General features: G+C 44.9%; 1 protein-coding gene across 4 annotated transcripts; it reads right to left on the minus strand.

The window, feature by feature from the left end:
- Positions 1-42,858: 42,858 nt before the first annotated feature.
- LOC127293516 (transcription factor bHLH35-like) lies at positions 42,859-53,345 on the minus strand. 4 transcript variants are annotated; one of them, XM_051323154.2, is made up of 4 exons: positions 53,213-53,345; positions 52,406-52,986; positions 51,930-52,277; positions 42,859-43,218 (listed from the first exon to the last, which is right to left on the minus strand). In XM_051323154.2, exons 1-4 carry the CDS (start codon positions 53,283-53,285, stop codon positions 43,153-43,155), a joined length of 1,068 nt encoding a protein of 355 aa, XP_051179114.1. In that variant the 5' UTR covers positions 53,286-53,345; the 3' UTR covers positions 42,859-43,152. The 4 variants fall into 4 exon arrangements, with proteins under 4 accessions (XP_051179114.1, XP_051179116.1, XP_051179113.1 ...); XM_051323156.1 differs by having other exon boundaries at positions 52,406-52,974; positions 53,213-53,327; XM_051323153.2 differs by having other exon boundaries at positions 53,204-53,326.
- Positions 53,346-72,089: the final 18,744 nt, after the last annotated feature.

Here is a 72,089-nt window from a genome sequence, read left to right on the forward strand (position 1 = left end):
CGACTCTGGAAGTTGTCTACACCAATGAAGAAGCTACTGTGTAGCGAATCCTATCCATGTATGAGAAATGGCTCGAGAAGGAGAAGAATATGTTCGTTGGACTCGACCTCGAGTACACCCCACGTAGCACGTGCAAGCGACAAGAGATGATGGTCGTCGTGCAAATCGCCATGCGACAACACGTCCTCGTGTACCACTACAGAAGTTCCTTCAAACATTGTCCAGCTCTGAACAATTTTTTTGAGCGCAAGAGTATTTCTTTCGCGAGCGTTGACACTAGGAACGACAAGGTCTTGCTTGCCCATGCCAAGATGCATATTCTAGAGCTGTACCACGTCGACATCCAAGATATATTCAAGAGTCGGGTATGAATGGCTAATCTAGCGGAGGCCATCATCGACGGGCCCTATAAGACCATGAAGACAAAGTTCTCATCTGACAAGCTCGACTGATGGGCAACTAAGCCACTCTCCCCGATGCACCTCGAGTACGCAACAAAAGACAGGTACGTGAGCTACGAGTTGTACTGTAGGATCCTTGCCCTCGAGTTGTAATTATGTAGAAATATAAGTGCATGTGTGTCTATTCTATGGTGGCCACTAGCTAGTACGAGTATGTCAATTTCATTTGAAGGAACTGGTCCAGAATGTAATTTAGCAAATTATGTATGGAGCTTTCAGAAATACTCATGGTGATCATGGGTTTGTGAAAAAACGTACAGTACTACTCTAGGTGGCCATTCGATTGGTAAAATTCTCATGCTAATTCGCATCGGATCCTTATCACTACTACTACGGTCAGGAAATGGTCAAACACACGCGCAAACACGAGCAAGAAATCATCTGCACAATGGGCCATAAATGTATCCTCTCCTCTCGGGCAGAGCAGATACGGCAGGGGTCACATCGTAGTGTAGAACTTGAGCAGGTACGGTAGGGGTCACGTCGGAGTGGAGAACTTGAGCAGCTACGCTAATGTAGCGCCTCTCTGGCAGACCATGCGCAAGGATCTCAGGAACATGCGCACCATGAGGCGTGTGAGATCCACGCTTTCAAGTTCATCCGGTGAACAACCTTTTTGGAAGACTGAGGGAAGAAATAATCAGCCTAATTATTACAGACATCAAGAAATGTTTGAAATTTTTTTATTAGTAACAAAATTTCATTAACTCATAATGCACACGACATACATTATACACACTCGATAATACAACAAGTCTCCGGCCGGTCCGGAGGATAGGTACGGTGGAGAGTATATTGGTAGCAAAATTTGATTCTACAACTTCACCTACATTTTACTGATCCAACCAACCGGAGAGAAAATCAAATAAGGGCGAGCTCAGATGGTTATCACCCGAGAGCAGATACGGCAGGGGTGACATAGGAGTGGAGAACTTGAGAAAGTACATCAGTATTGCAGAGAGCGTCCACAAGCGGTTATCACCCCAGACAGGGGTTGCGGATTTTTCGTGCACTGACACCGAAGTCTAATAATTCACTCGTCCAGAGATCCGTCAATCTTGTGCGGCCAACCAGCAACAATGCGTCGCCTGCGCTTCTTCCCTAATAAATCTTGTGCAGATGATGCTTGACGAACTGTATTCAAAATTATAAAGTATGAGCGTTCATAATACCAAATTCATATACGGTTAGGGCTGAGGCGTTGGGGAGTGAAAAAATGGGAAAACTTGCTACGTAGTAGTACATAGTTTGACCCCAAATCTTGTGCGGCAGAGTCCAATCTCAGTGATCCCAAATCTTGCGGAAAATATTCTTTGACCCTGCCTCTCTAACATTTCCCTGACCTTGAATCACTGAAATGTGGGTCGCACTGTGTGCGGGACCTGGCTGGTAATGAACCAAAGTTAGGAAAGGCGAAGTCAGAGAATCCCCTTCAAAATCTTGTGATGTAGGGCCCACTTGTTGGATGATACATCTGCACATAGGCTTCCGCAGTAGTCCTCCTCTCTCCAAATTCTCAGCTTGTGAACACACATGCAAGGGCTCCGTAGTAGGTAAATAGTGTAGCCCTCTGACATACATCAAGAAGTCAGGATTGGACAGAGATGACGCGTAGAAGAAGGGAAAGATTTACTGGCACCTCTCCTTCTCGGGTGAAGCGGGAGACATGCATCACCTTTTTGGGTGATGTTGACTGGTGTTCCTATAGCTTTTCTCAGCACAGACTTGCGCTGTCATTGCTCACCTGCGTAGGAAATTGCATAAACCAACCATTTTGATTAAAAGCATTTGTATTGGAAATTTGTAGGATAAACCTTATAGTGCTCCGATTCATATTACTTGATGATAATATAGATGTATCTATACACATTTTAGTTATAGATACATCCATTTTAGCATCAAGTAGTATGAATCAGAGACAGTAGGATCCGAAGTTTTTCTTGTATGGTTATTTTATTTTAAGTATTTATTTCCGTACTAGCTAGTATTCTTCCAAAGAAACTTTAAATTACGCTAAATTTCATAGGAAATCTAACGCATATCCACCCATATGTATGTACCTCTATTTCGTGTGGTGGAACCAAACAAACTATGGTTAGGGTTAGGGTTAGGGTATAGGGTTAGTGTTAGGGTTATGATTAGGGTTTAGGGTTAGGTTTAGGGTTAGGTTTAGGGTTAGGGTTAGGGTTAGGTTTAGGGTCAGGGTTACGGTTAGGGTTAGGGTTAGGGTTTAGGGTTAGGGTTTTTTAGGGTTAGGGTTATAGATAAACCTTATAGTGCTCCGATTCATATTACTTGATGATAATATAGATGTATCTGGACACATTTTAGTTATAGATACATCCATTTTAGCATCAAGTAGTATGAATCAGAGGCAGTACGATCGGAAGTTTTTCTTGTATGGTTATTTTATTTCAAGGATTGATTTCCGTACTAGCTAGTATTCTTCCAAGCAAACTTTCAATTACGGTAAATTTCATAGGAAATCTGACGCATATGCACCCATATGTATATACCTCTATTTCATGTGGTGGAATCAAACAAACTATGGTTAGGGTTAGGGTTAGGGTTTAGGGTTAGGGTAGGGTTAGGGTTAGGGTTTAGGGTTAGGGCTAGGGTTAGGGCTAGGGTTAGGGTTTAGCGTTAGGGTTAGGGTTTGGGTTAGGGTTTAGGGTTTAGGGTTTTTGAGGGTTAGGGTTATAGATAAACCTTATAGTGCTCCGATTCATATTACTTGATGATAATATAGATGTATCTGGACACATTTTAGTTATAGATACATCCATACTAGCATCAAGTAGTATGAATCAGAGGCAGTAGGATCGGAAGTTTTTCTTGTATGGTTTTTTTATTTCAAGGATTCATTTCCTTACTAGCTAGTATTCTTCCAAACAAACTTTCAATTACGCTAAATTTCATAGGAAATCTAACGCATATCCACCCATATGTATATACCTCTATTTCATGTTGTGGAATCAAACAAACTATGGTTAGGGTTAGGGTTAGTGTTAGGGGTTAGGGTTTAGGGGTAGGGGTAGGGTTAGGGTTAGGGTTAGGGTTAGGGATAGGGTTAGGGTTTAGGGTTAGGGTTAGGGCTAGGGTTTCGGGTTAGGGTTTAGGGGGTTAGGGTATAGTTTTTAGGGTTAGGGTTAGGTTACATGTTGTGTCTATGGGAGGTGAGGTGGGATACATAGGGTAGGGTGGGGTCAATGTGGGTGTGGTGGGTGGTGTTGGAGATTGAGGGAAATGTGGGTCTTTAATTATTAGGTCTGCGGAAGATGGGATGGGGTGGTAATATCGGGAGGTGGGTGAGGTCAATGAACTTCGAAAAATGTAGTGAACTTCCCAAAACAATGAACTTCGAAAATATGGACAGAACTTTAAAAAAGTGAATTTCCAAGAAAAAAAATAAAGTAAACTTCGAAAATATGGATAGAACTTTCAGAAAATGAAGTGAACTTCCAAAAAATGAAGTGAACTTCCAAAAATAATAAGTGAACTTGAAAAAAAAATGAATTTCCAAGAAAAAATAAAGTAAACTTCGAAAGTATGGGCAGAACTTTCAGAAAATGAAGTGAACTTCCGAAAAAATGAAGTGAACTTCCCAAAAGTCTAAGTTTTTATTTTTTAAAAATATTTTAAAAAAACACAAAAATCATTAATGGTTAAACAAGTATAAATGAATATATAAAAACATAACTTTTGAATAATCTAAAACTTTAAAACTTTATAAAATAAAAATAAAATAGGAAATAAAAATTATTCAAAAAAACTAAATTTTAGGAATTAAAAAAACTTAGTTTTAACAATACACAAACTATATATGCGGGGAGGTCCATATCTAGGATTTTAAGGTTCTTAATAACAAATCTAACAATTGGTGGCCCACATGTCAATGATGACGTGCTATCCATGCTAACAAATCGATATGCGGACATCCGTTTAGTTTTTTTAGCATGTAGATGAGTTATATGTTTCGGAGGAAATTTTCGATCCTTTTAAACCTCACAGGTTACAAATCCTTTAAATCCTCTCTCTCTCTCTCTGAATCTTGGTCTACTAGGCTCTGACAGGCCATCATAAACACGCCATCTAATTATCCACATCCGGAGGAAATAAGTTATATTTTATTTTACTTGAGAGGAGAGAAGTAGTATTTGCTTGTTAAATTTCACAAAAGTTCCCTTAACAGAAGATACATCTATAAAATAGCAACAACTCAATTCGATGAACGGAAGTAGTATTACTAATAAACGATCACGAACGCAAGCAATAAAGCATCAGAAACTGTTTAATCGCGAACAAACGCAAGCGGTCGATCACAAGCTCACACAGATACAACCGTTTCTCTATGCTACCTAAGACAGCCAGAATCCTAGCATAAGATAACTCGGAAGGTAGGTGGCCACAACAGCTCTAGCACGTACTCCAGCTCGATGCCCCCGCCCGATAACATGACCGGCGAGGACTGAGATAAGAGCTCGCCAGACTCTTTGTCGAATGCAAGAACATAGTTTCCGACCGACCAGTGGGCGAACCGCTTGTTGCTCCCGATGAAGCTGATCGGCCCCGCGGCCATCCAGTAGTCCTTGCCGCATAGCACCCTGCTGCTACTCGCGGTGGCGCCGGAGGAGGTCCAGCGGCCACTAGAGGCGGTGGACAACACGTAGGTCTTGGCGATGCCATTATGATAGAACGCGCACATCACCCTGAAATTTGACAGAGTGATGCCCGCCCTTGCGTCCTCGCCATGGAGAAGGACATCAGCGGCGAAATGGCTTCCGTGGAACCACCCCGAGGGAGGGATCGTCATGTAGCGACGTGACAGGGGCTCGCAGACGATGGCACGTGACAACTTCACCCAAGACCATCCATCTTCAGCGTGGTTGAAGTCCAGAAGGAGTAGGAGGCCGCCCTCTACGTCGGCGAGCTCCCATATGAGCTCGTCGTATTTCGTCAGAGGGAGGAAGTCGAGCGCCAGATTCCTTACGGTGGCCCCCGTCCAAGGTGGCCGGGCAGAGGGAAAGAAGACGGGATGACGGCCAGGCATACGCCAGCCATGTGAGCGCTCGTCGACGAGGTAGCTGCCGGCGACTTTGGTTGACGGCGCGCCGTGGAGAGCGTGGAGGACGCGGAAGCTCTCGGCCACGATGATGTGGCACCCGCGCCTGCAGGTCATACGGCGCGGACTAGGTCCACAGGCTTGGTGAGGCGCACGAACACGAGCCCAAGAAGTTCGTCCGGGATGGCGTCAGCCTTGTCCTCCATGGCAGATTTCCGGCTGGGGCTGTCGTCCCCATGTCCAGTTGGACCTAACTTTTTTTTTTTGAATATCGACCGCGCAGCCCGAGTTGTAACGTACGAGTGAAAGTTATAAGTGGAGGATGTCAGATTTCTTTCGAACAGCGGAGTGTTTGACCATTTGCACGCGGCACGGTAGATGTACAAATGAGGAGATTTTTTTACCAATGGTACTACTGTATATACAAATGGTAAGTAAATTTTCCTCCTAGTCCCCTACACAGAACGGATGTCGCAATGGAGTACTCTAGTGAGTATAGACTTGACTTGTCTGGTTAATGCCTGCCTGTCACGCCCAAGTGAACAGTTGAATGGCCCATCGTATCATCCGTTGCCCCCGACAAAGAAGCTGCCCTATGTATGTTATTGTTTCTGTCTTGTGCATAGAGATATGCACATACAACCCAGTTTTCCGGCTAGCGGTGTGTCCTGTTTGGTAAATTTACGTTGCATTAATATATACAATTTCCTTATTTCTTCCACTCACATATTGATATGTTGGTTGAATCTTACATACCATCTAGATCATGCATGCAATTAACAATTCCACGTGGTATCAGACTTGAAAATCAAACACCGGTTCAAATCGTTACCAACACGATAGTAAAAGTAAATATTTATTTCCTCCCTAAAAGAATATCATCCACGCATGTTTGTATGACGCTGCGATATGTAAAAATGTATCCTCCCTAAACCCTAACCCATAACCATAAACACTAGTTAACCATAACCCTAAACCCTAATAATAAACCAAGAGGCTATATAATAGATATTGATTCTCTCTCTCTATGTATAGTGAGACTATACTACAACCCCTAAGGGCATGTACATTGCGGACCCTAAGCTAGGGGCACTAGGAATAAATTCCCATCCGTTTTGGCAGTTCACACGTCTTCCCAGTCTATTTCCGAGCGTCGATGCATAAGCTGGAGGCCGGCGCTTGGAAAAAGCAAACAAAATTACAGGCTCTAGCGCCGACGCTTGCTTCTCAAATCCTGAAGCGCCTATGCAAGCGCTTTGCGCTGTACACGCCCTAAGGGCTTGTTTGGTTACACCCGTTCCCGGGGGTTTCCCCTACTTTTCCCGGGGCGAACAAACCCCGGGCCGAATTGCCCCGGGTGAGCCCACCTAGCCGTTTGGACGCCCGCGAGCCCGCTATTCCGCGTCGATTCCGCGTCCAACCCGGGGAGCCCGTTCTGCCCGTCGTGAGGCGAGGAAGAGATTCCGCGAGGCGACTCGCGTCGGATGGCAACTCCGAGGGCGACGACGACCGGACCTCCTCCCCTCCCCTCCTCCGGCAACCGAACCCCCACCCCTCCCCACTCCGGCAACTAGACCCAAGCCCCTCCACACATCGCCTCGAAGCCTCTCCCCTCCCAGCCGGAGTGCCTCAAAGATCCAGAGCTGTACTCCGCCACCATCGTACCCCCAGTCCGCCTTCAAGATCCTCCTCTCCGGCAGCAACGACGGTGGTCCGGTGAGTACTGTAATCACGTTCACCTACTCTTCCTTCTTCCTTTTTTGCTTATTCCCTTTTCATTTTCTTCTCCGATCTGTATTCATAATCTTTGTTGCTCCAGATCCAGATTCTTGGTACAGCGAGGAGCAAGAAACGAGCGAGGATCTGTTGTAATATGTTCTAATAATTTGGGTACAAATGTCTGGCTTGAACCGTATATGGTATACCCAAGCAGTAGGATCAAACTTGTAAGCTTGTCATGATCCAGAAGAATAAAGTTTTGTTTGTGCCATTTAACAAAATCCCGGTGAAGCAGCGGGAGGATATGGTTATTGGATGCAACCGGATGCTAGTGGTTGCTCAGGACTTCTTTTTCCAGGCTACTGGATGGCGGCATCTTAATAGAATAGCAAATGCATAGCTTTTCTGTTAGCCGTATTTTCTTTTGGTTGATTCATGAATCGACCTTAGCTTTTCCATGATTGTAATAAGTGATGATGGACCTGTGGTGACTCTAAACTAAGTTTTTAATAAAGAAAGCCGTGTGCATCTATTGATGCAGAGGCTGGGGCTATGCTCCTTTATCGAAAAAAAACAAAATCTAGTGCTGCTGCAGTTATTTCCAAGCACAAATCAGTTCAATACTTATATATCTTAGTGCATATGATCTTGGTCCTCGTGTTTTGACTCATATAAAAAAGCAGTTTACTATGTAGCTCTTGTAGCTCTGTAGCTCTTGTATTTCTGTAGCTCTTGTATTTCCCAAGAACATGTGTTCGTTGATTCTCTGTTCTCGTTTTGCTTTTCTTACCTTATTCATCCCCTCACTGAGTTTTTGCTTCAGATTAGGAACGCTAGGTTGCTGCTCGAAAGATAGGACTTGGTGATTCATTTTCAGAGATTGCTGTCTTCTTGTTTGTTCAGATCTACCCGTCCTCTTGCTCTGTTCTTTGAGCTCAGCATCACATATTGATTTTCGTTGCAGGTGATGAATCCTGAAGTCCACAAGGTCTTGGAGCTGGACAACACATGGGCAATTTGCGCTCTTCCACTTCCCTACTCGTATTGGTTTGTTTGATACTAAATGGTGCATCTGTTATTTGGCTACTGAGTAGAAAAGTAGCATTCCTGCTAGTGAGTAGATTTAAATCATTGTGGTCTTGTCTCTAGATATCTTACAGCACTAGCTGTCAGTTTGTACTGCAGCTACATGTTTTACAGTAGTTTTGTCTTTAGATAATTTTTTTTGTTCATGTAAGATCTGGCATATAGATACAAGCATGTTGATTAACAAGAAAATATTGTATGATGGCAGTATGGTGGCAGTACATGAATGATAGAAGGAATACTTACAAATTTTTATTCTTATAAATTCTTGCTGCAATGCATTGCCTTGTCGAGTACATCATATACTTGTTCAATACTAGTACACATGGTGAACGGTTGAATCAAAATTCCATGTTGTGGTTTCTTCCTGGGAAAATGTTAGAGAAGTTATGTGGTATATCATTTGTTCATTACTGTGTGTTCACAGATTGGAATCGTTCATTACTGGCCTTGCCCCATGGACTCTTCTCCAGTGGGTCTTCATTTTCGTTAATTGTTACTATTTTTCGTAAATGTTCTTTGGATGTTCATATTTCAACCTGACGCGACAAATACCAGTGCAAGCTCTTCAAAGGTGTCGCTGCTTGGGACATGACAACTTGGGAATTACGGACCTTTGATATTGACATCGGTTTAGGACAGCCGAACAGCTCGTGTTCCTGTGAGCTAAACTTGTTCTGTAGTTGAAATGGTGATGTTCTTAAATTTGTAACGTATTTGAGAAATTCGCAACTATTTGTGTCTTTTGGATTATATGACTTTTCCTTGAAATATCTGTACTAATTTTGTAGCCTAGAATTTTCGGTCAGTTGTGAAAATCGTACTATTTTATCTCCTGAAATTGGCATGAAGTTGTATAAAAAAACAGAAATATTCGTAGGAAGAAAACCTAGAAAGGTAGTAACATGCAGTTGAGAAAATCGTCTTTTTGCCTGAACTTTCCCCCCGTGCGGGCCGTGCCCACCACTTGCTACCAAATGGCAACAGGGAAAGGGCCACAATTTCCCCGCTCGCGAGAGGATCCCCGGTGCCCCCTAATTTCCCTCTGGGGGCTTTATTTCCCTGGGTTTATTTAACCTGACAACCAAACAAGCCCTAAGAAGTTGTACAATAGCTTTAACTCTACAAACCCCTCGCTAAATACATTCTAAACCCGACTCACCCACTCAACCTATAAACCCACCTCCGCCAATACTAAACTACCCTCAACCAAGATTCCTCGCACCCACGGCAGCATGCCAACCTCACCCACTCCGCTTTCCACCACACACCCCCACTGCATTCTGGCCCCACACATACCCTACCACACGTCTCTCGCTGACCCCACCCCGACACATGTACCTCCTGTGCTAACCCCAACCCCAACACCACATTCCGCCAAAACCCACCACAAACCCTTCCTCCCACCGCCCCCGCCCACCTCGCGCTAACACTATTCGACCTTCCACCGACCCCAGACCCAATTTTATACAAGATTCCGACTAGCGGTGTGCCCTATTTGGTAAATTTACATTGCATTATTAATACATAAAATTTCCTTATTTCTTCCACTCACATATTGATATATATGTTGGTTGAATATTACATATCATCTAGATCATGCATGCAATAACAATTCCACGTGGTATTAGACTTGAAAATCAAACACTGGTTCAAATCGTTACCAACACGATAGTAAAAGTAAATATGTATTTCCTCCCTAAAAGAATATCATCCATGCATGTTTGTATGACGTTGCGATATGTAAAAAATTATCCTCCCAAAACCCTAACCGATAACCATAAACACTAGTTAACCCTAACCCTAAACCCTAATAATAAACCAAGAGGCTATGTAATAGATATTAATTCTCTCTCTCTCTATGTATAGTGGGACTATACTACAACCCCTAAGAGGTTGTATAATAGCTTTAATTCTACAAACACCTCGCTAAATACATTCTAAACCCGACTCACCCACTCAACCTATAAACCCACCTCCGCCAATACTAAACTACCCTCAACCTACATTCCTCGCACCCACCGCAGCCTGCCAACCTCACCCACTCCGTTTTCCGCCACACACCCCCACTGCATTCTGGCCCCACACATACCCTACCACACGCCTCTCGCTGACCCCACCCCGAAACACGTACCTCCTGTTCTAACCCCAACCCCAACACTACATTCCGCCAAAACCCACCACAAACCCGTCCTCCCACCGCCCCCGCCCACCTCGCACTGACACTATTCGACCTTCCACTGACCCTAGACTACCCAATTTTATACAAGATTCTGACTAGAAGTGTGCCCTATTTGGTAAATTTACGTTGCATTATTAATATATAAAATTTTCCTTGTTTATTCCACTCACATATTGATATGTTGGTTGAATCTTACGGACCATCTAGATCATGCATACAATAACAATTCCACGTGGTATGAGACTTGAAATCTAAACACTGGTTCAAATCCTTAGCAACACGATACTAATTAAAAGTAAATATTTCTTTCCTCCCTAAAAGAATATCATCCACGCATGTGTGTATGACAGTGAGATATGTACAAAATCATCCTCCCTAAACCCTAGCCCTAAATCATAAATCCTAGTTAACCCTAACCCTAAACCCTAATAATGAACCAAGAGGTTAGATATTAATTTTGTCTCTATATATAGTGGGTCTGTATACTACAACCCCCTAAGAGGATGTATAACATCTATTAATTCTACAAACCCCTCGCTAAAGACATTCTAAACCGCACTCACACCCAGTCATCAACTGATAAAGCCACTTCCGTCAATACTAAACTACACTCATCCTACATATACCCCACACCCACCGTATCCTGCCTCCTACCAACCTCACACACCCGCTTTCCGTCGACCCCCACAACCCCCACCACATTAATTCCGACCCCCACACGTACCCTACCATGCCTCCTGCCGACCCTACCTCGACCCACGTACCTCTTGTGCTAACCCAACCCCAACACCACAATCCGCTAAACCCACCACAAACCCTTCCTCCCACCGACCCAACCCACCTCCCGCTGACACCCATTTAACCTTCCACCGACCCGTGACTACGTATATACACAGGTTTTATACAAGATTTCGACTAGCGGTGTGACCTATTAATTTTGTAAATTTATGTTGCATTAATATATAAAATTTCCTCGTTTCTTCCAATCACATATTGATATGTTGGTTGAATCTTACATACCATCTAAGATCATGCCATGCAATAACAATTCCACATGGTATCAAACTAGAAAATCAAACACCGGTTCAAATCCTTAATTAGCAACACGATGCTAAAAGTAAATATTTCTTTCCTCCTAAAAGAATAACATCCACGCACGTGTGTGCGTATGATGGTGCGATATGCAAAAAATGATCCTCCCTAAACCCTAAACAATAACCCCAAACCATAAACCCTAGTTAACCCTAACCCTAAACCCTAATAATAAACCAAGAGGTTATATAATAGATATTAATTATCTCTCTATATACGGTGGGACTATACTACAACCCCTTAATTAAGAGGTTGTATGATAGCTATTAATTATACAAACCCCTCGTTAATTAAAGACAACTCACCCACTCAATTAAACCCACCTCATCCAGTAATAAATAACTATCCTCATCCATACCCCACACCCACCGTAGCCTGCCTCCTGCCAACCTCACCCACCCTGCTTTACGCCGACCCACACACCTCACTACTGCATTCCGACCCCACAGGTACCCTCCCACGCCTCCTTCCACGACCCCACCTAGACCCACGTATGTACCTCTTGTGCTAACCCAACCCCAACACCACATTTCTCTAAACCCACCACAAACCCTTCCTCGCACACCGACCCGCCCACCTCCCGGTGACACCATTCGACCTTCCACCGACCCTAGACCACCCACCTACCGTAGACCCCACACACCCTACCTCGGCCACCCCGTCGACCCCAACCATCCCACCTTCCGTGAACCCAACCCTACCTCCCGCCGACCACCACACATCCCATATATCTCCCGCTAACCCCGCCCAACCTGCCTTTCATGGACCACGTACATGTTTTGCAGACTCCGGTATAGTTGGACCCTACCCACCGACACAAATTAAATCGCACCACCCCGAAGCTGGGTAAATCGCGTAACAACCATCCCGAGGACTCTCCGCCCTATGTTCCCTACCTCTTCTCCCGCTCGTGAGGATCCCTCCTCCGAGGTACCGTCGATTAGGCAATGACAGTTGGCGCCAACCGTGGGGCCTGCGGCGTCTGGAGGCCGGAACCGGGAGGGTTCTACCTTCGGAGGCATCGGCGACATCATCACCGTGGGGCGCGTCTTGTACGCCGGAAACTTTCCGGTCGTCCCTCAGGACGAGTGCTAGATTTCGGCTAGGACAAACCCCATCAAGCTCTCCATCACCCCGATTGGCGGGATACACATCTTCATCGGCGAGATCGTCGATTCCGACGGGAACGCACTGGTAAGTAACGCTGACGCGACCGCCACTGAGTAGGACGCAGTCACGAAGATCCGATCTGAGATGAAGGAGCTTCCTAAGGAAGATTCCACCTTAGATCTGAAAAATTCGAAGCCCACCCAATCCGCCCCTGAGCAGGAAACAACGGTGGAAGACCAATGCAGATCCGCCTGGGTCTCCCAGGTGTTAGAGAAGAAAAGGTGCCACTTCGTGCACTTCCTCGCACATACTGCTGGAACCGCCTCTCCTCAGGACGACGCTGGACCCATGCAGGATGAGGCTGCCGGAGCCGGCGCCGCCCCGGAACAACAAGAGGTTGTCGGAAACAGCGACGTCCCGGATCAGCAAGAGGATACCGGAGGAGAAGAAGAGTCGATCCTTGGCAACCTAAGCCCAACCTCCGACGATGCTTCCACCATGGATAGGGAAGAGTATAACCGCGCAACGAAGGAGTTGGAAGATGAGGAACAAGCTGAGGCAGAATCCACCCCGCCCAAGGAGGTTTTCGCAACCATAATTGGGCTGGAGCAAGGAACCAACGAAAAAACAACTCCTTCCGACCCCATGGAGGCAGGTCCCTCCGAATCTGGGAGAAAGGAGCATCTGACCACAGAAGAGCTGGTCGAGCAAGCAGGCATAGGTGCCATCACACATACACCAGTCCTCAACAAGCCAATAACTCCGGACGATGCTGCAGATCCGTAAGCTCTAGAAGCTGCAAGGATTGAGATGCTAGACACTACCAGGAGAATTGGTCACACCGCATTAGCATTGTTGGAGGAGAGGACAGAGGCTGAAAAAGGTGATGCAGAACTTCCTCCAAAGAGAGCGCGAAGCTGTAGACTCCTTGCAGCAAGTTAAGCAACTCCGCAAACACTGTGAGGCCAAGATGGGCGAGGCCCACAAGGAAGCAGAGAGGATCCGGCGAGAGGCTGTTACCCCCCGCAAGATCAACTTTGCAACTCCACCGATCAGCAGCCGCTCACAACTCCAAAAGATAACATGAAGAAGGCTGCAGAATTGCTGGCTAAAAAGGACGAAGAAGTCGACATCAACCACCTCTGTACTTTCGTTGCATCAGCAGTGAAGCAACAGAGCAGGGCAAACATTTCGCGCAAGTTGGAATCCAATCCGGAATTATGCGTGTCCACTGCGCAGAAGGACGCCGCCGGAGACGAGCATCGTGCTGACGAATCACGCACCGGATCCACGGAGCGCAGAAGGAGAACCAGAGAACACCCAAATCTGATCTATGTACCTTCAAAGACACCTCCGTCAGACCCGAAGAAGGGAAAGGATGCGATGTATACTGGCAGGGACAAATACCGGAACCCGTCACCTCCGCCCAATGGGTATCCGCGTCCTCCACCTCCTCGCCGTCGTAGTCTAGTCGAAAACACTAGACCCCATGGGCCTGGTGGAATCAACATCTGCGACAACGTGGCCCCTCAGAGGAACAGGAACACAGAGCGCATGCCGGAACCTCGTCGGAGCCGGAATGGAGAACGCGAGCCAGAACCGCGCAGAAGCAGGAACGATGGAGGCGACCGTCACCAGGGTGAAGGTAGCCACCGAAGCCTGAGACAGTAGCGCGAAGGACGCGGAGAATATGAAGGCGGAAGCAAAAGATCACATCGGCCCCCTCGCAGATCTCCCTCCCCACCACCTAGTGGCGAAGGTGGAGGCGGAGGCGAAGGCCGAAGATCCCGTTCCCGCTCAAAAACTCCTTGCAGTGGCCAGCGTGACGCGCGGGAACGTCTCAACGAGTACAGATCTGACTACATTGGCCCAAAGTGCTTTGGAAGGATGATTCGAGAGGAGCCAAAACCAAGGAGCCTGAACCTCAAGCTAGTCGGAAACTTGAAGCATTATGATGGCAGTGAAAGGCCGGATACCTGGATCGAGGATTACTACAATGCGGTGACCTTCGCTGGAGGAACCCCTAACATAGCCTGCTGCATGCTCCAGTTGTACCTTGTGGGTCCAGCCCGTATCTGGCTCAACGACCTCGAGAAAAACTCCACCTTTTGCTGGTTCGACCTGAAGAACGCCTTCGAGAAGCACTTCAGAGGTACCTACAAAAGACCTGCCACGACAAGCGGCCTACAGGCATGTATCCAGAAGAAGGGAGAAACATCAAGAAACGTCCTCAGCCGATGGTTAGCAACCCGGAATGAGTGCGAGAACGTCGATAATCGCATAGCTATGCACACCTTTATATGTGGATTGCAGAGGGGAGGACTGCTCCGGCATAAGCTTACTTGCTTGGTCAATAAGAATAAGCTGACTTTGGATGACATGATTAACATCGCCAGCAATCACACTGCCGCCGATGACGACATAGGCGGAGACCTCGCAGCCACAGCCATACCCCTGCATCAGCAAAAGAAGAACCGTGACAATGGCGGCAGTAGCAGCAGCAACAAGCGAAAGAATCCCCCGACGACCAGAAGAGCGGCGGATCCGACATGGTTGCCATGGCGTTCCAACGCGGAGGTCAAGGAGGCGGAAGAGGCCACGGTCACGAAGGCGGAGCCGGTAGGGGCCAGCAACACGCTGACGAGGTCACCGTGGCCGGAACCCGCGCCCCCAAACCTACGAAGAATATAGGGACATGCCATGTTTAGCCCACATAGATCCGGCTACTGGCAAATCCTCTCACACCAACCACAATTGCAAGTGGGTCAATGATCTCAAGACTGACCCAGAAGCAGGATACAAGCGAGCCCGGAAGCACCGCTCACGCAGCAAAGGAGGCAAGGGCAAGAACAAAGACAAGGAGGAGGACAGTTCCGAGGCGATGGACGAGGACGATGCTTCGCCGGATCCCAAAGAGGATTCCGCAGCCAACAAGTCCAACCCCTTCGTCAAAAAGAGTGCTGGCATATATCACACTTTCCTCGGAACTCCGACGGTCCGGGCCAAGAAATTGGCTCTCTGGATCCTCAATGCGACGGTTCCGGTCGTACCTCAGTATGTCAAGTGGTCGGAAAAACCCTGCACGTTTGACAGGGCGGATCACCCGGTCATCATCCCAAAGGAGTGCTACGCCCTGGTTGTGAGTCCCCGCATAGACGGGTATGACTTCTCCAGGTGCCTTATGGATGGCGGGGCTAGCCTAAACATCATGTACCTGGAGACTCTGGAGAGGATGAACCTTACCAAGGAACAACTCAAGCACAACACCACTGAGTTTCATGGTGTGGTTCCGGGTAAAAAGGCAAACTGAACAACTTCCCGTGGCCTTCGGCGATGTTAATAATGTCCGCGAAGAGATGATCACGTTTGAAGTTGTGCCTTTCAAAAGCTCCTACCATGTAATCCTCGGAAGGCCCACCTACCACAAGTTCCACGCAAGGGCATGCTACATCTACAACAAGCTCAAGATTCCGGGTCCTAACGGCATGATTACCGTATCCGGAGACTACAAAAAAGCTCAGGACTGCGAGGAGGGCGAAGCCGCCTTTGCAGAATCCGTCATATCCGGAGAGGAGCTGCGAGACTACAGAGCCGCGGTGGATCCGAAAGAGATGCATACCACCAAGAAGCAGATCTCCGACCAGAGGACATCGTTCAAGGCCACGATAGACACCAAGAAGGTCGACCTCAAGGTAGGCGACAACTCCAATCAGGTGTCGGTCGGAGCCGATATGGACCCCAAATAGGAAAGCGCGCTCGTCGAGTTCCTCCGAGCCAACATGGATATCTTCGCATGGCAACCTTCTGACATGTCCGGAGTACCAAGGGAACTCGCCGAGCACTACCTCAACATAAATCCGGGAGCAAAACCGGTGAAGCAAGCTATGCGACGCTTTGGAGATAAGAAGCGCCGCGCCATCGGGCTGGAATTAACAAAGTTACTAGAGGCAGGTTTTGTAGTAGAAGTTATCCATACTAATTGGGTCGGAAACCCCGTCCTTGTACCCAAAAATAATTCTGAAATACTAAGAATGTGCATCGATTACTCCGGCTTGAATAAGCATTGTCCGAAGGATCCGTTCCCCTTGCCGCACATTGACCAAGTCATTGATTCGACGGCAGGGGCGGAACTTCTGTGTTTTCTTGACGCATATTCCGGGTATTGATACGCGTTCAACACGCGTCCGTTGGGAACCCCAAGAGGAAGGTGTGATGCGTACAGCGGCAAGTTTCCCTCAGTATGAAACCAAGGTTATCGAACCAGTAGGAGCCAAGAAGCACGTTGAAGGTTGATGGCGGCGGGATGTAGTGCGGCGCAACACCAGGGATTCCGGCGCCAACGTGGAACCTGCACAACACAACCAAAGTACTTTGCCCCAACGAAACAGTGAGGTTGTCAATCTCACCGGCTTGCTGTAACAAAGGATTAACCGTATTGTGTGGAAGATGATTGTTTGCAGAAAACAGTAGAACAATATTGCAGTAGATTGTATTTCAGTAAAGAGAATTGGACCGGGGTCCACAGTTCACTAGAGGTGTCTCTCCCATAAGATAAACAGCATGTTGGGTGAACAAATTACAGTTGGGCAATTGACAAATAAAGAGGGCATGACCATGCACATACATATCATGATGAGTATAGTGAGATTTAATTGGACATTACGACAAAGTACATAGACCGCCATCCGACTGCATCTATGCCTAAAAAGTCCACCTTCAGGTTATCATCCGAACCCCCTCCAGTATTAAGTTGCAAAGCAACAGACAATTGCATTAAGTATGGTGCGTAATGTAATCAACAACTACATCCTTAGACATAGCATCAATGCTCCCAGGTGTCAATGCAGGCATGAACCCACTATCGAGCATAAATACTCCCTCTTGGAGTTACAAGCATCTACTTGGCCAGAGCATCTACTAGTAACGGAGAGCATGTAAGATCATAAACAACACATAGATATAACTTTGATAATCAACATAACAAGTATTCTCTATTCATCGGATCCCAACAAACGCAACATATAGAATTACAGATAGATGATCTTGATCATGTTAGGCAGCTCACAAGATCCGACAATGATAGCACAATGGGGAGAAGACAACCATCTAGCTACTGCTATGGACCCATAGTCCAGGGGTAGACTACTCACACATCACTCCGGAGGCGACCATGGCGGCGTAGAGTCCTCCGGGAGATGATTCCCCTCTCCGGCAGGGTGCCGGAGGCGATCTCCTGGATCCCCCGAGATGGGATCGGCGGCGGCGGCATCTCTGGAAGGTTTTCCGTATCGTGGCTCTCGGTACTGGGGGTTTCGCGACGGAGGCTATTTGTAGGCGGAAGGGCAAGTCAAGAGGCGGCACGGGGGCCCCACACCATAGGGCCGCGCGGCCAAGGGGGGGCCGCGCCGCCCTAGGGTGTGGCCCCCTCGTGGCCCCTCTTCGTCTCCTCTTCGGACTTCTGGAAGCTTCGTGGCAAAATAGGACCCTGGGCGTTGATTTCGTCCAATTCCGAGAATATTTCGTTACTAGGATTTCTGAAACCAAAAACAGCAGAAACAAAGAATCGGCACTTCGGCATCTTGTTAATAGGTTAGTTCCAGAAAATGCACGAATATGACATAAAGTGTGCATAAAACATGTAGATAACATCAATAATGTGGCATGGAACATAAGAAATTATCGATACGTCGGAGACGTATCAGCATCCCCAAGCTTAGTTCTGCTCGTCCCGAGCAGGTAAAACGATAACACAGATAATTTCTGGAGTGACATGCCATCATAATCTTGATCATACTATTTGTAAAGCATATGTAGTGAATGCAGCGATCAAAACAATGTATATGACATGAGTAAACAAGTGAATCATAAAGCAAAGACTTTTCATGAATAGCACTTCAAGACAAGCATCAATAAGTCTTGCATAAGAGTTAACTCATAAAGCAATAATTCATAGTAAAAGCATTGAAGCAACACAAAAGAAGATTAAGTTTCAGCGGTTGCTTTCAACTCATAACATGTATATCTCATGGATATTGTCAACATAGAGTAATATAATAAGTGCAATAAGCAAGTATGTAGGAATCAATGCACAGTTCACACAAGTGTTTGCTTCTTGAGGTGGAGAGAAATAGGTGAACTGACTCAACATTGAAAGTAAAAGAATGGTCCTCCATAGAGGAAAAGCATCGATTGCTATATTTGTGCTAGAGCTTTGATTTTGAAAACATGAAACAATTTTGTCAACGGTAGTAATAAAGCATATGTATCATGTAAATTATATCTTATAAGTTGCAAGCCTCATGCATAGTGTACTAATAGTGCCCGCACCTTGTCCTAATTAGCTTGGACTACCGGATCATCACAATGCACATGTTTTAACCAAGTGTCACAAAGGGGTACCTCTATGCCGCCTGTACAAAGGTCTAAGGAGAAAGCTCGCATTGGATTTCTCGCTATTGATTATTCTCAACTTAGACATCCATACCGGGACAACATAGACAACAGATAATGGACTCCTCTTTTATGCATAAGCATGTAACAACAATTAATAATTTTCTCATATGAGATTGAGGATATATGTCCAAAACTGAAACTTCCACCATGAATCATGGCTTTAGTTAGCGGCCCAATGTTCTTCTCTAACAATATGCATGCTTAACCATAAGGTGGTAGATCTCTCTTACTTCAGACAAGACGAACATGCATAGCAACTCACATGAAATTCAACAAAGAGTAGTTGATGGCGTCCCCAGTGAACATGGTTATCGCACAACAAGCAACTTAATAAGAGATAAAGTGCATAATTACATATTCAATACCACAATAGTTTTTAAGCTATTTGTCCCATGAGCTACATATTGCAAAGGTGAATGATGGAATTTTAAAGGTAGCACTCAAGCAATTTACTTTGGAATGGCGGAGAAATACCATGTAGTAGGTAGGTATGGTGGACACAAATGGCATAGTGTTTGGCTCAAGTATTTTGGATGCATGAGAAGTATTCCCTCTCGATACAAGGTTTAGGCTAGCAAGGCTATTTGAAACAAACACAAGGATGAACCGGTGCAGCAAAACTCACATAAAAGACATATTGTAAACATTATAAGACTCTACACCGTCTTCCTTGTTGTTCAAACTCAATACTAGAAATTATCTTGACCTTAGAGAAACCAAATATGCAAACCAAATTTTAGCATGCTCTATGTATTTCTTCATTAATGGGTGCAAAGCATATGATGCAAGAGCTTAAACATGAGCACAACAATTGCCAAGTATCACATTACCCAAGACATTTATAGCAATTACTACATGTATCATTTTTCAATTCCAACCATATAACAATTTAACGAAGGAGAAACTTCGCCATGAATACTATGAGTAGAAACCAAGGACATACTTGTCCATATGCTACAGCGGAGCGTGTCTCTCTCCCATAAAGTGAATTCTAGGATCCATTTTATTCAAACAAAACAAAAACAAAAACAAACCGACGCTCCAAGCAAAGCACATAAGATGTGATGGAATAAAAATATAGTTTCAGGGGAGGAACCTGATAATGTTGTCGATGAAGAAGGGGATGCCTTAGGCATCCCCAAGCTTAGACGCTTGAGTCTTCTTAGAATATGCAGGGGTGAACCACCGGGGCATCCCCAAGCTTAGAGCTTTCACTCTCCTTGATCATGTTGCATCATACTCCTCTCTTGATCCTTGAAAACTTCCTCCACACCAAACTCGAAACAACTCATTAGAGGGTTAGTGCACAATAAAAATTAACATATTCAGAGGTGACACAATCATTCTTAACACTTCTGGACATTGCATAAAGCTACTGGACATTAACGGATCAAAGAAATTCATCCAACATAGCAAAAGAGGCAATGCGAAATAAAAGGCAGAATCTGTCAAAACAGAACAGTTCGTATTGACGAATTTTAAAATGGCACCAGACTTGCTCAAATGAAAATTCCCAAATTGAATGAAAGTTGCGTACATATCTGAGGATCACTCACGTAAATTGGCATAATTTTCTGAGTTACCTACAGGGGAAAACAGCCCAGATTCGTGACAGCAAAGAAATCTGTTTCTGCGCAGTAATCCAAATCTAGTATGAACTTTTCTATCAACGGCTTAACTTGGCACAATAAAACACTAAACTAAGATAAGGAGAGGTTGCTACAGTAGTAAACAACTTCCAGGACACAAAATAAAAACAAAGTACTGTAGGTAAAAACATGGGTTGTCTCCCATAAGCGCTTTTCTTTAACGCCTTTCAGCTAGGCGCAGAAAGTGTGTATCAAGTATTATCAAGAGACGAAGTGTCAACATCATAATTTGTTCTAATAATAGAATCAAAAGGTAACTTCATTCTCTTTCTAGGGAAGTGTTCCATACCTTTCTTGAGAGGAAATTGATATTTTATATTACCTTCCTTCATATCAATGGTAGCACCAACAGTTCGAAGAAAAGGTCTTCCCAATATAATGGGACAAGATGCATTGCATTCAATATCCAAGACAACAAAATCAACGGGGACAAGGTTATTGTTAACGGTAATGCGAACATTATCAACTATCCCCAAAGGTTTCTTTGTAGAATGATCAGCAAGATTAACATCCAAATAACAATTTTTCAGCGGTGGCAAGTCAAGCATATTATAAATTTTCTTAGGCATAACAAAAATACTTGCACCAAGATCACATAAAGCATTACAATCAAAATCTTTAACCTTCATCTTAATGATGGGCTCCCAACCATCCTCTAGCTTTTTAGGAATAGAGGCTTCGCGCTCTAGTTTCTCTTCTCTAGCTTTTATGAGAGCATTTGTAATATGTTGCATGAAAGCCAAATTTATAGCACTAGCATTAGGACTTTTAGCAAGTTTTTGCAAGAACTTTATAACTTCAGAGATGTGGCAATCATCAAAATTCAAACCATTATAATCTAAAGCAATGGGATCATCATCCCCAATGTTGGAAAAAATTTCAGCTGCTTTATCACAGGCAGTTTTAGCAGTTTTAGCAGTTTCAGGCAGTTTCTCGCGCTTTGCATTAGAAGTGGAAACATTGCTAACACCAATTATTTTATTATTAATAGTAGGAGGTGCAGCAACATGTGTAGCATTAGCATTACTAGTGGTGGTAATGGTCCAAACTTTAGCTACATTCTTCTCTTTAGCTAGTTTTTCATTTTCTTCTCTATCCCACCTAGCACGCAGTTCAGCCATTAATCTTATATTCTCATTAATTCTAACTTGGATGGCATTTGCTGTAGTAACAATTTTGTTATGATGATTTTCATTAGGCAAAACTTTCGATTTCAAAAGATCAACATCAGCAGCAAGACTATCGACTTTAGAAGCAAGTATATCAATTTTCCCAAGCTTTTCTTCAACAGATTTGTTAAAAGCAGTTTGTGTACTAATAAATTCTTTAAGCATGGCTTCAAGTCCAGGGGGTGAACTCCTATTATTGTTGTAAGAATTCCCATAAGAATTACCATAGCCGTTGACATTATTATAAGGATATGGCCTATAGTTGTTACTAGAATTGTTCCGGTAAGCATTGTTGTTGAAATTATTATTTTTAATGAAGTTTACATCAACATGTTCTTCTTGTGCAACCAATGAAGCTAATGGAACATTATTAGGATCAATATTAGTCCTATCATTCACAAGCATAGACATAATAGCATCAATCTTATCACTCAAGGAAGAGGTTTCTTCGACAGAATTTACCTTCTTACCTTGTGGAGCTCTTTCCGTGTGCCATTCAGAGTAGTTGATCATCACATTATCAAGAAGCTTTGTTGCTTCACCAAGAGTGATGGACATAAAGGTACCTCCAGCAGCTGAATCCAATAAATTCCGTGAAGAAAAATTTAGTCCTGCATAGAAGGTTTGGATGATCATCCAAGTAGTCAGTCCATGGGTTGGGCAATTTTTAACCAAAGATTTCATTCTTTCCCAAGCTTGAGCAACATGTTCAGTATCTAATTGTTTAAAATTCATTATGCTACTCCTCAAAGATATAATTTTAGCAGGGGGATAATATCTACCAATAAAAGCATCCTTGCATTTAGTCCATGAATCAATACTATTCTTAGGCAGAGATAGCAACCAATCTTTAGCTCTTCCTCTTAATGAGAAAGGGAACAATTTTAATTTTATAATGTCACCATCTACATCCTTATACTTTTGCATTTCACATAATTCAACAAAATTATTGAGATGGGCAGCAGCATCATCAGAACTAACACCAGAAAATTGCTCTCGCATAACAAGATTCAGTAAAGCAGGTTTAATTTCAAAGAATTCTGCTTGTAGTAGCAGGTGGAGCAATAGGTGTGCATAAGAAATCATTATTATTTGTGGTTGTGAAATCACACAACTTAGTATTTTCAGGGTTGGCCATTTTAGCAACAGTAAATAAAGCAAACTAGATAAAGTAAATGCAAGTAACTAATTTTTTTGTGTTTTCGATATAGCAAACAAGATAGCAAATAAAGTAAAACTAGCAACTAATTTTTTTGTATTTTGATTTAGTGCAGCAAACAAAGTAGTAAATAAAACTAAGCAAGACAAAAACAAAGTAAAGAGATTGAGAAGTGGAGACTCCCCCTGCAGCGTGTCTTGATCTCCCCGGCAACGGCGCCAGAAAAAGCTGCTTGATACGCGTTCAACACGCGTCCGTTGGGAACCCCAAGAGGAAGGTGTGATGCGTACAGCGGCAAGTTTCCCTCAGTATGAAACCAAGGTTATCGAACCAGTAGGAGCCAAGAAGCACGTTGAAGGTTGATGGCGGCGGGATGTAGTGCGGCGCAACACCAGGGATTCCGGCGCCAACGTGGAACCTGCACAACACAACCAAAGTACTTTGCCCCAACGAAACAGTGAGGTTGTCAATCTCACCGGCTTGCTGTAACAAAGGATTAACCGTATTGTGTGGAAGATGATTGTTTGCAGAAAACAGTAGAACAGTATTGCAGTAGATTGTATTTCAGTAAAGAGAATTAGACCGGGGTCCACAGTTCACTAGAGGTGTCTCTCCCATAAGATAAACAGCATGTTGGGTGAACAAATTACAGTTGGGCAATTGACAAATAAAGAGGGCATGACCATGCACATACATATCATGATGAGTATTGTGAGATTTAATTGGGCATTACGACAAAGTACATAGACCGCCATCCAACTGCATCTATGCCTAAAAAGTCCACCTTCAGGTTATCATCTGAACCCCCTCCAGTATTAAGTTGCAAAGCAACAGACAATTGCATTAAGTATGGTGCGTAATGTAATCAACAACTACATCCTTAGACATAGCATCAATGTTTTATCCCTAGTGGCAACAGCACAACACAACCTTAGAACTTTCTCACATCGTCCTGTGTGTCAATGCAGGCATGAACCCACTATCGAGCATAAATACTCCCTCTTGGAGTTACAAGCATCTACTTGGCCAGAGCATCTACTAGTAACGGAGAGCATGCAAGATCATAAACAACACATAGATATAACTTTGATAATCAACATAACAAGTATTCTCTATTCATCGGATCCCAACAAACGCAACATATAGAATTACAGATAGATGATCTTGATCATGTTAGGCAGCTCACAAGATCCGACAATGATAGCACAATGGGGAGAAGACAACCATCTAGCTACTGCTATGGACCCATAGTCCAGGGGTAGACTACTCACACATCACTCCGGAGGCGACCATGGCGGCGTAGAGTCCTCCGGGAGATGATTCCCCTCTCCGGCAGGGTGCCGGAGGCGATCTCCTGGATCCCCCGAGATGGGATCGGCGGCGGCGGCGTCTCTGGAAGGTTTTCCGTATCGTGGCTCTCGGTACTGGGTGTTTCGCGACGGAGGCTATTTGTAGGCGGAAGGGCAGGTCAAGAGGCGGCACGGGGGCCCCACACCACAGGGCCGCGCGGCCAAGGGGGGGGGGCTGCGCCGCCCTAGGGTGTGGCCCCCTCGTGGCCCCTCTTCGTCTCCTCTTCGGACTTCTGGAAGCTTCGTGGCAAAATAGGACCCTGGGCGTTGATTTCGTCCAATTCCGAGAACATTTCGTTACTAGGATTTCTAAAACCAAAAACAGCAGAAAATAGCAACTGGCACTTCGGCATCTTGTTAATAGGTTAGTTCCAGAAAATGCACGAATATGACATAAAGTGTGCATAAAACATGTAGATAACATCAATAATGTGGCGTGGAACATAAGAAATTATCGATACGTCGGAGACGTATCAGGTATCACCAGATCCAGATGAAGAAGTCCGACCAAAAGGTGACCTCGTTCATCACACCCTTTGGCACTTACTGCTATGTCAACATGCCCTTTGGTTTGAAAAATGTAGGTGCCACTTACCAACGTACGATGTAGTGGTGCCTGAAGGACCAAATTGGCGGGAATGTGCACGCCTACGTCGATGACATCGCGGTCATGACGCGGAAAGGATCTGACTTGATCAGCAACCTCACGGAAATCTTTGAGAATCTCCGACGGTACAAGATGATGTTGAATCGGCTGAAGTGCGTCTTTGGCGTACCAGCCGGAAAACTCCTTGGCTTCATTGTATCTCACAGAGGTATTGAAGTTAACCCGGAAAAGATCAAGGCTATTCTGTGCATCAAAATGCCAACTTGTCTCAAAGATGTGCAACGATTAACCGGTTGCATTTCCGCTATTAGTAGATTTGTTAGCCATCTTGGAGAGAAGGCACTACCTCTACACAAGCTTCTGAAGAAATCAGACAACTTTGTCTGGGACGACGCGGCAGATGCAACACTTCAAGGGTTGAAAGAAATACTCTCTTCAACACCTATCTTGGCGGCACGAGCTGAGTCAGAACCTATGTTCCTCTACCTGGCAGCCTCCAACAAGGTCGTCAGTTTAGTTATCGCGGTGGAGCGAAAGGAAGAAGGCTATGAACACGGAGTCCAGCGGCCATTTTACTACATAAGCGAGGTCCTAACGGAATCCAAGCAAAGATACCCTCACTTTCAGAAGCTAGTCTATGGAGTTTTCCTAGGTAGCCAGAAGCTGAGGCACTACTTCCAGGAGCATCCTATGACAGTGGTGAGCAAGGCTCCCTTGTCAACAATCATAATTAATTCCGACGCAATAGGACGCATAGCAAAATGGGGCATCGAATTATCTGCCTTCGATATCAACTACCAAGCCAGAACCGCGATCAAATCCCAAGCTTTGGCAGATTTTATCGCCGATTGGACTGAAATGCTGGAGGGTGAACCTATGCTGGAACCTGAGCCATGGATCATGCACTTTGACGGATCCAAGCAACATCAAGGCTCGGGGGCTGGAGTTACCCTGAAGTCGCCAACCGGAGAAGAACTGCAGTACGTTCTGCAGATTCACTTCGAAGCCACAAATAACATGGCAGAATACGAGGCTCTACTAGACGGTTTGCGCATCGCTAAGGAATTTGGGATCAAGCACATAATATGCTATGGAGATTCCGACCTGGTGGCACAACAAGTAGCCGGAACTTGGAACGCCAGAAACTCCGTTATGGTGGCTTACAGAGACGAAGTTGACGAGATCGCCAAGAGCTTCCTCGGATATGAAGTCAAGTACATCAGGAGAGATGATAACACAGCGGCAGATATGCTGTCCAAGCTCTGATCCGGTCGAAAACCAATTCCACCCGGAATTTTTTTAGAGCACTAACGGACACCCTCAGTCAAGGGCGCTAACCTGGAAAACCCAGATGTGGTAGTGTCTCTGGCTAAGGAGGTAATGGCTATCATTCTGGCCTGGACACAGCCTTTCCTGGACTACCTCATGGATCAAAAGAAGTTGCCGGAGGATGAAGTCCTCGCGCGACAGATCATCAGGCGAGCAAGATCCTACACAATTGTTGATGGACAGCTCTACAAAAGAAGTGCAAATGGGGTATTTCTCAAATTCGCCTCAAATCAAGATGGTATTGAAATCCTCAGAGAGATCCATGCAGGGGATTGCGGGCATCACGCCGCTCCCAGATCCCTCGTTGCAAAAGCTTTCCGGCTAGGATTTTACTGCTTAACAGCTAAAGAAGATGCTGATAAAATCGTGAAAACCTGCCGAGGTTGCCAGTACTATGCTACTCAGCCAAATGCTCCGTCTCAGGAGCTGAAGACCATCCCCATCACTTGGCCGTTCGCGGTCTGGGGCTAGATATGGTCGGAAAATTAAAGAAATCATCTCCTGGCGGTTTTGAATACCTTTTGGTCGCTATTGACAAGTTCAGTAAGTGGATCGAGGCAAAGCCAGTGAGAAAAGCCGATGGTGCTACGACACTAAAATTTGTTTGCAGCCTCATGACGAGATTCAGCATCCCGCGTAGCATAATCCCAAATAATGGCACGAACTTTGCACAAGGAGAATTAAAGGATTACTGCAATGATGTAGGGATCCGGCTTGACCTTGCATCTGTGGCTCATCCAAAATCTAATGGTCAGGTTTAACGAGCCAACGGCCTTATATTAGCTGGAATTAAACCTCGCCTTGAAGAACCACTGCGACGTGCAGCTGGAGCTTGGGCTGAGGAGTTAGATTCTGTTCTGTGGAGTTTAAGAACTACCCCTAACAGATCAACCGGATTTACTCCTTTCTTCCTAGTATATGGATCCGAAGCAGTGCTCCCCTCCGACATCATCCATGATTCACCGAGAGTCTCCTCCTACAATGAAGAAACTGCTGACGAGGCTCGACAACTATCTGTGGACCTGATCGAAGAAGCTCGGAATTTAGCCGACCAATGTTCCACCATTTACCAGCAGAAACTCCGACGCTACCATAGTCGTCGAGTTCGGAATCGCTCGTTCATGATAGGAGACTTGGTCCTGTGCCTTCGCCAGGTCAAAGACCATAAGTTGCAATCTCCATTGGAAGGACCTTTCATCATCAGAAAAGTGCTTCACAACGGATCTGACTACCTCGTTGATTTCCGTGAGTTAAAGGATATACCTGCTAATTGGCACCGGAAACGCAAGCGAGAGGATCCGGATGACATATATGATGAAACAGATCGTCCCTGGAATATAGCACAACTACGTCCTTTCCACACTTAGCAAATTCCGCATTGCATACCTTGTAATATCCATGATACATGATCAATGAAATAAAGCATATGGTTCACTCTTAGAGTCTTTTACCTCCTTTAGTTTTTTTCATTTTTGGATCGTGTATGTTTTCCGACTAAAACCGCAGAGCTGGATCTTTCCGCCTAGGCGTGTATGAAAGTTGTGATTTTCAAAATCGTCCCTTAGGACGTAAGCTTAAGTTTTCTGGTGGATGAGTTTTTTGTTGCGAACTCATGGATTCCTGGTAGCGATTTCCGGCACGTTAACTGGGGGCTTGTTTCCACGATTATTGACGGACTGCCATTGGGCTTCGTCGCCGCAGGCGAGCGTTTACGGATAAAGGTCTTCCGGCTCGTGGAAGGTCAAGTGAGCAAGCCGGAAAACTTAGAAACTAGCACTTGCTTTTCAAACATACGAAACATGCAAATATATATAACGGATAGCATGATAAGTTTTTCTGCCCATGCAAATTGTTTCGTTCCTAGCTACTTAAGAATTTAAGTTATATATTACAAACCCTCGATGGGGCAAAAATGATGCATTGTTTTATCTGCAGGATAAAATTTTTCTACTTCTCCTTAGCCGGAGAAGAGCGGGCTCCATCTTCAGTGTGCGCTGCTTCATCTTCCGCCTCCTTGGCTGGAGAAGAAACATCGTCTTCATCGTCATCCTCATCCTCGTCAGCCAGAGAAGTGGCGCCATCCTTGGACTTATCCTTGGAGCTGGTCCAGGTCACTTGGCCTTCGTCGCCAGATCCGGCGGGTCGTGCCTCTGATGCTCGCTCCTGGGCATATTCTGCCTCAAGAGTTTCGTCAGCCGGAAGCACCACTTTGTCGAAGAACTGGTCGTGACCGATGCGGCGCGCTATCCGGGTATCGTAGCCACTTCACGCATTTAGAAGTGCATCCACATCCGTATTCAGAGGAACTCTAGTGGTGGCAAGGTCGATATCCAGTTCCGGAGAGTGCGCCAAGCACATTGTCAGAGACATCTGGGCGGCGCCCTTGGTGGACGAGGCTTGAAGGTCCGTAACCAGCTCCGGGAGAAGGTCCATCCTCTTGATCAGGCCACGGATGTTGTAGGTCCTGCTATCCTTAATGTTCTGGTTGTGGCATATTTTCCGGCTGGCCGAGATTAGATCATTACAATCCTCTCCAGCAAGTCGGATCAGATCTTCACAAGGGAACTTGTTGCATTTTTCTTCTTCATAACCAAGGGGCTCTGTACAAAAATGATCGGAGCCAATAATCAGTTTGAGTTTAGCGGACTAATTTGATGCTTGAGATTGAGATTCTTACCCATGACATCGGCGTTCAGAAGGTCCCAACATTGCTCCACAGTAGTCATGTAATTCCGGAGCCCTTGGACCTCCTTCTGAAGCTCTTGCAGAGTTTCGCTGTCAACCTTGCGCTTCATTACAAAATCCGCCTCTTTCTGAAGAAGCTCATATTTCTTCTCCGCAAGCTGCTTCTCCACCCAGTCCCGTTTTGTCTCCGCTTCCGCCAATTTGGTCTCTAGACCTTGGTAGGCGGAATGCAGGTTTTCAAGTTCGGAGCATGCAGTGGCGAGGGAGGAAGATGCACCTGTTAAAAAGGTAAATACATATAAATTCAAAGTCGGAATTTGGAATAGCGATAGACTTGGTCGGAGGCACACCTTAGGCTTCCGCCAGTTGTTGTTCCAGTTCTGCAATTCTGTCTTTGCCGCGCTGGATATCCTTGATGACCCACAAGTATAGGGGATCGCAACAGTCTTCGAGGGAAGTAAAACCCAAATTTATTGATTCAACACAAGTTGAGACAAAGAATACTTATAAGCCTTAACAACTGAGTTGTCAATTCAGCTGCACCTGGAAAAGCACTAGTAACAGGGGTGATGTGAAAGCAGTAGTAATATGAGAGCAATAGTAACAGTAACACAGCAGCAGTAATAGTAACACAGAGGCGATGGCACCAGAAAATAGTTGATACTACTTGCAATGACATATAGGACCGAGTGAGTATTTGATGATGATAGATGGACCGAGGTTCCCAGCTATCTACACTAGTGGTAACTCTCCAATAACAAGTGTTGGGTGAACAAATTACAGCTGGGCAATTGATAGGATTGAAATAGCATTAAGACAGAACATCCAGTCTATTAATTATACGTAGGCATGTTTTCCATATATAGTCATACGTGATCGCAATGAGAAACTTGCACAACATCTTTTGTCCTACCAGCCCGTTTGCAGCAGGGCATCAAGGGAATCTACTGGTAATTAAGGTACTCCTTTTAATAGAGCACCGGAACAAAGCATTAACACTTAGTGAAAACATGTAATCCTCATATCTAAACCTTCCCCCCCGGTTATCCCAGTTATTGTCAATCTGGGGCCTCGGGTTCAGGACAGAGACATGTGCAAACAACTTGTAGATACAATCTAAGCAATAATTATAGAGCTCAAATCTAAGATCATTGCACTCGTGCACTAGTGACAAGCATTAAACACAACAAGGTTACAGCAACAATAACTTCACAAACTTATATAGATAGACTGATCATAATGTAACAATTCATCGGATCCCAACAAACACAACACTGATTACATCAGATGGATCTCAATCATGTAAAGCAACTCATGAGATCATTGTATTGAAGTACATGGGAGAGAGTACCAACTAGCTACTGCTAGAACCCGTAGTCCATGGGGTCAATCCCTGTCCCGGCAGGGTGCCGGAACAGGACCTTCTGACCCCCGAAACTAGGTTTCGATGGCGGCGACGCTCCGGGAGTTCTTCTGGAATATGATCGATCTCTTTAGGGTTTTCACGTCGGGAGGATTATATAGGCGAAATGGCGATGTCGGTGGGCGCCCGAGGGGCCCACCTCATAGGCTAGCGCGGCAGGAGGTGGGGCCGCGCCGCCAGGTGAGGTGGCCACCTCGTGGCTCCTCTTCGTCTCTCCTTCGGACTTCGTGACGGTGCTGGAAAAATAGGGACTTGGCCTTTTGTTTCGTGCAATTCCGAGAATATTCGCAGAAGTAATTTTCTGGAACCAAAAACAGCAGAAAACAGGAACTGGCACTTCGGCATCTTGTTAATAGGTTAGTCCGGGAAAATGCATAAAATGATATAAAGTGTATATAAAACATGTGACATTGATATATAAAACTAGCATGAAACATCAGAAATTATAGATACGTCTGAGACGTATCAAGCATCCCCAAGCTTAGTTCATACTCATCCTCTAGTAGGTAAACAATAAAAAGAAAATAATTTCTGAAGTGTCATGCTACTAACATAATCTTGATCCAATAATTATGTAAGGCATGTGAACTGAGATCAAATCATTGAAAGCAAATGTCTATAGTTGATATAAGAGATAATAAAGCAAGTTAGTTAAACAAGTTAAAAGTTTTCGTGAATGATTGCTTTAAAGACATGAAACCGTACAAGGTTCATTAAAGATGTTTTAAGTATCCAGTGTAGGAGTTCTATCCTTCATTCCATGCATCAAGTAAATTTTCACAACATAGAAGGATTGAGTCAAGTAAAAATAAACATGAACGTCATGAATCAACTGTTTCGAAGCCTACTCAACCGGTGAGCGCAATCATTTGGTATTGGCACCAGGATGTTATGGCAAAAAGAACATTAATGGGGGTTTGGAAGGCCAATGGAAGAAAGTCTCACAAAGCTATAAGTGATCATTAGACAAGAGGAAGTCTTATAATCGAAGCTATGTAAGGAGTAGTGATTTGCCATGTAACGGATGCACATAGAGCTATATGTGTATGAAAGCTCTCCAATGGAACTAGTGGGGGTGCATCCAACTTGGTTGCTCACGAAGACCTAGAGCACTTTTGAGGAAGCTCATCATTGGAATATACAACCCAAGTTCTATAGTGTAAATTCCCCACATAGTTATACTAGTAAAACATGAAAACTCTCTCTCATGGAGTATAGGTGGTAAACATGAGCACAAATGATGACTATGAATACTGCAGGTGCTGAAACATGAGCACAAGTGTGGATAAAGGATAGTAATGTTGCCCCCTTTTTCTTTATTCTATTTATTCTATTTTTTCTATTTTTCTATTTTTTTCTTTTTCTGTTTCTCTTTTCGATGGCCTCCATGGCTCTTTTCACCTTTAGGGGCAACATCCTAATATGACAACACACTTTTTAGTACAAATAACTCATAATGAACAAAACATGATGTATAAAACTGTATGCATCTGCCAGTGTAGCAGGATGTGCAATGATCTAGCGTAACATGGGTAAACCACACATGTGCTGTATAGAATCACGCAAAGCATTATATAAATGATGAATGACAACAAGTCATGTAATGTAAAATGAAAGTTGCATGGAAATATATCTCGGAACAGCTATGGAAATGCTGTGGTAGGTAGGTATGGTGGCTGTTTTGAGGAAGATGTATGGGCTTATGTGTAGGAGAACAAGAGAAAGTCCTCCCACGGGTTTGGATGTACTGGCGAAGTATGCACAACTCTCAATGTGAGCAGAAGGCAATGCACATCACCGAAGAGGCTAGCAAATTTGGATGGTGGAAGTGCCAAAAACCGTAGCTTAACATTAGTCAAAAAGAACTCACAAGCTTATTGCAAACGACTAGCAGGTTCAACATTAAGAGCATGATTAAATTTCACTCCAAGGAGGGCGTTCACGGCGGCACAAGTACCCCGCTAGATCCCTCGACCTTCAGCATAACTTAGTTATTACGATGAACTTTTAGACATGGAAAGCTATCAAGTCCAACTACACCTTCAACAATTTTATAGAGTTTGTAGTACGGTACAAGCTTAAAGACAACAACCCACTACTGATTTTAACTTAATTAACCAGCAAGCTTCACCATCTAAATATCTCAAAACGTTTGCAAAGAATCAGGTTATCAAAGTTCAATGATCTATAAGATTATGCAAATTTTTCATTATACCACTACCACATGCAACATTTTCTGAACCAACACATCAACCAAGCAACTCTCCAAACATAAATGCTGAGGCTTTCAGCTTTCGCCATAAACATAAATTAAGAACACAAGTGTTCAAATGAAAAAGCGGAGCGTGTCTCTCTCCCACACAAGAATGCTAGGATCCAATATTGATATGATCAGAAAATAAAAATAACAAACTAAAAATAAAAGCACACAGACGCTCCAAGTAAAGCACATATGATGTGGAAGAATTAAAACATAGTTTCACTAGAGATGACCTGATAAGTTGTTGATGAAGAAGGGGATGCCTTGGGCATCCCCAAGCTTAGACGCTTGAGTTTTCTTGAAATATGCTTGGGTGACCCACCGGGGCATCCCCAAGCTTAGGCTCTTCACTCTTCTTGATCACATTATATCACCCTTCTCTCTTGACCCTTGAAAACTTCTGCCACACCAAACTTCTCATAAACTTCATTAGAGGGGGTAGTACTCAAAAAACTTTAATCCACTTTAGTTCTGTAGTGACACATTGCAAGAACTCAATAAAACATTAGCTACAGCTCTCCACGTCTAGAAAGCCTTACTTAAAGTCCACAAGAGACAATGCAAAAAAACAGAGTAGAATCTGTCAAAACAGAACAACCAATAAACATGAATTGTTTCGAGGTACTTCCGTTGCTCAAATCAGAAAACTCAAAACTAATGAAACTTGCGTACATATCTGAGGATAACGCATGAATTTTTTCAGAATGTTTCCATTTTCTGGAATTAGTATAGCTCAAAACAGTGGACAGAAAAAATCTGTCCCTGCGCAGAAATCCAAATCTAGCATCAACTTTCTATTAGAGACTTTACTTGGCACAACAATGCGATAAAATAAAGATACAAAGGCATTGCTACCGAAGTAAACAGCATCTTGACTCAAAAATAAAAGAAAAATTGCAGAAATAAAATAATGGATTGTCTCCCATAAGCGCTTTTCTTTAACGCCTTTCAGCTAGGCGCAGAAGATTTTAATGATGCTCACATGAAAATAGAAAATGAAGCAAAAGGAGCATCAAGAAGCAAATTAAAAAAACATTTAAGCCTAACCCACTTCCTATGCATAGGAATCTTGTACACAAATAAATTCAAAAATAACAAAGTGACAAGCATAGGAAGATAAAACAAGAGTAACTTCAAAAGTTTCAGCATATAGAGAGGTGTTTTAGTACCATGAAAATTTCTACAACCATATTTTCCTCTCCCATAATAATTTTCAGTAGATTCATGAATAAAATCAACAATATAACTATCACATAAAGCATGTTTTTCATGATCCACAAACACATAATTTTTATCAAGCTCAAAAATAATGGGATTAAAACTTTCAAACCCACTTTTATCAATAATATAACAAGATGATTGATCAATCTCAAAAGATATGGGACTACTAGATGAAGTCAAGACCTTTCCAATCCCATTTTCATTAGTGGTACAATTAATATTATCAAGTAACATAGGACCATCGTCTAGAGCTTTATCATAAACATTTTCTAAGCGAAACTCTTTAGTACCATGCATTTCGATATCATCCACAAATAAAGGATTATCATAACATTTTTCGAAATAGCATGGATTATCATAAATAATAGTAGCATAATTATTTTCACAAGTTTTACTCATAAGGAATATTTCAAGAGAATCCACAGGAATATAACATTCATCCTCCTTTGGTAAGCATGGAGGGCAATCAAATAGTTTAAGAGATAAAGAGTTACTCTCATTGGAAGGTAGGCATGGGTAGCTAATCCATTCTTCCTCCTTTTGTTCATCACTCTCCTCCTCTTTTTTCATCTAATGAGCTTTCTGGTTCAGCAATTTCTTCTTCCACAGGTTCCTGCATGAATGAGTCTCTCTTTATAATCAATGATATAAGAATTATTGCTGTAATGTTCTATGCAATAATCAAGGATAGAAGAGACATAATCTTTAAGATCATTACAAGCAACACAGGTTTCATAATTTTTAGACATGAAGGATTCTATTTCAGAAGCTCCCATAAATAAAACAAATTGTTCTACTTCTTCAAATCCAAGATGAATATAGTTATTCCAATGATAGTTCGCAATTAAAACTTCTTTACTAAAGCCACATTGGAATTGAAGATGTTTAGTATCCTGTTCAGAGCAACAATTTATATCATGGCGTTTAAGCAAAATTTCAGCAATTATATTCAACTTTTTTAACACGCCTCTCATGACTTTCCCCTTATATGATTCTCTATACTCTATAAATAATTCCATAGAGGTTCTAGCATGTTCTTCCATAACAACAGTTTTTTAGATTTTCGGTTTTTTAAATTTTTATGGATTTTTAGGTATATAAGAAAAATAAAACAAGACAAAAATAAACTAGACAAGACAAAATAAAATAAAAACAGAGAGAGAGGTAGAGTGTACTCCCCAGGTGAACTTATGAGTAGAGCTATGCTCCCCGGCAACGGCGCCAGAAAATAGTCTTGATGACCCACAAGTATAGGGGATTGCAACAGTCTTCGAGGGAAGTAAAACCCAAATTTATTGATTCGACACAAGGGGAGACAAAGAATACTTATAAGCCTTAACAACTGAGTTGTCAATTCAGCTGCACCTGGAAAAGCACTAGTAACAGGGGTGATGTGAAAGCAGCAGTAATATGAGAGCAATAGTAACAAAGAATACGAAAGATACTTGATAACACAGAGGCGATGGCACCATAAAGTAGTTGATACTACTTCCAATGGCATATAGGACCGAGTGAGTATTTGATGATGACAGATGGACCGGGGTTCCCAGCTATCTACACTAGTGGTAACTCTCCAATAACAAGTGTTGGGTGAACAAATTACAGTTGGGCAATTGATAGGATTGAAATAGCATTAAGACAGAACATCCAGTCTATTAATTATACGTAGGCATGTTTTCCATATATAGTCATACGTGATCGCAATGAGAAACTTGCACAACATCTTTTGTCCTACCAGCCCGTTTGCAGCGGGGCATCAAGGGAATCTACTGGTAATTAAGGTACTCCTTTTAATAGAGCACCGGAGCAAAGCATTAACACTTAGTGAAAACATGTGATCCTCATATCTAAACCTTCCCCTCCGGTTATCCCAGTTATTGTCACTCTGGGGCCTCGGGTTCAGGACAATGACATGTGCAAACAACTTGTAGATACAATCTAAGCAATAATTATAGAGATCAAATCTAAGATCATGTCACTCGTGCACTAGTGACAAGCATTAAACACAACAAGGTTGCAGCAATAATAACTTCACAAACTTATATAGATAGACTGATCATAATGTAACAATTCATCGGATCCCAACAAACACAACACCAATTACATCAGATGGATCTCAATCATGTAAAGCAGCTCATGAGATCATTGTATTGAAGTACATGGGAGAGAGTACCAACTAGCTACTGCTAGAACCCGTAGTCCATGGGGGAACTACTCACGGAGCATGATGGAGGCGGTGGAGTCGATGGAGAAGGCTCCGGGGGTCAATCCCCGCCCCGGCAGGGTGCCGGAACAGGACCTTCTGACCCCCGAAACTAGGTTTCGATGGCGGCGGCGCTCCGGGAGTTCTTTTGGAATATGATCGATCTCTTTAGGGTTTTCACGTCGGGAGGATTATATAGGCGAAAGGGCGATGTCGGTGGGCGCCCGAGGGGCCCACCTTATAGGCTGGCGCGGCAGGAGGTGGGGCCGCATCGCCAGGTGAGGTGGCCACCTCGTGGCTCCTCTTTGTCTCTCCTTCGGACTCCGTGACGGTGCTGGAAAAATAGGGACTTGGCCTTTTGTTTCGTGCAATTCTGAGAATATTCGCAGAAGTAATTTTCTGGAACCAAAAACAACAGAAAACAGGAACTGGCACTTCGGCATCTTGTTAATAGGTTAGTCCGGGAAAATGCATAAAAATGATATGAAGTGTATATAAAACATGTGACATTGATATATAAAACAAGCATGAAACATCAGAAATTATAGATACGTTTGAGTCGTATCAATCCTCCGCCTGGCTCAAGGTGACGCGGCGCTGCAGGGAGATATTCTTGTTCAGCTCATAATGCAGCGCCTGTTGCTCCTGAAAAAGTCAGTGTTCGGATTAGTTTCCAGAGGCATTCATATTTTGTGTGTAAACTCTTTCGAAGCATCATCGACGGAACATTTCCGCCATGACGCTTGGGGGCTACCACGTCACTTTAATTTTTTTCAGTTGATATTACTCTAAGTATCAAAGCGCTAACTACTGCTAGTTTCCGCCTAGATACTTGGGGGCTACTAGGAATATTGGGTTACCTTGCGCTTGACGAGGAGCTGGTCGAAAAAATCCCCGATCTCCTTCTTGTGGAGTTGGATCTTGGAAGATTCAATATCAGCCTTGCTCCAGGTAATGCTCATCATTGCGTTCATCAGGTCCTGCTCCAGCTCCCACTTCTCTGCCTCCGTCAGCTTGTGAAAGAACTTATAAGCATAAGCCTTCGGAGTGGAGTACAAATTGGTAGGATCCCAGAAGTTGGCCGGAAACGTTTCACCATCATTAGCTGGAGCTTCAGCCTTATCTTGGGAGTTCACCTCGGGCTCTTCTGGGATCTTGTCCTTGGGATCCTCTGGAGCTGCTTGTCTCGCAGCGGAAGAGCTTCCGCCTCCCCTCTCGCTGCTCACAGGAATAATTTCCGGTGTAGCTTGGGCAGCTGGGTTTGGGGAGTGCTGGGCTTCATGCGGAGGAGAGTGAGGAGGGGGATGTGAAGTACTTGGGGGTGTTGGTGTAATTGGGGGAACGACCGGAGACGCCTTCATATACTTGGTAATCGGCTTCTGGGTGCTAGCCCGTGAAGCTGGAACTTTTTGACTCCTGCGACAAGCAAAGGAAGAGGATAAGTAACAAATTTGCACAGTTAGGAGCGAGATGCGTGTTCGGATACTTACGTGGCTCCGGGGATCATAGGACGTGTTCCTTTCCCTGCATTTGCTAGCAGCTTAAGGCGTTCACGCTCCGCCTTCTTTGAGTCGAGCGGAGGTGGCTTAATCTTGGCTTTCTAGGCGGAGGCCTCGCCGCTGGCACCGGCTTCGGAGCCAGAAACCTTGGCGCGGGGACGCTTGGTGGTTCGGGGAGCAGCCTTCTTGGGTGCTTGCTCCTCCGCCTCATCGTTGTCCTCCGGATCCTCCTCCGACGCGTCGCCGCTAACAGGAACTCGGAGTATGCTACGGAAATCCTCCTCCGCCAAAGTATCGAGCTAGATAGGTAAAAACTGAGAAGTTAGCAAACACTTCAAATATGAGAAGTAAAAAATGCTAAGATACGAACGCATACCGGAGGACATTGGTGATTGATGCTGATATCTTTCACTATCTCCGGGACCGGCTGGCCCCGGGTAATCTGCACAAGCGTCTTGATCCTCCTCTTGAGAGAATCTGCCGGCAAGTTGTCACGGGTGACTCAGAGTGAATCTTCCACTCCGGTGTACTCGCAGATCTTCCGCGGGTTATACTTCAGCGGCTGGATCCGGCGTGAGAACCAGCTGAGAGTGAGATCATTTCCGGTTAGTCTGTCGTGGACTAACCAGGAGATTCTCCGCGCTGCCTTTTCCAGGATTGGAAATTGAGCAAGGGCAGGGATTAAGCTCCAGCTGGATAACTCCTCCGGAGGCTTGTTGACGAACTTGGGCAGACCGTCATGGACGTTCGGAACTGGAATATTCTTTACATAAAACCATCCGGCATTCCAATACCGGACGGATTCGTGAGAGGAGTGCGGCGGATACATTCTTCCGGGACGGAGCATGAAGGTCATGCTTCCGCAATTGACCATCACCTTGTCCTTCGTCTCCTTCTTGACACGGAAGAAGAAATGCCACAGGCGGACGTCGGGGCAGATTCCGAGGTTCCCTTCGCAGAGTGTCACGAAGTTGGAGAGGAGAACGTAGGAGTTGGGGCATATGTTGTGTGGCTGGAGGCCGTAGGTGGAGAGAACGGAAAGGAAAAACTCCGAACAGGGGAGCGATAGACCGCGCTCTACCCAGGCCTTTGTAAGGACGCGCTCGTCCGATTCCGGCTTGGGGGAGACGGAGTCTTTCATGAAACTCCATTGCGGAGGAATCATGCCCTCGTTCTGGAGCTCTCTAAGCTCCGAGTCGTTGATCTCGCACGGCCACCATTGCCCTTTTTCACCTTCGCAATTCCAGGCTTTGGAAGCTTTCTTCTGCTCCGCCTCCATCACTTTTGCGGCCATTCTAGCTTGACCTTCGAGTTCTTCGTGAATTTCTTAGACAATTGGAATCTGGCCTAGTACGTTGCTGGAAGATGCGGAAAACGGTTGATCTAATCTGGTGTCAGAAATATTTGGTGGTAGGAAAGCTAATGGTTCCGGACAACTTGGTTCTGGTGAGCTGGGTTCTGGGCTATTCGGACAATTACCAGTAAATTTAGGTGAACTAGGGGACATGCTTCCGGCTGCATCCATATGGCAAGATAAATCTGAGTAGCGGGAACTAACTAATCTAAACTACTTCTTCTTCTACGGGTCCGGTGGACGTACCGTTAATGACGCATCGGCCTTCGTCGCGCTGGCGAAGATGAGGTCGCCGGACTAAGCGCGTTGAGCTCCGCTTGACCACGAATCGGCGGTGGATCGGATTTCCCGATCAACCGTGACGATCTCAGGTCGAGGACGGCCTTGGAGCGGCGGTGGGCGACGGCCTCTGTGCGGAAGCTCGCCGGAGTTCAGATCTGGTGGGCGGCGCTATCGGGAGGAGGAAGACGAAGTGGATGAGCGGTGAAACGAATGAAAAAGTTACCAGACATGGGGGTATTTATAGACCTCGCGTGGAGATTCGTGAGCCGGATCCAACGGTGGAAACTGAACGGTCGCGCCGTTGGATGACCGCCACGTGTCTTAGGTAAAAGCGGTATAACGACGCAGTGGTGACCTGAATGTGCGCCGCCAAAATTTCTGGCTAAAGATTCGCAAGTCCGAAAATTTAGTGCGGCAAAAGAGGAAGTTGAACACGACGTGGGCGTAAAATCTGCTGAGTTACCGTTACCAAAGAACAAATGATTTCTGGTTGATTGAAGTCGGAAACAATGAAGTTTTGGAAGCTCTTCAAGATTCTCTTCAGATCCTAGTTGAATGAAGTCGGAGGAATGATGAATCTCGGAGAACTTCGGGGGCTACTGTTGTGGGTATGCTTTATGGGTATATCAACGACATGGCCTAGATCTGGCAAGCCCGGGTGGCCCACAGATGGCGGTGTGGCGTGTGGCCCATCGGGCGGCCCAGTTGCTGTAGATTATGATGGATGAAGTCCAGCCCAGGAACAGGGAGCCGGATCCCAACCGACCTACGAAGAAGGCCGGATCCGTGGAGGCCCATAAAGTATCCGGATCCAGTACGACATTGATGGAAGGCGGATCCTTGACGTGCACGGCAATGTAATATTCCGTATTTAGGCAACTTGTATTCCGGCTAGGACTCTCCATGTAAACCCTAGATCCGTGCGTCTTTATAAGCCGGATCCCGGGAGCCCTAGAGGTACAACCACAACTCATTGTAACAACGCGAAAGCACCCAGATAATTCCAGACAAGCAGAAGTAGGCCTTGCCATCGTGCAGGTGGTCCGAAGCTGGGTAAATCGCGTACCACCGTCCCGAGGACTCTCCGCCCTATGGCCCCTACTTCTTCTCCCCCTCGTGAGGATCCCTCCTCCGAGGTGCCGTCGATTAGGCAACGACGCAGGGGCACCGCCAACATCGGCACCAATGGTGCGAAGCTTTCGTCTAGAGTGTCAACGCTGCCGTCAGGCCCATCGTAGGCCCTGGCAGTAGGCGTGGCCAGCCGAGCAGGGGACCTTGTTGCTGTCCACCAAAACGCCCACCACTCGCCTGAGTAGCGCATCCCGGCCAGGCCGCTGAAGGAGGCAGCAGATCCGACTGCCAAGCCGACAGGAGCCCAGGCCGCAACGATGTCGCCCCGGACACAGGTCCGCCGAAGCCCAGATCGGGCCCGACCGCTGCAGTCCCCGCGCCTCAGGGCCCTCCCCAGCCAGACCGCGCCATGGCCAGGCGTCGTTGGACGGCGAGCAACAGGAGGCTGAAGTGAGGCCGAGAGGCGCGATGCCACGGCGAGGGGCGAAGGACGACGACGACCTCCGGGGTCCGGCACGGCGTCTTCCCTCTAAGGCGGCCGTGCGAGACCCCGAGAGACATAGAGCCTCGCCGCCCACTTCATTGGCGGCGGACGGCTTAGCCGCCGGCGGCCTCGGGAGATGACGAGGGAGCGGGCAGGGGGCTAGGTGGCGATGGCGGGGGGGGGGGGGGGGGGGCTAGGGTTTGGCTCCCGTGTCGTCTGGAGGAGGCGACCGAGGGGAGCGGGGAGGGTAGACGATCTGCGTTTTCCGTTTCATGTGGCAGGAATTATTGCACAACAAGTATTGGCATAACAAAACATTGTTCCAAGTTCAAGTGGAACCTACTGACTCTCCTTTTTGTAAAGGGAATATGCATGGGAGAGAGATGAGTTTTTTCAATGGAGGTGATTTTTTTCTTTCAAAATGGGGAATGAAACCCCGGCTTCTGCATCATGATGATGCACACGGCCTTTTATTAAAAACATTTACGAGTACAAATTTATAACATCTCAGGCATCGCCCAGAGTTGATACAAGAATCAACCAGCGAAATAAACAAAGTGAAACTGGACTAGACATCATTGTAGCCGTCTATTATGCCGCTAACCAGCCTGGCACAAGATATCCTGAGCGACCATCTGGAGCCGTGTGCATCTATTAGCCATAGCATCCCGCTGTCCCTCCGGTGACAGAATAGCCCACATCCAATATCCATCTCTATATTCTATAGTTATTAATAAAAACAAGAGAGTAGGCGAGGTTTTGAATAATAATCCTCTCCACATTACATTTAGACGTGTTCTGAGGGGTGAGCGTTGGGAGGCCTGGCTACATTTGGTTTGCCGAATAATGAATGTACAACTTAGCGATGAGCCCGATAAGTTTATTTGGAACTTGGCAACCTCTGGAAAATTTTCAGTGAAATCGTTATATGCAGATTATATCTATGATCATACTGTGTTTTTAAGGAAATATTTGAAAATTAAAGGTGCCCTTAAAAATTAGAATCTTTAACGTGGTTCCTTCATAGGAAGGTTTTACTTACAAACGATAATTTAGTAAAACAGAAATGGTTGGGATGCAAAAAGTGTGCCTTTGGTGATCAGGATGAATCTATTGAGCACTTGTTTATTAGATGTACATTTGCTAAATTAGTATGGAGAGTTGTATATTTCACTTTCAATTTACCCCCACCGAATAATATCAAAAATTTATTTGGAAATTGGTTAAATGGTTTAGATAAACAAAGTAAAATGCATGTCCGCATTGGGGTATGCGCTATAATGTGGGAAATTTGAAATTGCAGGAATGATGTTATCTTTAACAAAGCTAGTAATACTCAATTAATTTATGCAGGTTGTACACACAAGGCTACTTACTGGATCAATGCTTGGTCCCTTTTGCTACCCGAAGACCAATCAGCACATATGGATATTGGATGTTCTCGTCTGATGGTGGTAGTTCGGGCTATCTTCAACCAGGGTGGTTGGCGGCTTTCTAATAGGATACAAGATGCATAGTGCGATTTTGTATTCTCTTTTTAGATGGCTTGTTCATGTGGAGACACTTTGTGACCCATGAGTTTGTAATACGTACTTAAATACTTTGTGGATAGATTTTTAATAAAATGGCTGTTTGCATCGATTGATGCAGAGACCGGGAAGCACCATTTCTATAAAAAAAAAATACTTGAGAGTATCTTGCATATCAACCCTTCATTTGCATCCAAGCGATTGCTTGATTAATTGGCATGTCCAATCACATGCATCAAGTACACACAGTTAGTATTGTATGTCTCTATCCTACAAAACAAACTCAATTCAACGTGTGGCTGGTTCGCCTCGATAGACGCCTGCTGCAAGTCATCACATCAGCATGTTTAGCCTACTGCGCATGCATTGCGAAATTAGAACACCCATCTCACAGGATTTATCATCCTTTATTTTGAAACAAAAAACCGACAACTTATAGCTTTATTAGCATGCATGCCCAAAGTAGAATGAATATCCATCTCTCATGGTGCGCCCGGTCCGAGGGGAATCCTCATTTTCGAAAAACAAACCAAGAACTTATTATTGTAGCAAAAACAACCACACACACAAACACACATGAACTAGTTACCTCTTCTTCTTTTTCGGAAAGGGGCATCTCCCTTTCTTATTTCGACTGATTGATGCTTCTTCGGTCTTGGCGGTTCCATGTTTATTGATATGGCCATATCATTATTATTGTGATCAGCTATGACATCAGTGCAACACCGCACCAAGCTTCCCTACAATGTCCTGTGGTACAATGTCGAACCCCTCATCCACCTGAGGTGTAGTAAAAGAAAATGTTTATCAGTCCACATTGCCTCGGTTAAATATGTATACGGTGTAGTTTGATTACAAAATGGAAGTTTGACCCATAATTATTCATCCATTCATATATTACATTTGCATATATTAATATTCAATTCGTTTCATATAATATATGTTAGCCATAATCTTAACTCGCAAGATTCGTGGAGCCGGACGGTGCGGCCAGCCAGAAGAGTAGCTGAGTTAGTTGTTAGCTGCATGTGTACGTGTGAAGTAGTCATATGATCGTGGCCCGACTTAGTGCGTGAGTGGCGCACGATCAGGGCCAGCTTGTTGCTTGGCTGCTAGGTGCGTGCGTGAGTCTATTTAAAGAGGCTGCCTTGTGTGTGTAGAAGGCAGCTAGCAGATGAGAGAGTCTCCTGTGTAGTCTCCACATATAAGCGTGTGTAAGGAGGAACCAGAGATGTAGTCTCGTCGGGGCCGTGGTGTGTGCCCGGCCGGCAGGAGAGCTCCTCTGGGTAGTGCTGCGTGTGTGCGTGTGTACCTCCATGTATGTGTTTGAGTTGAGCTGAAGAGGAAGAAGAGTAGGGCGTCAGTGCGCCCACGGCGGCGTTCATGCGCCGGCCGGGGAAACTCCGTGTCTCCACTCCATCGTCTCCCTCCGTTCGTTAGTGCGAGCGAGGAAGAGAAAAGTGCAGCCGAGGTGCTGCACCAACATGTGGTATCAGAGCCGGAGACGTGCCGGTGGCTGCGTGATGAAGCTCCGGGCCGTGTGTCGGCCTATGGAGGTCTGCGGCGCTGCGGCTATCATGGTGGACACAGAGGCGGCGCGCGGTGTGTCCGCGACGAGCGTGGCGGACATGGAGGCCTCGGCGGCGCGGCTGTGGCTCGCGGCGAGCGCGTGTCAAAGGCGCACAACTTCGATGTCGAGCGGCGCGGCAACCGCGGCTCGGGCATGGCGAGCAGACGTCACAGCGGGCGCGGTGGCGCGGTGGTGTCGGGCGAAGGCGTTCATGGCCATGGTGACGGCAACGTTGGGAGCAGCAGCGTCAACTCCGGCAAAGGCAACGATGAGCCATGTCTCCTGTGATGATGCACCGAGAAGGCAAGTCAAGATTAGAGGGGAGATTGTTAGCCATAATCTTAACTCGCAAGATTCGTGGAGCCGGACGGTGCGGCTAGCCAGAAGAGTAGCTGAGTTAGTTGTTAGCTGCATGTGTACGTGTGAAGTAGTCATATGATCGTGGCCCGACTTAGTGCGTGAGTGGCGCACGATCAGGGCCAGCTTGTTGCTTGGCTGCTAGGTGCGTGCGTGAGTCTATTTAAAGAGGCTGCCTTGTGTGTGTAGAAGGCAGCTAGCAGATGAGAGAGTCTCCTGTGTAGTCTCCACATATAAGCGTGTGTAAGGAGGAACCAGAGATGTAGTCTCGTCGGGGCCGTGGTGTGTGCCCGGCCGGCAGGAGAGCTCCTCTGGGTAGTGCTGCGTGTGTGCGTGTGTACCTCCATGTATGTGTTTGAGTTGAGCTGAAGAGGAAGAAGAGTAGGGCGTCAGTGCGCCCACGGCGGCGTTCGTGCGCCGGCCGGGGAAACTCCGTGTCTCCACTCCATCGTCTCCCTCCGTTCGTTAGTGCGAGCGAGGAAGAGAAAAGTGCAGCCGAGGTGCTGCACCAACAATATAAGGCTCATTTGTGTTGAAATATTGGGCCCACTTTTAGTGGCCCAAATTAGATTTCAGTTTTTCCTATAAATCTCAAAGCCCACATAGTGGCAGCCTTGTGAGTTTGAGCCCAAGTTGGTGGCAGCTCACTAGGGAGTGGCAAGAGGTGGGAAGTTTAGTCCCACATGGAAAGTTGGGAGGAAGTTAGACCACCTTATAAGGTGGGTTGTTCCACCACTAGTAAGTGAGTGAGAATAGGAGTGCTACACGCGCGCTCCTCCTCCTCCTCGCTCGCTCGTCTCGACACGACACGTCACGACGCGCGCCGCGCTCGTGGTGAGTGGATTGAGCCTCGAGCCGAGACTTTCCTTACTTTTTGCAGCTCAGGAGGATCGTGGGCTATCTGTAACCGACTCGAAACGTTCGTGCGACGTGGGCGTGGCCCACGTTGCCTAGGGTTTCCCGAGCCTATATAATCTCCTGCCCGGCTACCGCAGAAACATCATCTAATACACGAGTTAGGGTTTCCACCTCTCTCTGCTTGCGCCGCCATCGTAGCCTACTCCATCCCGCGAGCCGACGTGCATCGGCGAACGGGAGAGCAGGTCTCCGGAACCACTCGTCCTTGCGATCCTGTACGGGAGAGGGCGAATTAGGTTTTTGGGAAGCGCTCGCGCGATCGCTCAAGTTCTTCATCACGGGTCGCCTTCCGTCCAAGTCGGGCGGTGCTGCCTACCGTCGTCTTCAACGCCATCTACTTCGACCCGTCTTCCCCGTCGTCAACAACGTTGTCATCAACAACGTTACTGCAGCGACATCATCTGCTACACCTCCACCGCCACCTCCACCAGATCGGTACGTGCGACATATCTCGATCTGTTTAGCGATGGATGTTGTACTGTTTGCTATGCTACTGTTCATGTTGATCACTACATCTAGTATGTTCGAGTTTCACATGTTAGTAGTTACTGTCGTCATGCTTAATATTCTGGAATTAATCATGGAAATTGTGCCTAATTATCCAACAATCCAAAAACCTAATTGTAGGCAATTTCCTGAGTTAACAATGGCTGGTTTTTCCGATGCACTGAGGCCGGATAAGTTTACCGGTGTGCACTTTAAGAGGTGGCAGTATAAGGCCATGCTCTGGCTTACTCATCTGAAAGTGTTCGAAGTTACTGATGGTTTACCTGAAGGAACTATATCTGACCAAGATCAGAACAAGTTCAAGGAAAACAATACTCTCTTCGTCGGATGCGTTCTGAGTATTCTTGCAGATCGTCTGTGTGATGTGTGCATGCACATAACAGACGGTAAAGAGCTCTGGGAGGCACTGAATGCTAAGTTCGGTGCAACCGATGCAGGCAGTGAACTGTACATCATGGAGAACTTCCATGACATCAGGATGGTTAACAACCGTTCTGTAGTCGAACAAGCTCATGAGATACAGTGCATTGCGAAAGAGCTCGAACTCCTTAAGTGTGCCTTACCTGACAAGTTTGTGGCTGGATGCATCATCGCTAAGTTGCCCCCTTCATGGAGGAACTTTGCCACAACTCTCAAACACAAGAGACAGGAGATATCAGTTGAAAATCTGATAGCGTCTCTTGATGTTGAGGAGAAAGCTCGGGCTAAGGATAATACTGAGAAAGGAGAGGGTCAGTCTAGCGCCAACATGGTGCAGAAGAAACCCTACAGCAAGAACAAAGGGAATAACAAGCCCTCCTTCAATAAGCCTATGAAGACTACAACCTTCAAGAAGAAGAAGATGATAAACAAAGCAGATCTGAGCTGCTTTACCTGTGGAGAGGCTGGCCACTTTTCTAAGGACTGTCCAGAGAGGGCAGACCGCAAGAAAAAGGGGAGGCAAGTCAACACTGTGACCGCTAGCAATGCTGATGGGTACGGTAATCTCTTTACTGTTCTTTCGGTATTTCAATCTCCATGTTGGTGGATTGATACAGGTGCTAATGTTCATGTGTGTGCTGACATATCCATGTTCACTTCTTACCAGGTCGCCCGGGATTCTTCCGTCTTGATGGGGAATGGGTCACATGCTTCTGTTCGTGGTGTTGGCACGGTAGATCTGAAGTTCACTTCGGGGAAGATCGTGCAGCTGAGGAACGTGCAGCATGTCCCTACTATGAACAAGAATCTCGTTAGCGGCTCCCTTCTATGCAGAGATGGGTTTAAGGTTGTTTTAGAGTCGAATAAAGTAGTTGTTTCCAAGTTTGGACAATTTATTGGTAAAGGCTATGAGTGCGGAGGCTTGTTCCGCTTTTCGCTTTCTGATTTCAGTAATAAGTCTGTGAACCATATCTGTGGCAATGTTAGTGATGATACCAGTGTTTGGCATTCTCGTTTATGTCACATTAATTTTGGTTTAATGTCTCGGCTATCCAGTTTAAGTTTAATTCCGAATTTCACCATTGCCAAAGGTTCTAAGTGCCATAGTTGTGTGCAATCAAAGCAACCTCGGAAGCCTCACAAGGCGGCCGAGGAGAGAAACCTGGCACCTCTAGAACTCATACATTCTGATCTATGCGAGATGAATGGTGTGTTGACAAAAGGTGGAAAGAGATATTTCATGACATTGATTGATGATGCGACTAGATTTTGCTATGTTTATTTGTTGCGAACTAAAGATGAAGCTTTAGACTACTTTAAAATTTATAAGGCTGAAGTTGAAAATCAACTAGAGAGAAAGATCAAGCGTCTTAGGTCGGATCGTGGTGGCGAATATTTTCCTAAAATCTTTGATGAATTCTGTGAGGAACATGGCATTATTCATGAGAGGACGCCTCCCTATTCGCCCCAATCAAACGGGGTTGCCGAGAGGAAAAACCGCACGCTGACTGACTTGGTGAATTCCATGTTAGCCACTGCTGGTTTATCAAAGGCATGGTGGGGGGAGGCTTTATTGACTTCATGTCATGTCCTGAATAGAGTTCCTAACAAGAATAAAGATAAAACCCCTTACGAGGAGTGGTCTGGGAGAAAACCATCACTTTCGTATTTGCGCACATGGGGATGTTTGGCGAAAGTCAATATTCCAATTACTAAGAAGCGCAAACTCGGACCAAAGACAGTGGATTGTATCTTTCTAGGTTATGCTCCGCGGAGTGTAGGCTATAGATTTTTAGTAGTTCAATCTGAAGTACCTGATATGCATGTTGATACTATTATGGAATCTCGTGATGCAACATTCTTTGAGAATATGTTTCCTATGAAAGATATGCATAGCATTGCTAGAATTTCTACTGAGATAGTTCCTGAATCTAGTACATCTAATGAGTATTTTGAACAATCACATGAGATTGTCATTGAGAAGGATGACAATGAAGCTCCTAAACGGAGCAAAAGACGAAGGATTGAAAAATCCTTTGGTGATGATTTCATTGTGTACCTTGTGGATGATACTCCCACGTCCATTGCAGAGGCATATGCATCTCCAGATGCAGATGACTGGAAAGAAGCTGTCCATAATGAGATGGACTCGATTCTTTCTAATGGAACTTGGGAGTTGTCAGAACGACCCCATGGATGCAAGCCTGTGGGCTGCAAATGGGTGTTCAAGAAGAAGCTAAGACCTGATGGTACTATTGAAAAGTACAAGGCGCGGCTTGTAGCGAAAGGCTACACACAGAGAGAAGGCGAAGATTACTTCGACACCTATTCACCTGTCGCTAGACTTACCACCATTCGAGTACTACTATCCATGGCTGCCTCCTATGGTCTTATCGTTCATCAAATGGATGTAAAGACAGCTTTCCTTAATGGAGAGTTGGAAGAGGAAATCTATATGGATCAGCCTGATGGGTTTGTAGTAAAAGGTGAAGAAAGAAAGGTGTGCAAGTTGCTGAAATCCTTATATGGCCTGAAACAAGCACCTAAGCAATGGCATGAGAAGTTTGTGTAACTTTAACTTCTGTAGGCTTTGTTGTCAATGAGGCTGACAAGTGTGTTTACTATCGCTATGGTGGGGGCGAAGGTGTTATACTATGTTTGTATGTGGATGATATTCTGATCTTTGGTACAAACATGAGAGTAATACACGAGGTCAAGTCTTTCTTGTCAAAGAGTTTTGATATGAAAGATCTGGGAGAAGCTGATGTGATTCTGAATATCAAGCTGATTAAGAATGAGAGTGGGATTACTCTAACGCAATCCCATTATGTTGAGAAGATCTTGAGCCGGTTCGGCTATATTGATAGCAAGCCTTCTTCAACACCTTATGATCCCAGTGTGACACTACGCAAGAACCGGAGGATTGCCATAGATCAATTGAGATATTCTCAGATCGTTGGCTCACTCATGTACTTAGCGAGCGCGACTAGACCCGACATCTCTTTTGCTGTTAGCAAGTTGAGTAGGTTCATGTCAAACCCGAGTACTGATCATTGGCATGCACTTGATAGGGTCATGCGCTACCTATGTGGTACAATGAGTTATGGGATTCATTATTCAGGGCACCCAGCTGTGCTTGAAGGATATAGTGATTCGAATTGGATCTCAGATGTAGCTGATCTGTACGCCACAAGTGGGTATGTATTTACCTTTGGAGGTGGCGCAGTATCATGGAGATCTTGCAAGAACTTACTGCTTTAGACACAACCACTGTTGAATCAGAATGGTTGCGTGAGCTCTTGATGGACTTGCCTGTGGTTGAAAAACCTGTTCCGGCAATCCTTTTGAATTGTGACAATCAAACTGTAATTGTCAAAGTGAACAATTCTAAGGATAACGCGAAGTCATCAAGACACGTCAAGAGACGTTTGAAGTCTGTCAGGAAATTGCGAAACTCCGGAGTAATAACTGTTACATATATTCAAACAGACAAAAACCTGGCAGATCCCTTTACAAAGGGACTATCACGTAATGTGATAGAAAGTGCATCGAGGGAGATGGGTTTGAGACCCGTTGATGTTACACCATAGTGGTAACCCAACCTTTGTGATCGGAGATCCCGTGAATTAGGACCTGGGAAGAACAAACTAGTGGTTTAATTGAGGAGAGTATTATGTAACCCTCTCTATGTGAAGATGCACAACTCTCAGTTGCTGTAAGGCAGGTTGGCAACAAGCCTTAATGTGTTTATGTTGGCTATTTTAGCAAAGATGTTGTCCCTGCTGAGCATTCTTGAAATAACACACCTATATGAGTCCGATTGTTAAACGTCGCAATCTATGAGATTTGGGTGATCTCTAGTAAACTCATGAAGAGACCACGAAGTATGACGCATATGCTTCACCCGCGGGGTAGGCTACTGGCAGCCATGTACTGGTCATGACTTTGAGTGAAACCCTGTTCACGCAAAACTTGCAATTCAAGGCTTAGTCCATTGTTCAAGTGTGAGTGGATGTAGCTTAAAGTTCTAGGCGGAAGTTCAACTTAACAGTCTCCGCTGAAACACTGGTATATAAACAAGCAGCGAGTATTGGTAAATCTCTAAATGGGGATTTGAGATCTGGTGGGGGATTGTTGAAATATTGGGCCCACTTTTAGTGGCCCAAATTAGATTTCAGTTTTTCCTATAAATCTCAAAGCCCACATAGTGGCAGCCTTGTGAGTTTGAGCCCAAGTTGGTGGCAGCTCACTAGGGAGTGGCAAGAGGTGGGAAGTTTAGTCCCACATGGAAAGTTGGGAGGAAGTTAGACCACCTTATAAGGTGGGTTGTTCCACCACTAGTAAGTGAGTGAGAATAGGAGTGCTACACGCGCGCTCCTCCTCCTCCTCGCTCGCTCGTCTCGTCTCGACTCGACTCGACACGACACGTCACGACGCGCGCCGCGCTCGTGGTGAGTGGATTGAGCCTCGAGCCGAGACTTTCCTTACTTTTTGCAGCTCAGGAAAACGAACAGAGTCCTAGACGGACGCGTCGCAGTTAGTCGGTTCGGGTCGCTCCCGGATCGTGGGCTATCTGTAACCGACTCGAAACGTTCGTGCGACGTGGGCGTGGCCCACGTTGCCTAGGGTTTCCCGAGCCTATATAATCTCCTGCCCGGTTACCGCAGAAACATCATCTAATACACGAGTTAGGGTTTCCACCTCTCTCTGCTTGCGCCGCCATCGTAGCCTACTCCATCCCGCGAGCCGACGTGCATCGGCGAACGGGAGAGCAGGTCTCCGGAACCACTCGTCCTTGCGATCCTGTACGGGAGAGGGCGAATTAGGTTTTTGGGAAGCGCTCTGCGCGACTGCTCAAGTTCTTCATCACGGGTCGCCTTCCGTCCAAGTCGGGCGGTGCTGCCTACCGTCGTCTTCAACGCCATCTACTTCGACCCGTCTTCCCCGTCGTCAACAACGTTGTCATCAACAACGTTACTGCAGCGACATCATCTGCTACACCTCCACCGCCACCTCCACCAGATCGGTACGTGCGACATATCTCGATCTGTTTAGCGATGGATGTTGTACTGTTTGCTATGCTACTGTTCATGTTGATCACTACATCTAGTATGTTCGAGTTTCACATGTTAGTAGTTACTGTCGTCATGCTTAATATTCTGGAATTAATCATGGAAATTGTGCCTAATTATCCAACAATTTGTTCACCAGATATTTTTTATTAATATATAGGTTTTATGTCAAAAATCATTCATGCTATATTGGAGTATATATAAATGGAGTAATTGTTAGTTGAAACCTTGACTTAATGAAAACTTATAAGCCTTATTTTGAAATGTAGGGAGAGTAATATTGAAGAGAGTAAGGGCATGTTTGATTCGTAGATAGGAAAAACGTAAGAATAGGAAAAATATATGTAGGCTTGCAATGTCATGTCGGCTCCAATCCTACATGAATATATATGTACCAAAATTTCTTTTATTCCACCTCCACCATAGGAAAAGCAAATGATTTTTTAAAAGATGTAGAAGTCGATTTTAAATTTCCTATGAACATCAATCTTACTAATCAAACAACAATCGGTCGTAGGTGTTCTTCCCGAAAAATTATATCCTGAGCCGACATTTAGCTTCTAGGGTCTTTTCATTCTAATTTTTTTTATTTTGAAGAACAAGGATATTATTTCGCTAAGTAACAGGTCATGGAGTAACGGACTTGCCTTTGCCATGATGGTTATGTTCACAGTGCAAGACGGGAAGGGGATGACATTGGTGTGCGTGATGCTAAGGTGAAGCCCCTCAACCTCGGCGAGCAACTTGACAAGCACGCCCTTGCCGTCTTCACAATGGATCTTCAGCATGACAGTGCTCTCCGAGATCCTTGCCTCGATCTCTGGCAGCGAGCTCCCGGTCGTCGTCGCGCCGTACGGTTTGGTGGCGATGCAGGGCCTCTTGACAAGCACAACCGGTTTGACGCTCCTCACGTTGCGGTCCTCGAGTTCCTTGAGCTTCTCCTGCTGCTCCTTGACGTACCTCACAGCGTCGGACAGGATCGTCGCCTTGTCCATCTGGATGATATTGATTCATATAGTCAATAAGTTGAGCCGAAATTTTCACGTCCAAAAGAAAAGGATGAGCTGAAGTGATGCAAGAGTGTAGGGAATGTAGCGCGGAAATAGCCGTCGCCGATGGGGACCTTCTTGAGACCGGGGATGACAGTGGAGAGCTCGATGAAGCGGCGGTTGATCTTCTCGCGGCGCTTCCTCTCAGCCATGACGTGTTCCTGCACGCACGGCTCCGGCGAGGACGTCTGCCCCGTCTCCGTACTGGCGGCGCTCTTCAAGGTGCGTTTCCTTGACGCCGGCGACCTTTGCGCCGGCTGAGGCACGTCCTGCGCTGGTTCGTGGGCGGTGGGCGTGATCTCGTCGTGAGTGCTCGGCTGTGGCATGGTGGAGCTGAAGTTCCAGCCGGCGGGTGGGTAGGTTGTGCTACCGACGCTGCAGTTGGACGACCAGCCGTCGTTCTCCACGGCCGCACCTCTTGGCGTGTTCTCACGGCCGCTGTCAGCGCCGGAGCTCCAGCTGTCCGTGGCGCGGAGTGGGTGGCCATCTTGGGCTGCAGCTTCTGCAGGGGCGATGCCATTCTGTAGCTCCGGCCAGTGGAGATCTTGCAGTGACGAGAATGGGTCGTCGTGCTGCAGCGTCTCCATGGCCCACTCGATGAACATGCTCGAGTCGTCCATGCCGATCGACCTCCTGCCGGTTCCTGTACCGTTAGCTGATCGAATCACACACCAAAATAGGAATTATATCACAACACAGTTCAGAAGATGAAATGATGCATCGTGCGCTCAACATCCGAAATATTACTTGGTGAAAGTTTCAAGAACCACGACCAGCTTGCTACTGCGTGTTGGCAGCAGCAAGCTAGGCGGATCAAAATGCAGGAATGGGAAACAAGACCAGGCAGAGATCAAAGATGGCCGGCAACACACCACAATTACCTCCTGACGAGAAGACAGATCCCTGAAGATGTTTGCAGGGACTAGGTACGAAGAACGAATCAGTGAAAAGCATGTGCCCTAGCTGTCCGGTTCACTCCCTCGCATGCTTTTCACTTCTTCCATGTGTGGCCTATATAGCTCAGCTAGCCAGCTGCCGGGCCTTAGAAACACAAATATCTGTCACGTGCACCTCAGCAGATTTCCTTATCAGCATCATCCGTCCTTATTAAGGTCTTTTTTAATTCATATAGGAATGAGAGAGTCAAGAATATGGAACAAGATCTATTTGTTGGTTGAGTCCTCTCCTCTCCCGACCCCCACCCCAACCCTAACCACCGCTGCCGCCGATAGCGCCGCCAGGGCAAAGGCCCTCGGGCGTGGCGGCGGCGGGGGGCCTTCCTCGTCGACGTGGGGGACGGCGGACGGGATCTCCTCCTCGACGCATACGGCGGATCGATCGGCCGGCGCGGGTGATGGGCGGCGGCGGCTCTGCGCTGCGGACCCCCTCCCCCCGTAGGCTCTGCCCCGCAGCACACCGGCAAGGGCTGGTGGTGGGCGACGGCCAGGCCCATGGTCTGCGCCATCCCCTCCCCCCCCCCCCCCCCGCCTCTCGCCGGTGAGTGGAGGCGATCTCGGGCTTCTTCCGCGACACGAGGTCGCCCGGGGCAGCAGCCTTGGGTACGACGGTGGAGGTGGCCCTCTTCTTCGCCGGAGAGGGTCGGCCTGCGGTTGGTGGTCGTGGATCTATCGATCTATCACCGCGTTACGGCGGCGTGATGGAGAAGCATGGAAGCCGGCGACGGTGTCGCCGGTAGAGGGTTGGAGTGTCCAGCCCGAGATGATCGCCGACGTGGGGGTCCGACTTGAATAAAGGCAGCGGTCCTAGGGCCTCTCTTGCGTGAAGAGGAAGACCTACTGGAGGCCTGGACTCGTGATCTGGCCGGTGTGTTGAGTTCCGGAAGGCTCTGCCGGCAAATGTAACAATGCTTTTTGCCTGGAGTTTGCTAGATCGGTGGTATTCGGTCGTGCGCACCCATGCTTTTATTCTGACCGATTGGTTCTGGAGGGAGCGGCACGAAGCTCTTTTTTTGTGTTGACATCAAGTGACTATGGATCCATGATGAAAGTCGGAAGAAGAGAATTTCATGAAGGCCGGAGGGGAGGACTAGCTAAGGGAGGTTCAAGTCTCCGCGCTGTTGAGAGACTTGCTTGGTGTTTCGGGCTTCACAGCAGCGGTATGAAAGTGGGGGCGACAACACAGGTGAAGTTCAGATTCCTACCTTTCAGGGTGAAAACTCAAGGTCTGGCTTTAACTGGTTGTGCCTGGCAATGACCTTGTTGGAGGCATTGTTTTGAGAGCGGGGGCTATCTTCAGGGTGAAAACCTAAGATCTTCGATCGGACGACGACGGTGTTAGAGCACTGTTCCCTTATTGGAGGCGTCGTTTTTAGAGAGTCTGTATTTCAGGTGTTGTCTTGGCGGTGGATGTATTGCTGTTGTTAGGCCCGAGATACTGTAGCGGGACTTTTGTTTCTTAGTTTTTTTTCCTTTTTTGGCCGTGTGCATCCGTAGTTCCATTAGGGCGGTGCGTTGTTGCAGAGGCTGGGTGTAATTGGTATCTTTTTGATATTAATATATTCCCTTTATCGAAAAAAGAATATGGAAAACAAAAAAAAATCACAAGATAGCAAGGCCACCGGAAAAGTGCAGAAATATGAACCAGTGTAAAAATAAGGGTGCAATGAACGTTAAAATTCCTAGTGAACAAAATCATTGGAAACTAACAGAGTTTGGTTTCACCGTTCATTTGATCCAAGATAATTAAGCCAGGATGTACTAATCCGAATATCATAGATGGAGCAATCAACATGACCAAGCTGTTGGTGGTGCAACCGTGATGAACAAAAGCCTCTAACTACCTACCTAAACGAGCATGTTATTTTCGGACTAGCAGCCACGTGCACCGTGTTCCCTTGGTCCATGGGCCGCATTTAGGCTCACCTAGTCATTATTAATTTTAGTAGGCCCAAAACATCACTCCCCTAGTTTATACAATGTTAGAGCATCTCTAGCAGAGCTCGTAAAAGGGCTAAAACCGAAAAATAACAGTTTATGGGTTTGGGCTGAAAAATGACGCTGAGCAGTTACTGTAAACGAGGCGAAACTGGAATTTTTTTTTTGGAGCCGAGACCGAAACCCATACTCGGCATGTATTTGTATGGGCCGACAGAGCGAACCGAACGCAGCCCGAACACAATCGCTAGTTTGCGCGCGAGGGAAGTTTCATCTCCTCCCAACCGCCGCCGCCGATCTGCGCGCCCTCACCTTCCTCTGCGCCGCCGTCGTCCGATTTCTCCACCATGAGTCTCGAATCGACCCAGTCGGACGCCTTTGCTAGCTCGCAGGCCCCACCATCCTCTCCCGTGGTCGTCGGCGCTTCCGCCGCTACACCAACCACCCCGGCGACCCCTGCGACCCCCGCGACCCCCGCGGACACCGCTGCCACAGTCTCGTCGACGGGCGTGGTGAAGCGGCGGGACGTGGGAACGCATGTGGTCCCGCAAGCCTGTGTCGCGGCGGCCAGAGCTGATGTACCGGCGGTCGCAACGAAGCCGAAGGCATCCCACCCCAGACCGAAGAATACGGCGCCGAAAAGGACGAAAGTGAAGGCGACGACGAGCCGTGGCACCCCGCCTCCGTTCCCTTCCCCATCAACGCCGCCGCCACAGGAAGTCACCGCGAACGTCGCCCAGGACGTGCTTGACGACGAGTCAACAAGGTACAAATTACAACTCTCCCTCCAAGGACGTTGGGATGCGATCAAACCGGCCTGCAGCTGGTGGGCAGCAGCAATGGATCAAGTGGTGTCCAATTCTCCTAGCGGCGCAACTGTGGATGAATATGTGAGTGAATTTGCTCCCACTATTTGTTTGTACAACTTTGGTTTCTCTTTGGTGACCACATATTCATGATTTGTGTTTGGTTTTGCAAATGTAGGACCGCATTGCCGATGCAACGTACAAAGACATGGCAAGATACCGAGGACAAGAAGGAGGGCCCGGACAATGACAAGCCGGAGGGAAACAAGAAGGCCAAAGAGAGGTTCAAGCTCGAGCAGGAGGCAACATTGTTGAGGGACAAGTTTGATCAAATGATGAAGTCCAAGGAGGTGATAGCGGCCAAAACTTTGGAGACCAAGCTTGTCATCATCGAGAAGAAGAAAGAGGCGAGTCTTGCCAAGGTTGAAGCCAACCGAGAGGAAGAAAGGAACAAGGCTAAGTTGGAGGAGATGAGGATCAACGTCAAGAAGGCCAACGTCAAGAACGTCAAGAAGGCCAAATGTAAGGCCAAACGTCCAGACAATTGCGGGGTAGATTTAGGAAGGAATGTGCATTGCATCATAAAATCTGGGGACATTTCACACTTAATTGCATAATACATTGAAGAGGGATCAAGTTTCTCTCTTGACACCAATTAGGGTTTAGGGTTTCGACTGTGCGATAAACTTCAACATGACCTCTTTGCATTTAGGTTGCTTATGAGTTGCTAATCAACTTGTGAAATTTAAACATGAAAAGGAATTGAGTTTGAATTCAAATTCAAACTCAAACAATTCAAATAGAATTAAATAACATATAATCATAATATTGAGTAATACAAATAACAATAAAGGTTAAGATAAATATATAATATAAATCTCAATTTAGATAAACCTTGAGATTTATTAATCAACACACATATTACATTGTCAATTACAATATTATTATGAATATTACAACAAATCAAATAAAAGGAAATGAAATGAAAAAGAGAAATTTCAAGTATCTATAACTAAAACCCTAACTACTGTTCATCATCTTGATCATCAAGAATCTCTTGATGATTTGATCTTCTCCAAAACCTGCAAACAAAGAAGCAAAAAAGCACCACATTGAACCAAGTGGCAGAGCCACTTGGCTGTTAGTAAAAATGCAAAAATAGGAAGATAAGCTTGCAGCAGCCGAGCTGATCCAAGCCAAGGAACAAGTCCCAAGCCAAAGCAAGCACACGGCTCACAAGAAGCAGTGCATGGCAACCAACACAGAGCCATTTTCGCTAGTCACCAAAATGCATGGTCTTGTTCTCGATCAAGGAACAGAGCACCAAGGGTTATAAAAGTTTTTCATCTTTCAAACCCTAATGTTCATCGACACAAGCACCAGAAGGTGAAGAAAAACAAGAACATCAAATAGCATAGACCATCCAGTGCCTATTCCACCAAGAATAGGCCACAGTTGAGCAGAAATGGTGTAGTGAGCTCACAGTAGATCACAAGACAGGGAGGAGAAGGACAAGCACATCACCAGCAGTGCAACAGTAGAAGCAAAACCTCTACATCAACAACTATCTAGGAGCTGGAGTGAGGTATACCACAGAATCATGAGCAAGCAATGGTTTTGCTCATATTTCAAAGCATGTGCACAACACACACAAGCCATAGGGCAGGGCTACCTGATTGTATCAACATTTGGTCCTAGACCATATGATGCTGGCAAAATGGGGAGAGGCTGATGTCTACGGGTGCTTCTATTCTTGTAGATAGTGTTGGGCCTCCAAGAGCAGAGGTTTGTAGAACAGCAGCAAGTTTCCCTTAAGTGGATCACCCAAGGTTTATCGAACTCAGGGAGGAAGAGGTCAAAGATATCCCTCTCAAGCAACCCTGCAATCACGATACAAGAAGTCTCTTGTGTCCCCAACACACCTAATACACTTGTCAGATGTATAGGTGCACTAGTTCGGCGAAGAGATAGTGAAATACAAGTGGTATGAATGAATATGAGCAGTAGTAACGGTGCCAGAAAAGTGCTTGCTGGCGTGCAGTTGATGGTAGTAATATTGCAGGAAGTAAAGATGCAGTAAAACAGTAAGCAAGCGATGATTGCAGTATTTGGAAATAAGGCCTAGGGATCATACTTTCACTAGTGGACACTCTCAACATTGATCACATAATAAATAAGTTCTCTTCCTTTGTGCTACATATACTCTTGTTTGATAATGAACACCATTCGTTGTGTAGGGCTACAAGAGCTCCCTCAAGCCGGAGTTAACAAGCGCCACAACATTCGGCATTCATATTTAAGTAACCTTTAGAGCATAATAGATCTTTGCAATTTAAACCGAGTACTAACATAGCATACACACTGTCACCTTTACACTATGAAGGGGGAATAAATCACATCAATACTATCATAGTAATAATTAACTCCATAACCTACAAGAGATTATGATCATAACCTACGCCAAGTACTACACGATGCACACACTGTCACCATTACACCGTGAAGGAGGAATAGAGTACTTTAATAACATTACCAGAGTAGCACATAGACTAATACTGATACAAAGCTCATATGAATCTCAATCATGTAAGGCAGCTCATGAGATCATTGTATTGAAGTACATAGGAGAGAGATTAACCACATAGCTACCGGTACAGCCCTTAGCCTCGAGGGAGAACTACTCCCTCCTCATGGGAGACAGCAGCGTTGATGAAGATGGCGGTGGTGTCGATGGAGGAGCCTTCCGGGGGCACTTCCCCATCCCGGCGGCGTGCCGGAACAGAGACTCCTGTCCCCCAGATCTTGGCTTCGCGATGGCGGCGGCTCTGGAAGGTTTCTCGTACCGTGGCTTTTCCGTCTCGAGGTTTTAGGTCGAGGAGGCTTAAATAGGCGAAGAGGCGGAGTCGAAGGGCTGACGGGGGCTCCACACAGTAGGGGGGCGCGGCCAGGGCCTGGGCCGCGCCGGCCTGGCGTCTGGTGGCCCTGTGGCCCCCCTCTGGTTCCTCTCGGGTGTTCTGGAAGCTTCATGGAATTCTAAGATGATGGGCGTTGATTTCGTCCGATTCCAAGAATATTTCCTTACTAGGATTTCTGAAACCAAAAACAGCAGAAAACAGGAACTGGCACTTCGGCATCTTGTCAATAGGTTAGTTCCGAAAAACGCATAATAATGACATATAATGTGTATAAAACATGTAGGTATTGTCATAAAACTAGCATGGAGCATAAGAAATTATAGATACGTTTGAGACATATCAAGCATCCCCAAGCTTAGTTCCTACTCGCCCTCGAGTAGGTAAACGATGACAAAGATAATTTCTTAAGTGACATGCTACCAACATAATCTTGATCAACATTATTGTAAAGCATATGAGATGAATGCAGCGATTCAAAGCAATAAGTGAAGACAATGAATAAACAACTGAATCATATAGCAAAGACTTTTCATGAATAGTACTTTCAAGACAAGCATCAATAAGTCTTGCATAAGAGTTAACTCATAAAGCAATAGATTCTCAGTAGAAAGCTTTGAAGCAACACAAAGGAAGATATAAGTTTCAGCAATTGATTTCAACTTGTAACATGTATATCTCATGGATAGTTGTCAACATAAAGCAATATAACAAGTGCAATAAGCAAACATGTAAGAATCAATGCACACAGTTTACACAAGTGTTTGCTTCTAAGATAGAAAGAAGTGGGTAAACTAACTCAACATAAAGTAAAAGAATGGCCCTTCGCAGAGGGAAGCATTGATTACTATTTTTGTGCTAGAGCTTTTATTTTGAAAACATAGAAGCAATTTTGTCAACGGTAGTAATAAATCATATGTGTTATGTATAAGACATCCTATAAGTTGCAAGCCCTCATGCATAGAATACTAATAGTGCCCGCACCTTGTCCTAATTAGCTTGGATTAACACGGATTATCATTGCATAACATATGTTTCAACCAAGTGTCACAAAGGGGTACCTCTATGCCGCCTGTACAAGGGTCTAAGGAGAAGGTTCGCATTGGATTTCTCGCTTTTGATCATTCTCAACTTAGACACCCATACCGGGACAACATAGACAACAAATAATGGACTCCTCTTTTAATGCTTAAGCATTCAACAACAGGTAATATTCTCATAAGAGATTGAGGTTTTGAGTCCAAACTGAAACTTCCACCATGATTCATGGCTTTAGTTAGCGGCCCAATGTTCTTCTCTAACAGTATGCATACTCAAACCATTTGATCATGAAAATCGCTCTTACTTCAGACAAGACGAACATGCATAGCAACTCACATGATATTTAGCAAAGGTAAAAGTTGATGGCGTCCCCACAAACATGGTTACCGCTCAACAAGCAACTTATTAAGAAATAAGACACATAAGTACATATTCTTCACCACAATAGTTTTTAAGGCTATTTGTCCCATGAGCTATATATTGTAAAGGTAAAGAATAGAAATTTAAAGGTAGCACTCAAGTAATGTACTTTGGAATGGCGGAGAAATACCATGTGGTAAGTAGGTATGGTGGACACAAATGGCATAGTTTTTGGCTCAAGGTTTTGGATGCACGAGAAGAATTCCTCTCAATACAAGGCTAGGCTAGCAAGGTTATTTGAAGCAAACTCAAGTATAAAACGGTGCAGCAAGACTCACATATGAACATATTGTAAACATTATAAGACTTTACATCATCTCCTTGTTGTTCAAACACCTTAACCAGAAAATATCTAGACTCTAGAGACCAATCATGCAAACCAAATTTTAACAAGCTCTCTGTAGTTCTTCATTAATGGGTACAAAGTACATGATGCAAGAGCTTAAACATGATCTATATGAGCACAAAAATTGCCAAGTATCAAATTATTCAAGACATTATACCAATTACCACATGCAGCATTTTCGGTTTCCATCCATATAACAATGAACGAAGCAGTTTCAACCTTCGCCATGAACATTAAAAGTAAAGCGATGAACACTAGTGTTCATATAAAAAAGCGGAGCGTGACTCTCTCCCACACAAGCATGAATTTATTCAGAGAATGAAAATAAAAAAACGAAAATAAAAACAAACAGACGCTCCAAGTAAAGTACATAAGATGTGACCGAACAAAAATATAGTTTCAAGAGAAGAAACCTGATAATGTTGTTGATGAAGAAGGGGATGCCTTGGGCATCCCCAAGCTTAGATGCTTGAGTCTTATTGAAATATGCAGGGATGAACCACGGGGGCATCCCCAAGCTTAAACTTTTCACTCTTCTTGATCAGAGTATATCATCCTCCTCTCTTGACCCTTGAAAACTTCCTCCACACCAAACTCGAAACAAACTCATTAGAGGGTTAGTGCATAATCAAAAATTCACATGTTCAGAGATAACACAATCATTCTTAACACTTCTGGACATTGCCCAAAGCTACTGGAAGTCAATGGAACAAAGAAATCCATCCAACACAGCAAAAGAGGCAATGCGAAATAAAAGGCAGAATCTGTCAAAACAGAACAGTCCGTAAAGACGAATTTTTTAGAAGCACTGGACTTGCTCAGATGAAAATGCTCAAATTGAATGAAAGTTGCGTACATATCTGAGGATCGCGCACGTAAATTGGCAGATTTTTCTGAGTTACCTACAGAGAACCCTGCCCAAATTCGTGACAGACAGAAATCTGTTTCTGCGCAATAATCCAAATCTAGTATGAACCTTGCTATCAAAGACTTTACTTGGCACAACAATGCAATAAAATAAAGATAAGGAGAGATTGCTACAGTAGTAACAACTTCCAAGACTCAAATATAAAACAAAAGTACTGTAGCAAAATAAAAACATGGGTTATCTCCCAAGAAGTTCTTTCTTTATAGCCATTAAGATGGGCTCAGTAATTTCAATGATGCACTCCCAAGAAATAAGAGTTGAAGCAAAAGAGAGCATCAAAAAGCAAATTCAAAACACATTTAAGTCTAACATGCTTCCTATGCATAGGAATCTTGTAAATAAACAAGTTCATGAAGAGCAAAGTAACAAGCATAGGAAGATAAAACCAGTGTAACTTCAAAAATTTCAGCATATAGAGAGGTGTTTTAGTAACATGAAAATTTCTACAACCATATTTTCCTCTCTCATAATAACTTTCAGAGGCATCATGAACAAACTCAACAATATAAGTATCACATAAAGCATTCTTATTCACATGCATAAAAGTATCATTACTCTCCACATAAGCACAATCAATTTTATTAGTTGTAGTGGGAGCAAATTCAACAAAGTAGCTATCATTATTATTCTCATCAAGTGTAGGAGGCATAGTATAATCATAATCAAATTTACTCTCCATAGTAGGCGGCACCAAAAGACCACTATCATTATAATCATCATATATGGGAGGCATATCATAATCAACATAAACTTTCTCCTCAATACCCGGAGGGCTAAAGAGATCATTTTCATCAAAACCGACCTCCCCAAGCTTAGAATTTTCCATAGCATTAGCAACAATGGTGTTCAAAGCATTCATACTAATAACATTCCCATTAGCATGCATATAAAGTTCCATGGGTTTTTTAATTCTCTCTTCAAACACATCATGTCCTAATTCAAGATAAAGTTCATAAAGATTTCTCATTGTGTTGTTGTTTTCCATTAAGCCTAACTAGTGAAAACAAGAAACAAAAAGATGCAATTGCAGGATCTAAAGGAAATAGCTTCGAACACACACATAACGGCAACAGAAAAGTACTTAGTTACCTGGGACCGGAGTATGAGTGCCTTTTACCTTTCCTCCCCGGCAACGGCGCCAGAAAAGTGCTTGATGTCTACGGGTGCTTCTATTCTTGTAGACAGTGTTGGGCCTCCAAGAGCAGAGGTTTGTAGAACAGCAGCAAGTTTCCCTTAAGTGGATCACCCAAGGTTTATCGAACTCAGGGAGGAAGAGGTCAAAGATATCCCTCTCAAGCAACCCTGCAATCACGATACAAGAAGTCTCTTGTGTCCCCAACACACCTAATACACTTGTCAGATGTATAGGTGCACTAGTTCGGCGAAGAGATAGTGAAATACAAGTGGTATGAATGAATATGAGCAGTAGTAACGGCGCCAGAAAAGTGCTTGCTGGCGTGCAGTTGATGGTAGTAATATTGCAGGAAGTAAAGATGCAGTAAAACAGTAAGCAAGCGATGATTGCAGTATTTGGAAACAAGGCCTAGGGATCATACTTTCACTAGTGGACACTCTCAACATTGATCACATAATAAATAAGTTCTCTTCCTTTGTGCTACATATACTCTTGTTTGATAATGAACACCATTCGTTGTGTAGGGCTACAAGAGCTCCCTCAAGCCGGAGTTAACAAGCGCCACAACATTCGGCATTCATATTTAAGTAACCTTTAGAGCATAATAGATCTTTGCAATTTAAACCGAGTACTAACATAGCATACACACTGTCACCTTTACACTATGAAAGGGGAATAAATCACATCAATACTATCATAGTAATAATTAACTCCATAACCTACAAGAGATTATGATCATAACCTACGCCAAGTACTACACGATGCACACACTGTCACCATTACACCGTGAAGGAGGAATAGAGTACTTTAATAACATTACCAGAGTAGCACATAGACTAATAGTGATACAAAGCTCATATGAATCTCAATTATGTAAGGCAGCTCATGAGATCATTGTATTGAAGTACATAGGAGAGAGATTAACCACATAGCTACCAGTACAGCCCTTAGCCTCGAGGGAGAACTACTCCCTCCTCATGGGAGACAGTAGCGTTGATGAAGATGGCGGTGGTGTCGATGGAGGAGCCTTCCGGGGGCACTTCCCCGTCCCGGCGGCGTGCCGGAACAGAGACTCCTATCCCCCAGATCTTGGCTTCGCGATGGCGGCGGCTCTGGAAGGTTTCTCGTACCGTGGCTTTTCCGTCTCGAGGTTTTAGGTCGAGGAGGCTTAAATAGGCGAAGAGGCGGAGTCGGAGGGCTGACGGGGGCTCCACACAGTAGGGGGCGCGGCCAGGGCCTGGGCCGCGCTGGCCTGGCGTCTGGTGGCCCTGTGGCCCCCCTCTGGTTCCTCTCGGGTGTTCTGGAAGCTTCGTGGAATTCTAAGATGCTGGGCGTTGATTTCGTCCGATTCCGAGAATATTTCCTTACTAGGATTTCTGAAACCAAAAACAGCAGAAAACAGGAACTGGCACTTCGGCATCTTGTCAATAGGTTAGTTCCGGAAAACGCATAATAATGACATATAATGTGTATAAAACATGTAGGTATTGTCATAAAACTAGCATAGAGCATAAGAAATTATAGATACGTTTGAGACGTATCAGAGGCCAGTAAAACAAATCCCAGAGGACACTGGTTATACCAAGTGAATCACCACAAGGCAACCAAAAGTATCCAGCATGGATTTGATCCAGTGCTAGCCTAACCAAACTCACCTAGCAACATACATCTAACTAAACCATCATAAAGATAGACATTTATATGTCTATATAGTTTTCAACATCAAGTGTATTGGAGTCAAATGATTGATCACCAATATGATTTCACAGAAAGCATCCTAGTGGTAGGAGCAACCATATCTAGCAAGTAATTCACTGCTAGGGTCACAACAGCTACCTATCAACACGCACAAGCTAGCCAGACCGATATATCATCACCCCAGAGAGTTTAACAACAAGTGTATATGAATACAGTAAGCACTGGATGATCATATGATCATCCAAGGCCACAAATATAAGCAGTAGTAACTACAAGTAACAACAGATGATAATACAACATAAATATCACCTTTTATAATTGTATCCAGAAGCACATCAAAGAATTGATGTACTACTGCATTAGGCAACACAAGGATATAGCACAGCAAAGCATGGCATGCATCACTGGCACTTGCACAAGCAAGAATTGCTCACAACAATTAGCCAGGACGTCATCACATATAGATAAATAGGATTAGACAATAGAACAGCAGCAGCTAGAGCAGCATGGCAAGGCCATGAGCATCACAGCAACAGCAACAGCACATACATGAGCATAGTTACAGTAGCAACAGTAGATCATCATGAGCATGAGCACAACAATAGCAGTAGCTAGGATAGCACATCATGAGCATGAGCATAGCAACAGCAACAGCTAGAGTAGCAGTAGCAGGGCATGGCTAGCAACAGCAGCAGCTCTAGCCATGGCATAGGCTAGCCAGGAGCACAACACAGCAGCAGGAGTGCAAATGCTGGTGTACTGGAAAGCCCAGTACACCAAGGTGATCGATGCCAGTGCATCCAGAGGAGGAAGACGAGGTGGAGCAAGGGATATAGAGAGGAGGGCGAAGGAGCTCACAGGCGCAGCCATGGCGGCCACAGCGGCACGGTCCAGGACACGGCAGCGCCAAGCCGCGGCCAGGCCAGGCCACGCCGAGTGCCACAACGCCTAGCACGCCACCGAGCAGCACCAGGACAACCTGGAGCACCTGCCGACGCGCATCGACGGAGGCGACCATAACCCTAGGCACCGCGGGGGTCGAGGATGAGCGGGAGGCGAGGATTCTTCCAGATCGACACGGACAGAACGACGCGCCGTCGTGAGACGCATTGAACGCGCCCCATGGCGAGGGCCGAGGCGGCCGGAGCTAGCCGAAATCTACCGGCGATGGCGGAGGCGACAGAGAGGTCGCAGGAGCGTTAGGGTTCGACCCTGCGGGAGAGAGAGCGGCGAGTGAGGTCATTGGGCCAGACCAGGTGGGCTGGTCCAGCCTAACCCAGTTGGTTGGCCTGACAGGTGGGCCCAGGGGAAAAAGGGTAATTTCACCACCCATTTTATTTGAAACTTTGACATAAATTCAAAAATCATAGATTACTCTAAAAAAATAGAATAAAATATGAAAACCACTTTAAAAATTATTCTATATTCTAAACAAATACTTGTTTGAATATTTGAACCAAAGTGAAAATTAATAATTATTTATCCAAGGAATAATGCAATAATAAAGGAAATTAAAATAGACCTCATGTTTTTAACAATTAAACAAGTCCATAAATAACATTCGACTTAACCTTTTCTTGGAAACACTCCAAGAAATTATTTTTACTCTTAAGGAGAAAAGTCAAATATTTCTTATTCCCAAAACTTTGATAATTGAATTAAAAACACCAGCTGGGGGGTAACAACTTAAAAACACCAAAAGCATGCATCAATTGGATCTTTAACCATTGCCCTTATCGGACAATGATGCTATCTTTCAGAAACTGAGGACAAGGGTCAGTCCACACCATCCAACTACAATACCTTGCAGTCTTCAGGCAAGTTCATCGCTTGTTCATGTCATTTGTGTATTTTTATCAAATTACTTGCAAAGTACTATACTTATCACTCTTGCATAAAAAACAAAAGACTATTTTCATAACTATGAATATGACTATGTGGTGGGCAATGGAACCATGGTATGAGTCCGGTGGAGGTTCCATTGCAATGGGTGTATATTCACATAGGATTAACAACAAATGTTGTTCAGTGGTTCTTGCACCGTAATAACCGTGTTTACCATAAGATCTGGAGTGGGATGAAGTAGTCAGCTATTCTTTTCCCTCTCGCATATCAACGGGTACAATTGCAGGTGGCCAGCTGGGATATGCTTAGGCAGGGAGGAAGCCCCGGGGGACAAAGCCCATTGCTTCTACTGCAGGTTGTACCTGTGATGGATTTTAACGGACTATCCCAGGGGTCGATCATATGAGTTGGTCGAGGCCACTGGATTACAAAAGGTGGGTATGCGGGTTGATACGTCTCCGACGTATCGATAATTTCTTATGTTCCATGCCACATTATTGATGTTATCTACATGTTTTATGCACACTTTATGTCATATTCGTGCATTTTCTGGAACTAACCTATTAACAAGATGCCGAAGTGCCAGTTGCTGTTTTCTGCTGTTTTTGGTTTCAGAAATCCTAGTAACGAAATATTCTCGGAATTGGACGAAATCAACGCCCAGGGGCCTATTTTGCCACGAAGCTTCCAGAAGTCCGAAGAGGAGACGAAGTGGGGCCACGAGGCGCCCAAACCATAGGGCGGCGCGGCCCCCCTTGGCCGCGCGGCCCTGTGGTGTGGGGCCCTCGTGCCGCCTCCTGACCTGCCCTTCCGCCTACTTAAAGCCTCCGTCGCGAAACCCCCAGTACCGAGAGCCACGATACGGAAAACCTTCCAGAGACGCCGCCGCCGCCGATCCCATCTCGGGGGATCCAGGAGATCGCCTCCGGCACCCTGCCGGAGAGGGGAATCATCTCCCGGAGGACTCTACGCCGCCATGGTCGCCTCCGGAGTGATGTGTGAGTAGTCTACCCCTGGACTATGGGTCCATAGCAGTAGCTAGATGGTTGTCTTCTCCCCATTGTGCTATCATTGTCGGATCTTGTGAGCTGCCTAACATGATCAAGATCATCTATCTGTAATTCTATATGTTGCGTTTGTTGGGATCCGATGAATAGAGAATACTTGTTATGTTGATTATCAAAGTTATATCTATGTGTTGTTTATGATCTTGCATGCTCTCCGTTACTAGTAGATGCTCTGGCCAAGTAGATGCTTGTAACTCCAAGAGGGAGTATTTATGCTCGATAGTGGGTTCATGCTCGCATTGACACCGGGACAAGGATGACAGAAAGTTCTAAGGTTGTGTTGTGCTGTTGCCACTAGGGATAAAACATTGATGCTGTGTCTAAGGATGTAGTTGTTGATTACATTACGCACCATACTTAATGCAATTGTCTGTTGCTTTGCAACTTAATACTGGAGGGGGTTCGGATGATAACCTGAAGGTGGACTTTTTAGGCATAGATGCAGTTGGATGGCGGTCTATGTACTTTGTCGTAATGCCCAATTAAATCTCACTATACTCATCATGATATGTATGTGCATGGTCATGCCCTCTTTATTTGTCAATTGCCCAACTGTAATTTGTTCACCCAACATGCTGTTTATCTTATGGGAGAGACACCTCTAGTGAACTGTGGACCCCGGTCCAATTCTCTACACTGAAATACATTCTACTGCAATACTTGTTCTACAGTTTTCTGCAAACAATCATCTTCCACACAATACGGTTAATCCTTTGTTACAGCAAGCCGGTGAGATTGACAACCTCACTGTTTCGTTGGGGCAAAGTACTTTGGTTGTGTTGTGCAGGTTCCACGTTGGCGCCGGAATCCCTGGTGTTGCGCCGCACTACATCCCGCCGCCATCAACCTTCAACGTGCTTCTTGGCTCCTCCTGGTTCGATAAACCTTGGTTTCTTTCTGAGGGAAAACTTGCTGCTGTGCGCATCATACCTTCCTCTTGGGGTTCCCAACGAACGTGTGAGTTACACGCCATCAAGCTCTTTTTCTGGCGCCGTTGCCGGGGAGATCAAGACACGCTGCAAGGGGATTCTTCACTTCTCAATCTCTTTACTTTGTTTTTGTCTTGCTTAGTTTTATTTACTACTTTGTTTGCTGCACTAAATCAAAATACAAAAAAATTAGTTGCTAGTTTTACTTTATTTGCTATCTTGTTTGCTATATCAAAAACACAAAAAAATTAGTTACTTGCATTTACTTTATCTAGTTTGCTTTATTTACTGTTGCTAAAATGGCCAACCCTGAAAATACTAAGTTGTGTGACTTCACAACCACAAATAATAATGATTTCTTATGCACACCTATTGCTCCACCTGCTACTACAGCAGAATTCTTTGAAATTAAACCTGCTTTACTGAATCTTGTTATGCGAGAGCAATTTTCTGGTGTTAGTTCTGATGATGCTGCTGCCCATCTTAATAATTTTGTTGAATTATGTGAAATGCAAAAATATAAAGATGTAGATGGTGACATTATAAAATTAAAATTGTTCCCTTTCTCATTAAGAGGAAGAGCTAAAGATTGGTTGCTATCTCTGCCTAAGAATAGTATTGATTCATGGACTAAATGCAAGGATGCTTTTATTGGTAGATATTATCCCCCTGCTAAAATTATATCTTTGAGGAGTAGCATAATGAATTTTAAACAATTAGATACTGAACATGTTGCTCAAGCTTGGGAAAGAATGAAATCTCTGGTTAAAAATTGCCCAACACATGGACTGACTACTTGGATGATCATCCAAACCTTCTATGCAGGACTAAATTTTTCTTCGCGGAATTTATTGGATTCAGCTGCTGGAGGTACCTTTATGTCCATCACTCTTGGTGAAGCAACAAAGCTTCTTGATAATATGATGATCAACTACTCTGAATGGCACACGGAAAGAGCTCCACAAGGTAAGAAGGTAAATTCTGTCGAAGAAACCTCTTCCTTGAGTGATAAGATTGATGCTATTATGTCTATGCTTTTGAATGATAGGACTAATATTGATCCTAATAATGTTCCGTTAGCTTCATTGGTTGCACAAGAAGAACATGTGGATGTAAACTTCATTAAAAATAATAATTTCAACAACAATGCTTATCGGAACAATTCTAGTAACAACTATAAGCCATATCCTTATAATAATGGCAACGGCTATGGTAATTCTTATGGGAATTCTTACAAAAATAATAGGAACACACCCCCTGGACTTGAAGCCATGCTTAAAGAATTTATTAGTACACAAACTGCTTTTAACAAATCTGTTGAAGAAAAGCTTGGGAAAATTGATATACTTGCTTCTAAAGTTGATAGTCTTGCCGCTGATGTTGATCTTTTGAAATCGAAAGTTTTGCCTAATGGAAATCATCATGACAAAATTACTACTACAGCAAATGCCATCCAAGTTAGAATTAATGAGAATATAAGATTAATGGCTGAACTGCGTGCTAGGTGGGATAGAGAAGAAAATGAAAAACTAGCTAAAGAAAAGAATGTAGCTAAAGTTTGGACTATTACCACCACTAGTAATGCTAATGCTACACATGTTGCTGCACCTCCTACTAATAATAATAAAAGAATTGGTGTTAGCAATGTTTCCACTTCTAATGCAAAGCGCGAGAAACTGCCTGAAACTGCTAAAACTGCTGAAACTGCCTGTGATAAAACTGCTGAAATCTTTTCCAACATTGGGGATGATGATCCCATTGCTTTAGATTATAATGGTTTGAATTTTGATGATTGCCACATCTCTGAAGTTATAAAGTTCTTGCAAAAACTTGCTAAAAGTCCTAATGCTAGTGCTATAAATTTGGCTTTCACGCAACATATTACAAATGCTCTCATAAAAGCTAGAGAAGAGAAACTAGAGCGCGAAGCCTCTATTCCTAGAAAGCTAGAGGATGGTTGGGAGCCCATCATTAAGATGAAGGTTAAAGATTTTGATTGTAATGCTTTATGTGATCTTGGTGCAAGTATTTCCGTTATGCATAAGAAAATTTATAATATGCTTGACTTGCCACCGCTGAAAAATTGTTATTTGGATGTTAATCTTGCTGATCATTCTACAAAGAAACCTTTGGGGAAAGTTGATAATGTTCGCATTACCGTTAACAATAACCTTGTCCCCGTTGATTTTGTTGTCTTGGATATTGAATGCAATGCATCTTGTCCCATTATATTGGGAAGACCTTTTCTTCGAACTGTTGGTGCTATCATTGATATGAAGGAAGGTAATATAAAATATCAATTTCCTCTCAAGAAAGGTATGGAACACTTCCCTAGAAAGAGAATGAAGTTACCTTTTGATTCTATTATTAGAACAAATTATGATGTTGACACTTCATCTCTTGATAATACTTGATACACACTTTCTGCGCCTAGCTGAAAGGCGTTAAAGAAAAGCGCTTGTGGGAGACAACCCATGTTTTTACCTACAGTACTTTGTTCTTATTTTGAGTCTTGGAAGTTGTTTACTACTGTAGCAACCTCTCCTTATCTTAGTTTAGTGTTTTGTTGTGCCAAGTAAAGCCGTTGATAGAAAAGTAAGTACTAGATTTGGATTACTGTGCAGTTCCAGATTTCTTTGCTGTCACGAATCTGGGTCTACCTCCCTGTAGGTAGCTCAGAAAATTAAGCCAATTTACGTGCATGATCCTCAGATATGTACGCAACTTTCATTCAATTTGAGCATTTTCATTTGAGCAAGTCTGGTGGCCTAATAAAATTCGTCAATACGAACTGTTCTGTTTTGACAGATTCTGCCTTTTATTTCGCATTGCCTCTTTTGCTATGTTGGATGAATTTCTTTGATCCATTAATGTCCAGTAGCTTTATGCAATGTCCAGAAGTGTTAAGAATGATTGTGTCACCTCTGAATATGTTAATTTTTATTGTCACTAACCCTCTAATGAGTTGTTCTAAGTTTGGTGTCGAGGAAGTTTTCAAGGATCAAGAGAGGAGTATGATGCAACATGATCAAGGAGAGTGAAAGCTCTAAGCTTGGGGATGCCCCGGTGGTTCACCCCTGAATATATCAAGAAGACTCAAGCGTCTAAGCTTGGGGATGCCCAAGGCATCCCCTTCTTCATCGACAACATTATCAGGTTTCTCCCCTGAAACTATATTTTTATTCCATCACATCTTATGTGCTTTTCTTGGAGCGTCGGTTTGTTTTGTTTGAATAAAATGGATCCTAGCATTCACTTTATGGGAGAGAGACACGCTCCGCTGTAGCATATGGACAAGTATGTCCTTAGTTTCTACTCATAGTATTCATGGCGAAGTTTCTTCTTCGTTAAATTGTTATATGGTTGGAATTGGAAAGTGATACATGTAGTAATTGCTATAAATGTCTTGGGTAATGTGATACTTGGCAATTGTTGTGCTCATGTTTAAGCTCTTGCATCATATGCTTTGCACCTATTAATAAAGAAATACATAGAGCATGCTAAAATTTGGTTTGCATATTTGGTTTCTCTAAGGTCTAGATAATTTCTAGTATTGAGTTTGAACAACAAGGAAGACGGTGTAGAGTCTTATAATGTTTTCAATATGTCTTTTATGTGAGTTTTGCTGCACCGGTTCATCCTTGTGTTTGTTTGCCTTGCTAGCCTAAACCTTGTATCGAGAGGAAATACTTCTCATGCATCCAAATACTTGAGCCAACCACTATGCCATTTGTGTC

Source organism: Lolium perenne, chromosome 4 (assembly GCF_019359855.2).
Source record: "Lolium perenne isolate Kyuss_39 chromosome 4, Kyuss_2.0, whole genome shotgun sequence".
Lineage (NCBI taxonomy): Eukaryota > Viridiplantae > Streptophyta > Magnoliopsida > Poales > Poaceae > Lolium > Lolium perenne.

Coding starts and splice junctions, on each gene's coding strand:
- LOC127293516 (XM_051323153.2), bottom strand. CDS start 53,285: ATGCTTTTCACTGATTCGTTCTTCGTACCTAGTCCCTGCAAACATCTT. Junction 52,987..53,203: donor CTCGTCAGGAGGTAATTGTG/GTGTGTTGCCGG, acceptor TGATTCGATCAG/CTAACGGTACAGGAACCGGC. Junction 43,219..51,929: donor ACATAACCATCATGGCAAAG/GCAAGTCCGTTA, acceptor ACTACACCTCAG/GTGGATGAGGGGTTCGACAT.